Below are 72,089 nucleotides of genomic sequence, written 5' to 3'. Positions count from 1 at the left end.
GAGCCGGTAACCAACACAACCCTTATCACTGCTAATCTACAGCCACATTATCAAGACAAAATAACTTGTACAAAGAGCTTTGCAAAAAACCGTAAGTTGCAAGGATTAAGGTTGCCACGAAATTGTGGTTGAGCTTAATTTCCACGCTACAAATGTTGGCTCAACTTTATGGGCACCAGATGTTTGAGGTAAAAGTTTTCTCCAATTAAAACCATGTTTGGCAATAAATTTCTAGAGGTTTTCCAGATGCCATCCGCTATCTTCAGAGGTCTTCTGATTCTTGTTACAGTTCTAGAAAAGTATAAATTATATGTGGAAACTAACAAGCTAAATGTATGAATTTGAAGCCAAAAGTATAGATAATTTGATGGGGTCGCATGGTTCCTCACCATTACTGGATTCTTTCAGTGTTTGCTCGAAGTTTTTTGGGTGCTTTTCAAATCTTCAATCATTTTTAACGGTGCACATCAACCAGGGCTTTTTGCAACAAGATTTTTGTCACACGCATTTTAGCATCTTCAAATCTTTAAGAACTATCGTTATAATTTTTTATTCATCCTCCAAAGTACTATCTGAAAATCATTTTAAAACACATTTTGACTTTTTTTACAATCAGATTGTTGCAAAATTGAGTCCGTAAGCTTGACAATTTTGCAATAAGAAGATAACAACTCCCTTAGTGATCAGTAGTGCGGTGCCTGTGTGAACGCGCAGTCCTGTTTTTTCGTGTTATTTTCCGTCTCTTTTATGTCGCTGTTCGAGTGCATGGGGTGATTGGTCATTATAATTAAATAATGGCATCAGTAGTGCGGTGCCTGTGTGGACGCGCAGTCCTGTTTTTTCGTGTTATTTTCCGTCTCTTTTATGTCGCTGTTCGAGTGCATGGGGTGATTGGTCATTATAATTAAATAATGGCATCAGTAGTGCGGTGCCTGTGTGGACGCGCAGTCCTGTTTTTTCGTGTTATTTTCCGTCTCTTTTATGTCGCTGTTCGAGTGCATGGGGTGATTGGTCATTATAATTAAATAATGGCATCAGTGATGCGGTGCCTGTGTGGACGCGCAGTCCTGTTTTTTCGTGTTATTTTCCGTCTCTTTTATGTCGCTGTTCGAGTGCATGGGGTGATTGGTCATTATAATTAAATAATGGCATCAGTAGTGCGGTGCCTGTGTGGACGCGCAGTCCTGTTTTTTCGTGTTATTTTCCGTCTCTTTTATGTCGCTGTTCGAGTGCATGGGGTGATTGGTCATTATAATTAAATAATGGCATCAGTAGTGCGGTGCCTGTGTGGACGCGCAGTCCTGTTTTTTCGTGTTATTTTCCGTCTCTTTTATGTCGCTGTTCGAGTGCATGGGGTGATTGGTCATTATAATTAAATAATGGCATCAGTAGTGCGGTGCCTGTGTGGACGCGCAGTCCTGTTTTTTCGTGTTATTTTCCGTCTCTTTTATGTCGCTGTTCGAGTGCATGGGGTGATTGGTCATTATAATTAAATAATGGCATCAGTAGTGCGGTGCCTGTGTGGACGCGCAGTCCTGTTTTTTTCGTGTTATTTTCCGTCTCTTTTGTGTCGCTATTTGTGTTCATGGGGTGATTGGATTTCTTCTTCTTCTTTTTTCATTTATTTTTTGTTCGCGCGTTCGTTGGCCGATGAATTTTATTTTTGTTCTCTTTATATAGTTTTCGATAGAAACGATCCGATTTTTTTTTTAGACAAGCAAGTCGTATTGCTGGATTAAGTCCTCTCCATTTAATCGAGGATCGGAAGGCACGTCGACGGATATGTTTTAAGGCTTATGATATGAAATAATTTTAATGAATGAAGCCCTTCCTACATCACCGTTGATCGGAAGGCACGCCGACGGAGAATTTCTGGAGAATCGCGGTCGAATTAATACTATATTTAAATCCCTAGATAGGTATCGAAAAAAGTGCAGTGCTTCTTGGGACGCGCAGTCCTTTTTTTTTCTCTCTTTTGTGTCGCTCTTTGTGTGCATGAGGTGATTGGGCATAATAATTGAATAATGCCATCAAAAGTGCGGTGCTTCGGTGGACGCGTAGTCCTGTTTTTTCGTGATAATTTTCGTCTCTTTTGTGTTGCTATTTGTGTGCATGGGGTGATTGGTTTTATGTGAGTAGGTTTTTTATGTTATTATTATTTTTTTCTTTCTCTTTATTTCCTCAGTTTGATTTGCGATTCCTTTCCGTCGGGTCGTGTTTTTTTTTTCGCGATCGTCGTCGGTGTGTTTTTCGTTTTTTTTTCGCGTGCGTGTATGTGTGTAAAGGTGCGGCTGGCTCTGGTTGTCATCGATGACAATTGAGTCAGTCTGATTTGCGATGCCTTTCGGTCGGGTCGCAGGGTTTTTTCGCATTCGTCGTCGGTGTGCAATAACAACAAAACCTTATCATACCATTTCAGCTCGATAAACATCGTAACTCGTCGTTCGCTTCGTTAATCAGTACCCCACTAAACATGAATCATGTAAAACTCTTAAAAACATCTCAATTAAAAAGTCAGACTGTTAAATCCTTCATCATTTAATTACAAATAATTTTGGTTCTATCTTTCCACAGCCGGCTGTCTAAGATTAAACCATTTCAATTAAAAGTTAACAGCCGATAAACGGGAAATGTCTCATCCGCAGCATCCGATTGCTTGCCTTGAGAATGAAACATAATACCTTCAACAAACACTATGATTTTGGGTCGCATCATCATCTTCTATGATGAATCCTGACCAAACACCCTATCCTACTAACAAATTTTCAGGTTCCTGGCGCTTGTGGGGTGTAAGCACAGAGTAAATCAGCTGCCCTAGTAGCAACCTGCGCTAACTAACATTCCCGTCCCTTAAAATCGAGATCTACAAACTGACATGGCGGGCGCCGTTGGTGGCCAATGACTGTTACCTATTCGCAACTGATCTAGCTTTAGCAATCATGGTGTTTTATCTTTTCAGCGCATTCATACATGCTGTTGATAAGGGAATCACCACTAGATCGTCGAAGCATATAATCAGTAGTGCTGAAAGGATATTACGGTTCTGTTCAGCAACGGAGGGGCAACCATGGGTGATCTCTCATGCTCATGCTCATGCTCAAGAAGATAACAACTCCCTTAGTTGCTGTGTACCCGAATATCGATTGTTCAACTTCCTGTGAAAGTTCAGGTTGTTGGATACTTTAGAAGTAATCAACGCTAGGCAATTCTCACCAAATAATGCCAATGATGACATTGTCTTTCCCAAAATCGTAATCTGCTAATGTATCGCTCCGCAGCAACCCTTAATTAAACCATAAAATTAACAAATTTGACTTTACAATGGCAAAGATTCAATTAGGTCGCGCAATAACTTTCACTCGCCAGACATTCAGGCCCCATTCCAATACGCCCTTTGACCTGTCGGAACGAAGCCAGTCAAAGCTTATTGTTATTCGGAGGCAATCGGCTCACCCCGCCAAGCTTGCTCAGAATTTAATTGCAAACTGGGAATTCCAGGACCTCCCCCGCCAGTACGTGCAGTACATTTGACCCCGTGAGCGGTGAAAGGGGTGAGACGAGCGCGCAGAGCAAGCTGCTGCCACCTCATTTTTCACCACTTTGGCAACCACATTTTCCACCCCGACACTTTCAACTCCGTTGGTGTGATTCCCCCGACTGGGCAAACAGTTTTGCTGGAAGCTGCCATGGATGGATAATTAATTCTGTTAATTTTATTTTACATTTCCATTATTACCTGCCAACTCGCTTTAACAGTGTCTGATGAGAGTTCGTGGTTTGGTTTTCCTGAAATTTTCCCAGAACAATATAATTTATTAACGTCCGATTTTTTTTTCTATTAAACTGCTCTCGGCATTCTTTACTCTTTATGATTGTGGGTCGATCTACCTCAATCGTCAAAATAAGTACACATTTTGTTATAAAGCTTAAAATTTTCATGAAAATTGTGAATGGTGTAATACTTATTTACAAATTTCCATCCATTCATTTTTGAAATCTTTGCAGGACCTTCCTATTAATTTGAAAATAAAAAAAAAATCGAGTTTTAAAGTAAAGAGTACAATAATTACCTTACATCCTAACGAGTTCGCGTGTTGGATTGGATCGTTCTAAATTCCAGAAATCACCAAGGAAAAACTGGCTTCTTTTGAATAAGGTGGTAACGCTGATTTTGATTGTTTCAATTAATCTTTATCCAGCAACTTTGAGACAAAACACTCTGCACTAATTAAAAATTTGCACCATTTTGCCTTTTTAATTGCCACTGCTAAGCAATCACCGTTGTGATCAATCAATAAAAAAAGCTTTGGAAAAACTCAACTCGTGCTATCCTGAATCTAGAATATATCTGGATTAAGCTTTTGTGAAGCACCTGCCTCTACTGTACAAACCATCAGACCTCCACCACAACCACTCACAAAGCGTATTGAGTGGAAAGTTTCCTAATTAACGTCTACGTGGTTTGAGTTGTTATTTCTTCTTTTCTGAAAAATCGAATTTTTCGAAAATATCAAGTTTCACGAAATTGATTTAAATTCATTTGAAAAACTAAAATTAAGAATGTTTTATATAAACTGCATTTTTGCTTATGAAATTAGACTATTCAGCTGTGTAAAGAAATTTACAACCACCTCTAGGGTGTTTCGATCTCCCCTGGCACCGTTTTCACAAGGATTAAAATTAATGGTCCCAACCACGGGCAGGAGAACGAAGCGCTGTCTAAAGGGTAGGCTAGGTACCTCCCAACATTGTCCGTGACCTCGGGGACAGTTGTTGGCACTTGTGCTGACTGACTGAGGGCGGCGGCTGATCAGCAGCCAGCAGTACAATGCAAATGCATTTCCAATTCTGTCCCAAGCTGCTCTCTGGCGAGTCCTGTGCAGCCTCATTATTTTTGCCCGTCTTGCTTCTTCCTCCGACACCGGATTTGGCACTGTGATAAATTGTTGAGTTTACACATTTTTTTTAAATAATAGCCATCAATGAAATTATCTCAAATCAAAATTCTTTTCAAGCTTAAAATTATCACAAACGAAAGTAAGACGGGACGAAACACCAAACGAAAATTTCGGGCCCTAAATTTTAGATATCGGTTGCGTAGTTTTTTTTTTTAATTAATATTTATCACGAGAAGCGCGGCGATCATCCGCAATTTGCACAATGTTTGTCAAAATCCAATGTGAGCGATTTTTGCAGTTGCTCTAGTTTACAACAAACGAGGGGGGCATTGGGAAAGCGCATTAAATCTCACTAGCAGGAGTTTGTCACCACCGTGCTAGCTTGTCACTCGTAGGATTCTGACGTTACGAAAAATGCGCAAAAAAATCAAAGCTTGCATTGCAGCTCCGCAATCTGACAGATTTATGAATATACAGTAGGTAAAAAAGAAATTACAACCCTTGGGCACTATGCACATTTTGTGATGAAACATGTAAACAGTTTATAGTTTGACAGAAATCTAGTACTACGTTTTGTTCAGAAACTCATGCTGAACATTTTGCTCCAAAAAGCTCATGAAAAGATGATTTCCATAAAAAGTTATAAAACAAATACTAAAATAAATAATGTTATTTGTTGACAAATCACCAAAAATCCAGTGTCCCAACTCCAAATAGGAATCCTTGACTGATTAAAAAAATAATTTGGATTGAATATAAAGTTTACTAACTACTTAGTATAAAAGTTTATAAAACTCTGGAAATTCTATATAAAACTTATCTTTACTTAATTTTGCAAACTTTTAATTCAACTAAATGTCAATATATTACCATAGAATTGCTAAATAAACATTTTGGAGTGGTGTATAACACTTTAAAAAACGTGAGTTTTATAGAAAACCTAGATGTTTGGGTATCAAAAGATCGGAAATTTTATGCTCTTTCCGATGCCACATAGGTTGACTTGACAGACGGATTTTCCGACGACGTAATTCCGGGTTGGTACGAAATTCCAACGAAAAATCTATTCTATCGATACAAAGACCCCCAAAACGGTGTTGGTAATATATTGACGTTTAGTAAAATTAAAAGTTTGTAAAATTAAGTTTAGATAAGTTTTATATAGAATTTCCAGAGTTATATAAACTTTTATGCTTAGTAGTTAGTAAACTTTAGATTAAATCCAAATTATTTTTTTAATCAGTCAAGGATTCCTATTTGGAGTTGGGAGACTGGATTTATGGTGATTTGTCAACAAATAACATTATTTATGTTATTTTCGAAAGGTGTACAAACTTTTTTTGCACCTTTTTTATTTTTGTAATAGTATTTGTTATAGAACTGATGATGATTTCCATAAAAAATCATCTTTTCATGAGCTTTTTGGGTGAGAAACGGCTGGAATATTCAATTGCAAACCTTCTTTGAACTAGAAAATGATCATTTCGAGCAATCCTGATATTATTTAGTCGAATTCAGAATCTTTGCATAGCAAATTTGTATTTTTTTGCAAATATTTCAACCACGTGGTAGCTGCCTGACGTATGGCGTCGCGGTGTTCATCAAGCTTTCATAGCATGCTAAGGAAAATTTGATGCTTTTTGGGGGAAAACCGTTGATTTCGGAGTCATCGGATTGTTTGCCGATGCGCCAGGTCTAGGGACAACGAATCCATATGCTCTCTTCGGGAAAAGTGTTCTCCAGACCATTCCCCATAGGCCTGACCATACCAGAAGTTGGCGCGTTATTTTCCCAGACCTGTAGGAGCGTTTGAACAAAATTTCCAATTTTCCCATAGTAATTCCCATTTAAACTTTAACCCTGATGCGCGCAGCCAGTTTACAACCAAATGAGCTGATATGTGGCATGAAAGTCCCTATGGGCATGCCCTACAAGGGGAACCATACTAAAACTTGATCCGAGAACTTTTTGAAAAACGTACCCACCCTATTACACATATAGTCCATCTACAAAAAGTGACGTTACACCTGCAATAAAGTTACACCTGCAAATAAATGTTCCGCAGAATAAAGAAGATGATGTTTTTTTTAGTTTCCTTTTAGCGATCTTTCGGATTTTTTCACTTGATGAACGTTCAAAAAATTTCTTGTGACGATGATTCTTCCATCGATGATCATGATACTCGTTTGGGATTTTGTAAAATATTTAGTCTTCATGTTTACTTAGGTCCCATTTTCGAAGTTGAAGCACGCCTTTTTTTTTTTTTTTGAAGACCCAAAAGATCATGCTTACCCTCGAGTACAGCGTCCAATTTCCCGTCCCGGGAAAAAAAAATCCAGGGAATTCCCGGGATTTCCCGAAAAAAAATATTTCCCGTTTCCCGGGAAATTTGTAAATTTCCCGGGAATTTCCGAAATTCATGCGGAAGTATACGTTTTCTTAAATTTTTGACACTATTTTTTGAAATTTCCCTGATAAAATAATAATTGAACTAACTAAACATGATTTTGTTCAATTAAATGTATTGTTTGGTTTATATATAATTAATCAGATTATCAAAAATTATGATATCAGAATTATTTCTGATAATATAAATTTTTGAAGCAACTGGGAATAGATCTTACTTAATGAGTATTAAATTATTACAATTAGGTAAGCTTTTAACAGATTGATGTTATTTCATCAAAACAATATTAACTCCTTACCTCCAAATTCAAATTCAAATTCGGTTTTATTGGTGAATAATCAGATACAATAAGTTCTTTTAAGGTACAAAACAGAGTTTTGGAGTTCCTTTCAGCTGTGTGTTACATCATAATCCATATTGGAACAATTGTTGCTTGTAGTTAAGGGGTTACCGAAAGTAAGAAAAAGTTAAGAAAAAAACTTACTAAAATTGCAAGGGAAAGGGGATAGAAATAGAAAAAGCTTAAAACTAGATCACAGTTTTTTATCCTTTATAGATGTGCTTAATCATCAGCTCCCCGAGGGCCAGAAATTGCTCCGCCTTGTTACGGCAGGTCCGAAACCGCGTCATCATCTCCCCCGCGAGAGCAAAGAACTCCGGCAGGGTAAAGAGATCTTCCCCGGTGACTCCTTGCTGGGCCGCATCGCCGCTACCGGCAGCGACCACGCTTGCAAACGACCGCCCCCATCCAGGAGGGAACGCTGGGTTGTCCGTTGGAACCGTACACTGGCCAGCTGCAGGAACGGCTGCGCTTGTACTTCGTTGAGAAGGGTGGGATGCTGCTGCTTTCTTCTTCCTCTTTTCCTGCTCCTCGAGGTAGGACTTTCGAGCGACGCATCCGCGGTAATTACCGGTATGGTTACCGCCACAGTTCGCGCACTTTACGCGCGGCTTGGTTTGTTCTGCGTTTTCCCCCAAGTCCGCCTTTCGTGGCAGTGCGCACACCTCCGAGAGGTGTGACTCACCGCACTTCACGCAGCGGGGCCGGAGGTTGCAGTTCCGCGAGCCGTGGCCGAATTTCTGGCAACGGTGACATTGCGCTGCGTCCGTCGGATTTTTGGAGTAAAACCGCCAGTTTACCCAAAAACCGTCCAACGCCTTAGTCCGCCGCAGGTCTTGAATTTTGACGGTGCCGCGTTCGAAGTACAACAGGTACAGTGTGTGTGTACCTGTGACGGTTGTCTTCCGCGAGAGGACTTTTATGTCTCGCGGCGTTATTCCGACACCCGAGAGGTGCTCCTTGAGGACGGAGATCGGGCGGTCTTGATACCCCTGCAAGACGATCTTAACAGCGGTCTTCTGCACGGGGTCGAATGTGTAGAACTTGAAGTTTTGACGCTTCAATTTCTCCACAACCAGGTCGAAGTTCTTTTGGTCAAATGTGAACACTTGCACTGACGATTTACCTATTTTGAGGCAGTACACGAGGCCTTCCAGCTGCTCGTCAACATCGTCCGCCAACGTGTCCAAAACGAAAATTGGTGGTGGTCGTCGTTCCTTCGGAGTAATTACTTTTTTTGGCGAAATAACTTTCTTCCGTGCACGACCATCGTCGTCGTCGTCGTCGGTAGTGCTACCGTCGGTGTTGTTGTTGTTGCTTTCCTCGTCACTCAGTCTCGCGAACTTGTTACTGGTGGGAATGTTGGCGGATGTTGAAGCGCCATGGGTCGACGGATTGCCGGAAGTAGCTGAACGGAGCCTTATAGGGCTGCGGCCCTGGACACGGTAATTAGGGTGTAATAACTTGGGGTCGAATCCTTTGGCGCACACACTCCCCGGCGCGATGGCGGTCGACGCGGCGTTGGTTTGTTTACCTTTTTGCACACGGCCGGTAGACGAACTTCGCGGGTTTTTCGAGGCCGCACTCGAACTGCCACGGCCACGGCCGGCCCTTGGCATGCTGTTGGAGCAAACTCGCGGCTAATCACGGTAAATTACGGCGAAAAATTTCGAAAAAACGAGAGAGCACTGAGCACTTGACTGCTGCTTGCACTCGTGCGTACACGGAGGTCTTACCTCCAAATTAAGTTTTTTTTTTACGTTTTTGTTTACCATGACCAAATGCGATGAAAATCGAATTTGTGCCAAAAGAATTAATTCAATTGGTTGAATACCTAGTACTAAAGAAATTACAATTTGAAGTAAAAGAATTATGGATCTCTGGTGCAACTACAGGTGTTAGAGGGTAAAATGTGAAAAAATAGAAGACTTTTTGTGGAATGGTGTTAATTTATCGTATGATTTAAATCATGTTGCATAATCATCAAAATTTACTTTTTATTGTTTGTTCTAAAAAAAAAAGCAAAAATATATTCAAAGCTTGCTTCAAATATTTGAAAACATTGGGTTGTTTAGAGTAAAACCAACACTAAAAAGCTTTACCATTTGTTCAAGAGCTGAAACCAGTATTTGTCATGAAAAACATAATTTCTGCATGTTTTTTTTCTCATTTCAATAAACTGGTCACAGAGGCAAATTTAAAATTTCTCATCAAAAAATACCAAAATACATTTTCTTTTAGTTGAATGATTTTTTACATGCAGTCAAGCTGTTAATTGATCTTCACACTTATTTAAACCATTGATGTTGATGTCCTATATAATTTTGTTGCATAATATTAATTAAAACCAAGATCATAACAACTTTCAATAAATATGAAATTGGCTAAAAAATTTCCGTTTCCCGGGAAATTTGTAACCCCGGGAAATTGGATGCTCTACCCTCGAGTAAACGTGCACAGAAATTTTGTTGGTCGGTGTAATTTGTATGACATGTGTCAAGAAAACACAGTTGAAAAATTCGTGCCATTTTATCTCAGTTTGGTTCAAAATCCAAATGTGACAAAAGAGTACAACGGGACCAATTTGTTCAGAATCATGTCGGTGGGATCCTTGACCCGATTTTAATGGAGGTATTGTGACGGTTACCTGCCAGTTGGACGGAGGGAACCACACTTTATGACAGTACAGGGAGAGGGCTTCGATGGTGGCGGTTGCTAGAGCTGCCACCACAGCTCGTAATGAGCTTGGGCCAGCCGAGAGGTTCGTAATGAGATTTTGTTATGTGAGCGTATGTATATATTGGGGTGTTCTACGCGGTTATCGGTGAACACGGGCGTGAAATCGTGACCAAATAGCCCTGGAAGCCACCGTGAACAATCGAGCTATTATTTATTCTTAACAGATTTCGGGCAAATTACTGGCTTTTTAGACAACAATTTATTTAATAATAATAACTTACTTACAATGGTTGAGGTTTTAATTTCAATGTACAAACCTGAAAAAGGAATAAATAAAAGATGGTTAATGTCAAAAATGTAATGAAAATTCAATTTAAATTTGACTGTGTCGGTTACAAAATAAAGTATCAATTTAAATATTCAAAGATTCACTTCCATTCAATCAGCATTTCATCATTTATTTATCTTTCTTCGTTTCATGCTTTCAGTTGTTTTTCTTCTGAAATTCAGTGATTTTGCTTTCAATACTATAGTATGCAGATGCCAGCCATTTGGAGCAAACCACTTTTTTAATGGAGATAACATTCACTTCACCACAAAATGATTTCCATCAAAAGGTCAGCTACCCACTTGTATAAATTAAGGCTCGTCAAAAAGTCGTCAAACTCAGAAGAAGAAAAAAATACTCCAGACACATTCAAGTCGAAAACAGCAAAACCACTTCCTAATGGTTTCCCCGAGCAACTCCATTGAGCCGTAAATGCGGCTTCTGCTCTTCTGACAATTTCGAGATCCGAGTCCCTCCCTGACCATTTGTGAGCTTTTCGCCCCTTGACTGTGGTAATTAGCTTCTCGAATTTTTCGTCCATTTCCCCCAGACATCTCGCTCAACGCTCGAGTAACGCACGAGGACCTCCTCTGTGCCCCCCTTTTTGATGATGAGCTTGAGCTAATCAGACTAAAAGCTCACCTCTCCGTTGCAGCCAAAGTCGAATCAAAGTCAATAAAAAGAAGTAACATGCGAAGGCGAAAAACTCGAGCTGGATACAAATCTAATCAAACTTCAGCCTTTAAATTTGCTAGAGATTCGCTTTCAAGTTTTGCGACAGTCAGTGGTTAGGAAGCTTATATTGATTGTAAAGTCAATAAGTAAGAGATATCGATGGTTGCAGTTGCTGGAATAAGTAGTAATAATTAATTTTAAGATTTTCTCAACCCAATTAAACCATCAACACTGTCCATAACTTGACGACCACTGCAATATGAATCATTCGTAGGCGGCTGCATACTTTTCTTCAAACCATACTTTCGTTCACTCTCCTCAAGTGCTACATTTTCAATTTCGTGTAATTAGGTTATATTTCATTTCAACGAGTTCTCCGCCTCTTCATCATTCACAACTTCGGAAATCCGACAGGAACCAGACGTTCAATCACTTCATCCAGCCGGCAGCAGCCACTCAGTCATGTATATTTTTATCGCTCCAATCAATAAATCTATTAACCTTCGATGAATTTTCACCGCATGAATTATTCATCAGCTGCCACAGGAAAATCCTGGCCCAAGGGCGAATGAAGATTTTTAACGTCCCACCGAGTTAACTGTGTGGGGGTGTTCAATTTGGGGCACGTTATTCCTTAATTATAGCGATTGAAAGTTCTCGGAACAGTGGCACGATAAAACTTGGAGCATCCTCGGTTCGGCTTTTTGAATTCCTGGCGAAAGCCAGCAATGCGCGATGGCAACTTAGCGTTTTCCAGCTATACGGGCGAGCGTGCCGGGAAAATTCTGGAAAATCCTATAAATAGCATTCTATGTCGTGGGGAACAACCGGCGTCCCAGAAGGACGAAAACACCGTGGCTTTCCGAAAGGCATCCAAGGTTGAATTCTGCTAGGGAGGGTGGTTCAACGAAGTAGAGGGAGATGGTGTGGAAAAAAGTTCATTGAATGTTTTAAGCTGTCAGTTTTTTATTGAATTAGACTTTAATACTTTTGCTGCCTGGCGGTGAGCAATCTGATAGGGATTGGAAAAAATCACTAAGTTGGAGGAAATTGCCAAAGATCGATATCAGATAATTTGAAGATGGCATTGAAAAAGTTCCACCATTTCCAACCTACATCACAGTAACAGTTAGCAGACATTTTCGTATGAATGTTCTCCGCAATAAAAACCAATTTAGGAAAGTCAAATTTCCAGTAAACACTCAAAAAAACGATACTCTTAAAGCAACATTATCGTATTTATTCATCTCATCGGGTTTTGAGAGCAACTCATTTTTGAGGGGGTGAATAAATTTTCGTTTTATTTTACTTAATATTCAAAGGGAATTCTTATTTATACAGTATGTAAAAAAGTATTTACAACCCTTGGACACTATGCACATTTTGTGGTGAAACATCTAAACAATTTAATGTTGACAGAAACCTAGTACCGTAAAACGGGGTGACTTTGATAGGTTTGCGATTTTTCCGCAAAATGAAGAGTACAATTAAAATACGTAAGGAATGGTTCAGAAACATACTGATCGTGGTAGAGAAGTGTTCAAAGTACCTCATGAAGAACTTTTCATAAATTTTTGAAAAGTTTATAAAGTTAGTTAACTATAGTTAAGAAAATGTGGATGAAAGTCATTGTTTTAAACTTCTCAAAGTGTCATGATTTTCTCAATGAACATGATTTTTAATCGGAAAACGGAATGCATTTTCGGATTCTTTGGACAATTTTCCACTAGGAGAAGGTTAAATAAGTTTGTAAATAATAAATAATATGTGTTTTTGAAACACAATTAAAAAAAAATCTCCAAATTTATAGGCAAATTCAGTTGAACAAATTTCATGTAAAATGTGAAAACTTGTGATTCATGCTCTGTATTCAGTTTAAAATGCAATATAAATCGATAATTTTATAAACAAAACTATTTTTAACAAATTTCAGGCAAAATTCCGACTTTTTAACAATTTTACCTAAAATTTATATGTATTTTGTTAAAAAGCTTATAAACTTAGTTAACTTAATATAAACATTGATTTTTTTCTTACAAACTATATCAGCTACTTTAGTGATGGTACATTCAACGTACAAATAAAGTTTGAACATCTTAAATATGATTTTAACAAGAAAAACTATGACTATCAAAGTCACCCCGGAATTAAAACCAAGAATTTTTAACGTAACTATTTTTCTAAACACTATTGAAAAAACTTTTTTTTCCAAAATAGTGCATGGACTTTGTGTGGCCTACCCCAGTACATGTTTTAAAAATAATAATCTTGAGAAAAACCTTACCTGTTGGAAAATATTCTAAAAACAAATTGAAATCCTATCAAAGTCACCCCGGTTTACGGTACTACGTTTTGTTCAGAAACTCATGCCAAACATTTTGCTACAAAAAGCTCATGAAAAGATTATTTCTATAAAAAATTATATAACAAATACTATTCCAAAAATCAAAAAACAAAGTTTGTACACCTTTCGAAAAATTAACATAACTACAGTTATTTGTTGACAAATCACCATAAATCCAGTCTCCCAACTCCAACTAGGCATCTTTGAATGATTCAAAAAATAATTTGGATTGAATATAAAGTTTACTAACTACTTAGTAAAAAAGTTTATATAACTCTGGAAATTCTATATAAAACTTATCTAAACATGCGTCTTTCAATTACAAAAATTTTGGTACCCAGACATGTATAGGTCATCGCTGAAATTTTCAAGTAACCGCAGTTTTAGTTGAAAAAGTTGATTTTTACCCGTTTTCGTCATTTTGCCGTTTTTGCGCGCGGCGCTTCGAAAAACCCAGTTTTTATGTTTAAAAAATCATATCTCAGCAACTCTCTTCGAAATCGGCCGATTTCGACCATTTTTATTTTGTATTTTTTGATTTGGCTCAAACTTCACAGATTTTTTGATAAAAGGCTCTGTTTTCAAGATATAACCACCAAAAGTTTGATTTTTCCGAAAAATTTGCAGTTTTTCGATCTTTAAAAATAGTGACCATGAGTGACCATTTCTAAATTTTTTTTTTTAAAGTTCAGAAAATTTGCTATAAAATTGTCTAAGAGACATTGAAGATTGATTTTGTTTAAGCCACTGTATCTCAGCAACCAGAGGTCCAATCTTCAATGTCTCTTAGACAATTTTATAGCAAATTTTCTGAACTCTAAAAAAAAAAATTTAGAAATGGTCACTCATGGTCACTATTTTTAAAAATCGAAAAACGGCAAATATTTCGCTAAAATCAAACCACCCTAATCGCCAAACAAAAAAATACGGGACTAATTATTTGGGCCAAAGAACCCCCACTCCAAATTTGATCGGAGAACTTTTGATTTCGAGACTTCCTGTTTAACGTGGAAAGGCTGTATATTACCAGTTTGGCGTGGATATAAAACCGTTTTGGGGGTCTTTGTATCGATAGAATAGATTTTTCGTTGCAATTTCGTGATGATAAATTTAAAAGTTGATTTTATAAACTATTCATATACCTTCCTAAAAATTCATCAATTTCTTTTAAAATTTTGTAAGAGTCCGTGACTCAATTTGTTATTATTTTTCGAACAAATCTCTGTTATTATAACATCTAATCTGGAACTTGAACTTTTCCAGTTTTTCTCTCCTGCAAGGGTTGTTGCAAAATGATAGGAAAAGTATTACAGAAAAAAAAAGAAATATGCTAGTCGTTGGTACTAGTAACGGTGGTCAATACACGGAGAAAAAAGAGTTCCTAAAATCGTGAACAAGCGTTCATGAAAATGGGAACCACGAACAAAGTGTTCAAATTTCATGGTGCGTTTTTCAAAATCGTACCATGGGATTTGAACACTTTGTTCGAGGTTCCCATTTTCATGAACGCTTGTTCACGATTTTGGGAACTCTTTTTTCTCCGTGTACACTTCTTTTTTCGCTAAATTAATTTGAATCATTTTTCTCGACATCTAAATTGTATAGGCACTTGTTACATTATGATGTCCCCTCTAGAAATAATGCAAAAAAAAAGAGAAAAAAAATAAAAATAAAATAAAAAAAAATTATCAAATATCAAATCACATAAACTAAAAAGTCAACACTCAAAAAATTATCAGCTGTAAAAAGGGACTGTTCCTAAAATTATTACATTTTCCCAACAATCTTCTTCGCAGTCCAAACAAATCGGAAAATCATCAAAGCAAAACGCCAAAATCCTCTCTAAATAACTGAGTAGAACAGAATGAATCAACAAAAAACTGTAAAGAGGACGGTTCTGGTTCAGATTCAATGATCCGCTATGGGAGAGGAAGATCCTCTCAACCCCGCAAAAAAAAAACCAACGAAAACACAGACAAAAATAAAGACTTGTTTAAATATAACTTCTTTGCGATGTAATTTTATTTCAATAAATGTGGTACACGGGAAAAAATCAATCCTCGAAATCGTGAATTAAATTCACGAATGCGAGAACCACGAAGGAATTTATTCACGTGTATGGTGCAAATGCACCATACTCATGAATAAATTCCTTCGTGGTTAACGTCATGTTCGAATTCCCGGACGCTTCGAAACACGGACACCTCATCTTGTTTTATCAATTATTTGGATATTAGGTGGCATTATAAATGTCAAAAATGGGTTTTTTGATGAATTCTAACATTAACTTTCATTTAAAGTTTGTTTGAACGCTGTAGTTAATGTCAAAACAATAAAATAAAATAAAATTATTAGATTACAAAAAAGGGAAACATTTCACGTGAAATATTTCATAGGCCGAATAACCGGGAAGGCAAAGCAGAAATTTATGGTTTTGATTTCCTTAAATTCTAGCAAATTTTTATATAAAATATCGATTGTTTTGATGCTAACAGCTTATTGTTAGTCCAAATTTGTGCGATTCATTAGCAAAATTGAGTGTCCGGAATCCGAAGCGAAAGTGTCTGGATTTTGAATTAGCTTTTATCAGTGTCCGGATTCGAAGCACAACAAGTCATTTGAATTTTCATATTCTGATGATAAATTGATAGAAAAGTCATATTTTTCATGCATTCAGTAAAAACTGACTGTTAATACTACATCCTGATGATATTTCTTCATTCACTTATTACATGATTTTTTGTCAGCTATAACAAAAATGATATGCTACTAAGTGTCCGGATTTCGAATTAAACGTTATCACATTCGTGAACTTAATTCACGATTACGAGAATTGATTTTTTTTTCTGTGTAAATGAAGAATCAGACACAAAAGGATGTAATTTTTTACATTAGTTTAAGCAATATTACACATTATTCTAACCAAAAATCTGGCAACACTCTCAGATGTAATATTACCACATTTTGTTTGCACAGTGAAGGCTACTCTGCTTTATTTTTCCTTCATGAAATTGAAAACTCGTTTGTGATTCACAGCTCATGCATAATGTTATTATTATTTCTATGTGTGATTCACATCGCATAATTTGGTAGGTGTACCCACCAACCTACCGACGATCGCACGAAATTTTGCTCTTTGGTATTTGCCGATGGAGTATCAACAGGCTGTAAAAAGAACCGAACGAGCATCGGTTTAATGCCCTTGTCGTCAGCGGAAAATGATTCTGTGAGCATATATTAAGCAGAGATTGTGGCACAAGTGTTGATTTGAATAATTTAACGGGGATTGAACGACGTTTTGTATCAAAAGAAAATATAATTTATGCACACTGTAAATTATGTCCAGAGTTTTCACGTGACTTTTTTTTAATACTAATCACATAAATTGATTAAGTTATTTGTTTTTTTTTTTTTTTTGTTAACTTTAGTTTTTACTTTAATTTTATTTCTTGGTTTCAAGGAAACATCCAAATTCTTCTAGCCATTCAAGAATGAGGCAATTATCCAACTTGGCAAATTTATCCTGCAGACAGCATTTCATCACGCTTTCAAGGCTAAAAGAATATCCGCTCTTTATGCGCTAATAATGATGTCAATCAATCTGCTTTGGAAAACTTTGTTGTTCCAATCACTTGAAGCTGTCATAAGACCTTGCCTATCAGCGCACTCCCAAGAAATCGCAAGTATTCCAAACACCGCCCGTTGAGGTAGGACATTCCGGGACCGGGCACGTGGTGGGGCATTCGTATGTATAGTGTCTTCGTGTCTTGTTTGCCAACGACGGCGACGCACTTGAAGGGTATCCTCGCCTGCCGGAACGAACGGAGAAACCGACACCGCGTTCATCGAGCCAGAATTCCCGAGACCATAGCTCATTACCCGGTATCGGGCGGGCAGGGTCGACAGTTTTCGCATCATTTGGTCTCTGCGCTCCAAATCAATAGAAATCTATTTTCGGCTACACCCCATTGAGCGGATTTTCACCGAGGCAGTTTATGAGGAAAATGGTGAACGACGGTGAGAGAGGGGGAGGACGGGACAGGGGGATGATAAATAATGTGGTTATAGGAAAACTTTAGCAATAATTCGGAGATCGAATTGATTTGAATACTCCTCCCCAGGCGTCGCTGTCAATCGATATGAAGGAGGCTAAGCTAACGGTGTGTCAATAGTATTTTACTGCTTTGAATAAATAAAACGGAATTTAAAATTGTCAGTGAATATTTCGTTTTTGATTTTTAAACAATTATAAAAAAATGTTTAGAAAACTTTATGTTGTTGAAAAAAAGAAAAATTACTTTAGAATATTAAAAAAGAGATGACAGAGGTCCAATCGAGAACACTGTAAAATTTACATCGTTAAAAAAATGTAAAGTGAACAACTGTAAAGTCACACAGTAAAGGCTGTAATTTTTAATTAAAATGTCAACGGGATTTTCTTAACACAATTTGGCTTCCTTATTTTATTTGGAGAATGCATTAAAAATTAAACAATTTTAAAATTTTCATGAAATTAAACTATCAATCTAATTTTTTGTTGAAAAAACTGTTTGCAACTCCCCCGTGACTTTTGCCACTGAACTCGGCCAAAGTTCGCCAAAGGCGAAATACTTGGAACGCTTAACCACAGAAACAGAGAGCGGTCTTCCCAAGTGAGGGTGTGAAAATCGGGGGGAAAGCGATGAAAAATCAGCCCCCGTTTTTACACCGAACAAAGCATTATGGCAGGGAAATAGTGAAGGGATCAGGAACGCTTAAGGTCTTTAGAACGTCAGGAATTCCAGGCCCCGGACTGACGGGTGGACTTCATGACAGCAGCGGGTTCATAGCTGCTGGCTGGTGGAAAACTGGAACAGGTCGTAATTTGATCCTCGGAACGAATGCAATGCAATAACGCGAGGTGACGCGAGTAAAATGCGCGTGAGGAATTTGCCTCAATGGGGTCGATTGGGGGGTGGGGGAGGAATGGTTGGTGGATGGTCGGTTAGCTGGTGTGACGTAACAAACGACGTAACGGGAAAGTTCAAACAGAGGACACACGTGGCCACGCTTCGGCGGGATCAGCTGATGGTTGGGGGTATTGCTTTCCCCCCTAATTGATAGTAGTTCAAACTAAGGCTTGTTTGCGTTCTAGCAATCGTCAGATGTTTTTTTTCGATGATTTTCATTTTTTTTAAATGTGTCTGTCTATAATATTTTTTAGATTTGATATGATTTTTTTTACTATCATCAACTGGGGCGAATCAGGACTAGAGTCTGTATAGGGACAGCAGTTTTAAGGGGACTTAAAAACATAAAATCAAGAAAACGATGCACTATTTTAGATGTTCTGTGTCTGTTCTATCAAAAATATTCAACTATTGCACAGGCTAAATCAGCTGTCCCCATTCACCCCATGTGTCCCGTTTCGCCCCAAATTATTGTACTTCATATTTTAAACAAATCATTCTCCTCAATAATACTAAAAAAGTAACTTATAATACCGTCAGTGGGGGTAACTATTGATCAAAAAATGATACAGATCTCGTTATTTTTTAAATAACAAAAACAATTTCATTTCTTGAACAAATTTGGAAAAGTCTGCTGAACCCTGCCCCCAATCGAGCTCAACTTCCAGTCAATCTTTTTAGAGGGAATTGTATTGACTTCCTACACTGTTGGAAGCTGTGCAACTCTCTACGAAATCGGCCGATTTCGATCATTTTTATTTTTTGTATTTTTGATTCGACTTAAACTTTGTGGGGGCCTTCCATATGACCAAAGAAGCTATTTTGCGTCATTGGTTCACCCATACAAGTCTCCATACAGTTTGGCTGCTGTCCATACAAAAATGGTATGTAAATATTCAAACAACTGTAACTTTTGAGTGAATTTTCTGATCAATTTGGTGTCTTAGGCAAATAGGTAGGTATTGTTGAGGACTTTTGAGAAAAAAAAGGTACACGGAAAAAATGCAGATTTTTTAATCAACTTTTTTTCACTAAAACTCAATTTCCCAAAATACGTGTTTTTTTTTTTTGATTTTCGAGATTTTTTGGTATGTTTTAGGGGACGAAAATCCGCAACTTTTGAGCCATAGAGAAACATGGTCAAAAAATCTGCCGCCAAGTTATGATTTTTTGAAAAAAAAAATGATTTTTGGAAAAAAAATCGAAGTTTCATGCAAACACTAATTTCACATTATTTGTTAATGCAAAATTGAATTTGCAATCGAAAAGTACTTTACAGATTGTTTGATAAAGGGCTCCGTTTTCAAGATATAGCCACCGAAAATTCGTTTTTAGTAGTGGTGGGCAAAACCGCTCATTTCTGTGAGCCGCTCATTTTCGTTCGCTCATTTAAATGAGCGGCTCTTTTGAACGGCTCATCCGCTCATTTCGCTCAAAGTCAGTAAATAGACTGGAATGAACTGAAACATCTGCCCAAGATATTTAGATTTTTTTTTCAAACGACCAATGGAGTGTCCATGAGTGTCACACTTCGTATGATTTTTGTTGATTGATAATTAAAAAATATATGTTTTCATCGCACTTATTCTGAACAGATTGGAGATCGTCCATAAAACATAGAAAATCGTCGATTTGCTTTATCCTTTTTTGGAAAGCATTTCAAATATAAACGTTTTATATGAAAAAGGAGAAAAACATTGATCTCTGAAATCCACAAATATCGAAAACTTTTTTCATAGAGAGATAAACAAACTTGAGTTTTTTTTCAGAAGTGAATATTTTCAACCAAATTATTGCTTTCAATCATAAAAAGTAAAATGTTATGAAAAGTTAGCTGAATTATCGTTTTGATAATTATCTTCACATTATTTTGTGAAACAAAAGATTTAATTTGGTGTTCAGTAACATGCATATTTGAGGTAGCGTTTTGCTGCACTTAATAAATTAGTCTTGAAATGCAGTTTTTTGTTTAATAAGAACAACCTTTATTCATGACAGCAAACGAATGATCAAAACAAGCGTCAAAAAAGATCTGAAAAAATGCCTTAATAAATCTATTGAACAATTACCACAAAAGAGTACCAAGTTTGTGTGATGTGCTGTGGTAAATTACATTTTAAATAATAAACGGTCCAATACATGGATTAAAACCTTAAACTAGCATACTAATTATGTTCGAATGCGTGTAACAACTTATTGTACATAACATTTGAGAAATCTATCGATATTAACATAATGAGATCATGCAACATCTGACGGCAGTCAGCTGATTCAAAATCACAGGCACCCCGACACAGGCTAGCAACAAGCATAAAGTGCGCCATAATGTTGGAACATGAGGCGACCGGTGAGAACCTAGTTTCCCCCTCTTTTCTCAACAGCACCGTCACCACCAGCGCGTGGAAGAACGAACCGAACGAGAGCGAATGAGCGAGAGCGAAATAACGAAAGAGTGAGCGAAAACGACGCCGTTCGACGACGTCGACGACGGCGCGAGCGACGCTTATCAAGCGCTCCGTTCGTTCTTTCCGTTCATTCGCTCTCGCTCATTCGCTCTCGTTCGGTTCGTTCTTTGGCTCGCTCTTTGATTGGACGGTTCTTTGAAAAGAACCGGTTCACAAAATGAACCGCCGCTCATTTTTTTTTTGAGCGGCCGCTCATTCGTTCTTTAGCTTGAGCCGGTTCATAAGAACGGTTCGCTCAAAAAAACCCATCTCTAATTTTTAACGAAATATTTGCAGTTTTTCGATTTTTAAAAATAGTGACCATGAGTGACAATTACTCAAAATACTGTTTTTGAAAAGTTCAGAAAATTTGCTATAAAATTGTCTAAGAGACATTGAAGCTTTAAGAAAAAGAAACACGAAAATTGAAGTTTTCTAAATCTCACCAAAACAACCCACCATTTTCTAATGGTCGAATTTTCAATGTTAATACATGAAACATTTGTGAAATTTTCCGATCAAAATTCAATATATTTTAATTTTTTGAACTTTGCTGATACGACCTTTAGCTGCTGAGATATTGCCATGCATAGATTTAAAAACAGGCAATTGATGAGTACTAAGTCTCACCCAAACAACCCACCATTTTCGAATGTCGTTATCGCAGCTACTATAGTTTATAATGGCTCGATTTTCTATGACAAAATATGAAACATTCGTGAAATTTTCCGATTTTTAGAAAACAACATATTATTTTTTTTTAAATCAAGACTAGCATTTCAAATTTTTTTAAAAATATTGCATTACCCTTAGGTCATTTAAACAAAAAAAAATCAATCTCTTCACGGTTTCGAGTTACAAATCACTGAAAAACGTATCCGAGTAAAAATCCTGAAAAATTAATGGAGTCGTACCTACCACCCCTTCGTCACGAGATATCGAAAAATGGAACTCGAATTGGTTATTAAGGACCAAAATTACCCCTTATAACAAAAGTTTCACGGAAATCGAAGAGGGGTCGGGACAACTTCTTTCCATTTCGTATGAGTTGGCAGAGAATCGCCCATAGAGAGTTGCTCAATATTAAAATACCCTAAACAGGTGCAAAGCACTGCAAAATACTCTTCCAATTTTCCGCTCAACTGTTTCCCGTCAATTAGCGGTAGTAATCGTATAAACGGAGATCATACGATTTCCGCCACAGCACCGATGTAATAGACCTAGTTTAACACGAGACAAACATACACCTTGCCGGCTTGCAGTTTACCTGGTCTCACCTTTCAACCGTTGCAGGGTGACCAATAAATACAAAGTGTGTAAGCGCCAATTAAACTTATAAACCTATCTTAACCTGCCATGTTCTTATCCCTAATATTGACATAATGATCGAATTCATCCAGGATCGGTCACCCTAACGGCACGGCATCGATTGCCGCGGTTACGATAAAATAAACTGTTTATAATTGCTAATATCTATTTGCACTGTGTGCCCTACCACACCGTTTTTCCGGCGCTCATAATACAGATCTCGCATGCTGACTTTTCTCGGCACTAGAGGTGTTAAGGTTTTGAAAACACAAAATTGTTAGTTTTCAGATTGTTGCAACATTTTGAAAAAAAAAACAAATCATTTATAAACATTGTAAGTTAAAACATATTATTTTTATTTAAACGGAAATGCAGACCTACTCTATTCCAACGTTGTCATTCATGGTTTGCAAGGTCTTCCGAAGATCTGTGCAATCGAAACATAGGATAGCAAAAATTGCAGTTTTAAAATAATTAAAATTTACTCAAGTTCAAATTGTTGATAATTTAAAGTAATTCAACTTTCTTTGTAAACATGTGTGCTCTTTCAAAAGAGTTTTCTTTCCAAGTCGTCATCGTTTATTGAAAACACACGTATGAAGTATACGAGTGAGTGGGTGGATGGTTGTTGTTGTTGCTCACTACTACCGTCAATGGTGAGGTTGAAGGTGGGTCGGACGATAAACAGTCAATGGGAAAGCACATTAAAATCAGATTATTATTCCATCGACCCTGATGTCGTTAATGCGTTTCTTTGCCGGACAGAGGGTAAAAGTGGCTCAAATTGGTGTGTTGGTTTTGCGGGCTGGCTTGTGTTTGATCTGCGATTCAACTTGTTTGTTCTACTTCAGAAGGTTTTTGAACAGGGAAGCATTTACATTTTATTTCAAGTTTATATTTGTGGAATTTTATTTTATTTGTTTTATATAACCCTTAAACCCCATTTACAATATTGCCTTCTTTTCTATTCATATTCTATTCTAAGCATTTATTTTCTGTACCAATTAGTTGATTGAACAATGAAATCAGATATTTTAATAATCATTTCTACGAGATGAGAGAAAGAGGAAAAAACTAAAAAGTTTTTTTTGTAAACTTGGAAGGTGTGTAATTGGAAGGTTTAATATTCCATTTACAATTTAGACTGAAAAAGCGGCATTACAGCGGAAAAGTGGGAAGCCGGGACCGTGGTGTAAGGGTAAGCGTGATTGCCTCTCACCCAGTCGGCCTGGGTTCGATCCCAGAAGGTCCCGGTGGCAAATTTTGAGACGAGATTTGTCTGATCACGCCTTCCGTCGGACAGGGAAGCAAATGTTGGCCCCGGACTAACCTAAAAATTGAAAGGTAAAGTCTTGGAGCTTTGGTGTCTTCAGAAAAGTAGTTGTAAATAAAAAGGGGCAACTTTTGGTTTGTCTGAAAATTAGGATGGTTCACGATTAGGGTGATTTTCAAAACCTTACTTTTCAGGAATATCTTTGAGATTTTTTTTATGTCATTCTGTTGAGCTTGCCAACCCAAGCAACTTTGTCGAAGACATCGATACTTTATCTCGTAATCTACGCCTTCTACGACCAAATTTAAAGAAAGCATCCGAGCAAAACTTCAAAAATCAGTTTTTGAACCTAGTAATTCAGGGTTAAGTTTTAGATATAGGTGATATTTGGGGCACTTTTAAAGCTCTAAAATATAAACAATTTTATTTTTGACATGTCATTTTGGACTTAAGCATCAACCGTCACAGCCATGCAAGATGCAAGTTTAAAACTTAAATATCTCAAAAGGCGCAGAACAAATTTTAACGAAATTTGACAATTGTCCTAATATAAAAAAAAATCTCGAAAATCAAAAAATCGTATTTTGGGATATTGAGTTTTTATGAAAAAAGGTTGATTAAAAAATCTGCAATTTTTTTCCGTGTACCTATTTTTTTCTAATTAGTCCTCAATAATACCTACAACTTGGCCGAAGACACCAAATTGATCAGAAAATTCACTCAAAATTAATATTTACGTTCCATTTTTGTATGGACAGCAGCCAAAATTGTATGGAGATACAATTGTATAAGAGAACCAATGACACAACATAGCTTCTTTGGTCATAGGGAAGGCCCTCACAAAGTTTGAGCCAAATCAAAAAATACAACAAAATAAAAATGATCGAAATCGGCCGATTTCGTGGAGAGTTCCTCAGCTGTCTAAAGTTGAGGTACGTTTTTGGCCAAAAATCATTTTTCTAATATTTTTGTTGGAATTGCTCGAAAACTTCTCAAATGTTTGAAAATCTCCACTTCAAACATTGTAGCATGTCAATACGATTACCTCGAACTAGAAACACTGTTGGATGACTTGTGTTTACCCTATCTTTGTATTTGAGCATCATTTTAGTTTCATTTGACCCAATGTCACCCCCTCTAAGGGGTGAGATTGGGTCAATTTTCAAACTATTGGCATTTAAGGTAGTGTTCATCAAAATCCCCCATATTTTGAAAAAATGTTAGTAAACAATCTAAGAACAAATCTAAGTTGAAAGATTATCGATGTTATTTAAATTGGTTTTGTTTTTTGATCCATAGTCACCCCCACTGACGGTATAAAGAAAATCACCCTTGGGATTTTTTCAGCATTTAAAATGCTGGATCTCCTCTTTCAAATGCAACCTGGCGCATAAAATTTGGCTTGCGCCTTTTCGAGTTATTTGAGTTTTAAATTTGCATCTTTTTTACCTTGAAATGGCTGCAACTTTTGTCCCTTAAGTCGCAATTGACTTGTCAAAAAATAAAAATGTTTGTTTTTTGGAGTTTTAAACGTGCCCTCAATATCACTTTTCTCTAAAACCTAACCCTGAATTGCCACGTTCAAAACACTGATTCCTCTAAATTTGGTTTTAACTTAATGAAAAAAATCAGGAATTTCTCTAAAATTAATTTTTCATATTTTCTTTTTAAACTGACACTTATTAGTCCATCCATACAAGTTTCTGTAATTAAACTGTTGAAAGAACTCAGCAAAATGCCCACAAAAAAATCTTTCAAATTGATCCCACAAAAGCTCCCTCAACAAGACGTCCAATTCCGCAAACCGCCAGCTGTTGTTGCCCTACTCTAAAGGATTTTCCAGTCCGCGTGTCCACCCACAACACTACACTCTATTTGGTTTTCCTTCTTAGCCTCGGAGTTTTTCCACTCCCATGGACGTCAAAGACAGCGTGTGTGTGTGGGCCTCTGACAACAATTTATTGACAAATCGATCAGTCGTAGTAATAGGATTACGGTCTACCCGCTGGTCGTCCTGCCCGCCACCACCGGGTCGTGGTGATGGCACGTCGATAGTGACGTGTCCCGGAATGAGCTTGGGCTCTCACTCACACACACGCAGTCATGGCGGGCACCAACAGTGGTGGGCATACACGTCCACCATCTGGTTGTGTCCTCAAGAAATGGTGGAAATTTAAATCGATCGATTGAATTGTGATTATGGCAGTCGCGTCCAAGTTTTCGTCGTTGTGGAGGACGTCGTGGGCAGGCAGGTCCCCGTTGGGGAGCACTTCTTGGAGGACTGCGGTGGCGTCCGCCCGAGGAATCGGATCTTAGTGGTAATAAAAGTTCAACTCGTGATGTTATCGTCCTCGGCTTACTTCTGGGTCGGAGGACCGTACAGTTGAACGAGTTTAGCAAACTGGGACTCACACAGAATTTGTCGCACTTGCTTAGGTTGATCTACGTTTAAAACGGGTGGGCGTCGGTATTGACCTGTCAAATAAGAACTTCAAAGATCTTTGGTAATTTGCCTCAAACTGATGAAGAATTTAAAAGATGTAATATTTTGTGTCCAAAATCACCCTAATTGACGATATCCCTTCCGGTGTAAGGGTGTTCAACGTCTTGGAAACCTCCGGAAGGATGGTTGGAATTGGAAGAAAAAAAAACTGGCATTAGTAAAACCGTGATGAATAATTCAGCGCGATGGACGGGGACCCTCCCGAGGACGTTGCCCAACGGTCTCCCCTGAGCCGACGGCGAACTTTTGGGAGGGGATTAATCGAAAAGTGTTCGACGCACACCCCCGTGGGAGAGATTTGGCGGTTGATTCGTAGAGACCTTCGGTGACAAGCCCGGGGACCCCCAAGCGAGTTTGGGTCTCCCCCCAAGTTTATTGCTCATGTTTGATTTACAAATTGGTTGCCTGATAGGAAAGTCAAACAGGTACCTACTTTATAGGCACCTTGGCGGTCCCCACAGGAAGGACAAGAAAACGAATAAATTGACTTGAGTGTAGTAGATTTTGAAAAGATATTAGCTTATTGTGCTGTTGTCGTCGTTGATGAGTATCAAAGATTGAAAGGTTATTGCTTCGGGGAGGGGAAAGATGAACACATAATTGGTGGATTATTCCGCCTTACTCATATTGATCGAGTTTTATGAAGTTCCAATAAGGAAAATGCCAACAGAGTTTTTTTACTGAATAATATACGCTTCTACACAGATAAAAATCCTGTAAGCTAATCCGGTAACTCTATGCTGACGAATTTGTAAACATTTAAATGTTTCCAAAATAGTCAACAGTTTGAAAATGAAAACATTTACAGTGAAGTCGAAAACAAAATTAACGATTTTGGGATCATTTCAATTATTATAAATTGGACAGAATTAACAGTCACTATGAAATTTAATAAAACCGTTGCAAAAAAAAACAACAAAGAACAAGAACAAAACAACAACACAGCAAAGTTTGGATTGCCATTTCAATAATATAATTAACTGAATGCGATTCAGTAATCATCACTTTTGCTGAAATTCGGTAATGAACAAAATTGCTGAAAATCAGTAACTGCATATCTGTCAAACTGAAATGTCACTTATGACTTATTGTTTGGATGCTGTCGAGAGAAAATCCTCTCTCAAAAATGTTGTGTTTTTTTACTTTGTATTGTGATCTTTAGAAACCAAGGTAAGAAAAATGGTAATAACAAGTGCATCGATGCTAACCACCTGTTTTTTAGGTTTGGACGATTGATGAAATAAATGTATAAATAACAGTAGGCTGGAAACATTTTCAATGGCAAGCAAAATCAAATTTTGATAACTGAAATACCGTAAACTGGGGTCAATCGGGGCACATGGGGCAAATTGGGACAGCAGTTTTAACCATGTTGGAGCACAATATTTTGATTTTTCTGGTTGGTTTCGGTTAGAACAGACTCAGGCCATCAAAATGTGTACATCCATTTCCAAATTTAAAAGCTTTAAGTGCTCTAAAAACTGCTGTCCCTATTCAGACTGTAGTCCCGATTCACCCCAGATTACGGTACCAGCAACGATTGCTGAATCTTCAGCAAATGATCTGTCAAACTGCCACAAGAAAATTACTGATTTTCTGCAAAATAATTTGACGTTTCTTTTGCTAAAATTGCAGTTGTTTTGACAACCATTTTACTGAAATTTCAGTAAATCATCTATCAAAGTGACAAATATCAGTTATAGAGCTTTATGACGTTTCGCGTACGCACACTAGCGCACCATCTGATTTTGCTGGCTGGACAAAATTCAACCTCAATCTTTCTCTTGTACGTACACACAATACATGCGCACGTAGAAACCTATGTTAAGAATTCAGTAAAATCTAAATTACTGAATCGTGTACTGAAATTTCAGTAGATGAAACTTCAGTAAAAAAAAATGTGTGCTAAACAACATGCGACACCTAGTGTTGAGTAGCAGAACAGAGCGAAGTATGTCGATTGAAATTTTTGCCCTTTGAGGTTATGTATGCGAATTCTAGTATTCAACATATTTTTTGAGCAAAAATTCGAGCTGATACTTTGTTAACTTTTGATGTTCTATCATTTTAAACAATATTCTTTTTTGCAAAATTATTTTTTTTTTCAATATTTTTTATTGCGTTAATTTATAGAGGGCAAAAAGTTTACACTCGTGCTACTTGATTTTTTTCTCAAAAGTTGTTCTAAGAGCTGTAAATTCAATTTTAAGTTTGCATTCCTATGTAACCGAACAGCGAAAATTTGAATCGTCATTCTTCGATGCTTTGCGCCATCTGTCGGAATTTTTGAGCTTTTAATCACGAATAAAAACTTCAACGCTCAACAGCGAACCCTTTAATGAATTGGTTGCTTCAATTTCACTTTTTTTATCAATTTCAAAAGTATTTTGATGATATAATTCTGTACTAAAAGGCTGTTTGTCGTCCATTTTTTTTTGTTTTTTTTTTAGCAATTGAATGTTTTCGTGTAAAAAAAACGCTAACAGAACGAAACGCTGATCAATCCATAACCCAAACAACCCGAGTTGATTAATATTCAGAAGCCACTAGCCAATCAAGCATTCCTGTGTGACTCTACTGAACTTGATACCATACCGGGAAGCAGTAGCATAATATTGATAATGAAGAAACATAAAATTGTCGTAAAACCAAAACATTGATAGGCTAAACATCCGTCGCAACCGATCATACCGCTCACCTAGAATGACATCATAACTGCCGTCCAAGAGCCAAACGACATGCGACACCTAGTGTTGAATAGCAGAACAGAGCGAAGAATGTCGATTGAAATTTCCGCCCTTTGAGGTTATGTATGCGAATTATGTTTTGTTAAATTCCAGCGTTCAAAACAACTTTTGATCAAAAATTCGAGCTGATACTTTGTTAACTTTTGATGCTCTATCATTTATACAATATTATTTTTTCAAAATTATTTTTTTTTCGATTTTTTTTTATTGCGTTAATTTATAGAGTTTAGTTTTAAAAAGTTTACACTCGTACTACTTGAATTTTTTCTCAAAAGTTGTTCTAAGAGCTGTAAATTCAATTTTTAGTTTGCATTCCTATGTAACCGAACAGCGAAAATTTGAATCGTCATTCTTCGATGCTTTGCGCCATCTGTCGGAATTTTTGAGCTTTTAATCGCGAATTAAGACTCTTATAAATTCCTGTCATCCAGCCGAGGAAAGTCAGTCTGTTTTCAGAGTTTGGATCACGATCATCATCCCGACTCTACACGTCTAAACTCTCGAGTCACAACAAGCTTCAAGTGTTGAGCCTGAAACCTGCTCGATACTGAGGACCAAGTTCATCAAGTCTATCTTCTACAAGTCTGAGTAAACACCGAGCATAATCAGCCAACGAACTACAAAAATCAACAGCCATCGAGCAATCAAGTGAAAGTTGAATAAATGTAATCAGAGTTAAAACGGATTAACCTAACTTCTGCAGCCGGAAGCCGGAAGTGCAAAAGTGGAAAAATGCTGAGTCATTGTCTAAAAGTAGACCGCGATCAATTTCGCCCAGCAATTCGATACAGTAGTTCGTTGAAGGAAAAGTGGAAAACGTTATCTAAAAATGACAACGCCATCCGCCTACAGGAAAAGAAACAGCCACCATCCCGAGAAGATTCAACATTGTTACTTCCGAACAACCAAGGAGACACGTCATAAAATCTGACGGTACAATTACTTACAAAAGAATCCAGGTTTTTTTTTAAAAAAAGTCACTTAGTTTACACACTGCATTTGCAGGTTTCAAACTCATCACTAACAAATAGAGCTGGCGCCTTAGCCCGCACGGCCACCAGACCAACGGTGGATTGAACGTCTATACGAACATGGCATTTCGATCAAGTAAGTTTCTCTCACCGATAGGCTACAAATTTCATAAATTAATGCAAAATTTGTTTTACACGCAGGTTAGCCAGGTGTTTTGCTGTGGACAACCGGACACGCGCTCCGCAGCACCCTGACGACATCCCGCAACTCATGATCGATGATGAAGTACACAAGTGTTCTGTGCGTAAAACAAAAAGTGAAACAAAGTGAAGAACAGATAACTAGCAAGAGTGAACACATCAAGAGTGAAGAAAACTGATCAAAAACTATAATTAAGATTAGGGCATAGTGTTTCATAGGGCTGTCCATTCTTGTTGCTCGTTGGCTGATTGATAACGTTGGTGATGATGCTCGTTGGTTATTAGACTTGTAGAAGATAGACTTGATGAACTTGGAACTTAGTGATCAAGAGGTTCCGGGCTAAAGACTTGAGGCTTGTTGTGACTCTTAAATGTGTAGACTCAGGGTGATGATCGTGATTCAAACTCTAAGCATAGACTGTTTGTTATACAAAATGAATTCTTACAGGATTTTTTAAAATGTTTTTTTTTTTCACTTTGATTCGATGCTCGTTGGCTTGTTGTATGGACTTGTAGATTTCCTGTAGATGGTAACTCGATGAATGATAATCCTGACGGTGTAGATATTCCAAGCTGAAGACTGAGGCTCGCGATGACTCTAGACTTGTAGACGTGAAAACTCCTGGGTGGCGGTTGTGATTCAAACTCCTAAAACAGACCGGCTTATTGACGCGTGGCGTGATCGAGTGCAACGGATGTTCGGCCAGTCGATGTTTTGGGTTTACGATAATTTTATGGTATCGGTGTTTATGCTACTGTTTCCTTGGTACTATATCAAGTTCAGCCGGGACACACGGGAAAGTGGTGATCTAGTTGTCAAGAGGCTTCCGTATGATAATTGGCTCGAGGTTATTGTTTGGGTTATGGACGTTATGGGCTGATTATCATATGAGTCGTGAACATGGTCTTGATTGTCTGATTCCTTTATCCTTTATGATTCCTTTTCCTCCTCTTGAATAACATTGTCTACAAAGTTAACGTTTCGGTATTGAGTAGGTGTAGAAAGATTTTTGGATATCTCTGGGTACCTTTCTTGAACATAAACCTAGGAGTCCGAAGGCTTGAATGGGGAGAACACCCAAACCTCTTTTTACTCCAAGGAACCTTCCACCCTAGTGTTTGAACTGACGACCTTTGGATTGCGAGTCCAACCGCCGCCAACGATTCCACCGGAGTAGGCTTGGTTTGGTGTGTTGTTTGTACTTATGGCATGGAGACAACTCCTACACCTGGAATGACTTAACGGCCTAACAACCAAGGCCGGGACCGACATTTTACTTCCTCATTCGATGGAAGGTTGCAGCAGATGGGAATCGAACCCAGAATCATCCGCTTACAAAGCGGACAGCGTAACCATTCGGATACGCACTGCCACAGCTGGTGGTGCTGAAGTTATTAACTGTTTCTGCATTGCAATGTCGCGATTCAAGGAAGGAGAAAGTGGGGACAAGGGGAACAATTGCCCGTTAAACCATACACACACATGTCTTGCCCCACTTTTCTCTGATGTTTATCCTTCTTCGATATCTCTATCAAGATTAAAGAGATGGTGCCGATGCTGAAGGTTGAAAGGTCTCAATTTGCTTGCGGTGTTTGAGGGTTGATTCTCGTAGGATCTCGGTGTCGATGAGATCATACTCTTCGACCCTGAAAAATGAATTTATCTATTAGAATTAATGTCAATTTTATTAATTTTCCTATCGTGTGAATCAATAATATAAGTATCGTGATTTTCTTTGACAGTTATTGGTTTATTTCTACTTGGGTTTCCTTGGTTCTTCCGTCTACTATTGTATTAGTTACGTAGAATGGATATTATTTATCTTGTGGGATTGATGCTTCTTTTGTTCTGAATATTTTTCAAATTTTTCCATAGTTTTGATCAGCGTTGTTGTTCATCGGAAGTTAATTCACTTCTTTCACCTATATATAAATACATACGTTATGTAGAATGGTTTTTATGCACAAGTGGACTGTTTTAAGTATTTGTGAACAACAGTTTGTATTAGATCATAAGAATCTAGTCTTGGATTTTCTTTAAATAGACATCTTGCTAATTCCCTAATGGTAGAATGACTTCTCTAGACTTGTCCGTTAGTTTCGGATCTGAGAACTTGAGTTCGGTATATGATGATTCTGATTTGATATGAAAAAAAACTTTCATTATCGATTACAATTTGTTTGGGTATATTGCGTCTAAGTATAAGTGATTGATCTAGTAATTAAAAAGAAAAAAATCAACGAGAACCTGGATGTCTGTTGTATTTTTGATATTACATTCTTCGCAATTTTTCATGAAGGTTCGTAGCATTTTGATCATTGATGAAAAGTTACAAACTTTTAGCAATTGCATCGTGTTCTCATAAGCGTTCCGATCTTTTAATTGTCTTGTCTTGTCTTTATCTTTTCATTAGTTGCACAATTATTTACTGTTTTTGAAAGTGTATGGGAAATGAATGTTATGGGTTTTTCAATTTCGGGATTTTTTTGGGATAGGACTACTCCTGATGCAACATTAGATCTGTCTGTTGTAAGAATGAAAGGTTTGGTAAAGTCTGTAAATTCGAGTACATCATTCGATGATAAACTGTCTTTAAGTGTTTGAAATCCTTTCTTCGCATCGTCGTCTAAAGTGATTTTGTGAGTTCTACATTCGTTTGTCTTTATTCGACTTTGGCAATTCTAAACATACAAACTTTGGAGAAACCACATTCGGCCCTCAGCCCTGTCTAAATATTTTTGAAAAATTTCCAAGTGCACGTGTTTGTGGGAACCCCGCAGTTCATGCTTCCCCTCGAATTAAGCTTGTGGAGTTGTTCTTGTCAATTCTTGTAGGTCAGTGGTACCAATCAGCCAACAAGCAAAAAAAAAATCAACTGTAAACTAGAGTTAGAATGTGAATATTTCTTTTAATCCTCAACCCAAGATTGTTTAAAATTGAGATTTATGATTTCTAGTAACCAATGCTTTTATGAAGATTTAAAATTGTAAAAAAAAAATAAAAAAAAGTCGTGAAATGTAATGATGAAATTGTAAATGTTATCTCTTGTATCTTTGTAGAATTAATCTATTTGTAAAAATACTGTAGTAAATTGTACTTGTACAAAAAGATAATAAAATACAAGCATTCCATTCTACAAATCAGGTCAAATTCACGTAACCTCCAATAAAAACAAAATCTCTCCTACTGTAAGCTTTTCATTTTCACACAGACAGTCCCGTCTTTTTTTTTTTTTGCCCAACAGTTTGAAAACAATTTTGATGTATCGCTGCGCTTACCTTGCCATATTTATTGCCTCAGTCGTCGTGGAGCTAGAGCTAGCTGGTAGATACTTGTCGGGAAAACTTCCGCAGCCCTGCCGGGGGTTGTTGTACTGCAAGTGTACGTACAGAGAAGTTATCCGACCGCAGCACAATGAAGATGAAGCGAAAAACCACACCACCCACAATGCAGAGTGCTGTTGAGCACAGTTTCAAGAAAACTGCAAGAATGAGTTTTCCAACTTTTGGACAGTGGGTTCAAGATTTGGTGGAAATATTTTTAAGAATAATTCAAATTATAACTTGTTAATCAGATTTTGAGGATGATTCCGATTTTTTTCAAAAAAAAAACACAAATTTCCGTTGTACTTCATGTGAGGGCAAAATCTAAAGAATGAAAACTTTTTGGCAGACTTTTGTAAACAAAATTCAGATTCGCATTCTCGTCCAACTATATACACAGAATAGTAGAGAGAAGGAGGAGAGACACACTACCCAGCACAGGTCGGTTTCCGAATCGCTCTTATGGAAAATTCGCAGGGGAAAATCAGCCAACCGTGCATCGATGGCATGCCTTTGTGTGTGCGCCGGGATCAGAGGAAAATCACGGCACGGAACATTAAATCTTGTACCGAAATGTGATGTGGTCGAGAGCGCCGAAATATTGTTGGTTAATCGTGGGATTTGGCTTGTCAATTTGGGGTTGATATTTTTATAAATAGCACTCAGCTTGCAAAGTCGAAATCGAACCTCTGTTCGATTTTCTAGCGATGAAAGGCATGCATTCTCAACAAACGGGCAAATTATTGGCTTGATCGCTGTTGCCTGGTACGAAAGAAAAATAAATCATACGAGTGATCAAAATCGGGGATTGTTACCACGTTTTAATTGGAGTTTTACGATTCTGTCGATTTGTGGATTTTTTTTATTGTTTTTCCTAAATGATATTTTTATTGGAGTTAAATTATGATTTTTTAACCGTAGAATAATAAATCTCACCATGACCTAAAAATTATGAATTTTTCACGAATTTCCAAATTTAAGTGCACCTTAACTGTTTTAAGCATTGCGTAGTGCTGAAATGTTGTGTTGTGGTGTGGCAAACAAGATTTTAAATGCAATTTCCTGCTGCAAACAGAAGTTACAATGTTTACCGTCTTCCCAAGAGAAGAAGACACTGGATGGTAGTATGATGAACCAGCCGGCGAGCATGCCAATAAAGAACTAATTTAGGAGAACACCTGTACTGCCACTCAAATTTTAGACAAGCGCTTTGGCAAACTTTTCGCACAGATTGCAAGAGCAGCTAATACAAGTAAGTCTTTTATTAAATAATATAATTATATTTAAAAACTTAATCCTTCAAAATATTATGCAATTAATCAAAAACACTGTACAAATGATAGAAAATCTGTGTCACAAAAACAAGCGTTGTAATCTTATTGGTTTATTCTTTTTTTGTTGTCCTTATTGTGCTTTCTTAAGATATATTTTTATTTTAAATCTCCTTGTTGCGACAAATACAGACTAAAAAATGCAATTCATAAGAATTATAAGAATTATTTCATCATTTCGATACGACCAAAATAACAGAAATGCTAACAGTTGTACCACAGAACTGTGATTGTTGCAAATTTCCATACAGTTGTAAACTTGTATGAAACATGGTTTTAGCAAAAAAAAAATCTTTTTGTTGTTCACACCTGCCAATTTGAACACTTCAACATTTATTTGTAGCAAAGCTTTTCTTATTATACATTTTTAAACATAATAAACATGTTTTTTAAATGCCAGACTCGATAATCCAAAGACATCGGAAAAAATTTACTTCGGATAATCGAATCACAATTTAATTTTTATTTCGTTGTCTTTTTTTTGATTGTCGAGCTTAGGTACGACCCCTAAATTATGCTAAAGTGATTTAGAATTTTTAAATCCAAGCTGCCCAAATGGAAGGGATGAAATAATGAAAAAATATCACTTAATTGACAATCAACTATTCCAATTTCACTAAAATAGGGTCGCAACTCGAATTTGATCTTTAAATCAAGAAAAACAAACTAATATTGTTTTTTGCTCGTGTTTCGATTATCCGCAGTCCCACTCAAACCATTGGATAATCGAACATCGAATAATCGAAACTTTGGAAAATCGAGCCTTCGGATAGTCGAGTCTGGACTGCACATGTTTTGATAACAAATATATCAAACAAATTTTATATTTTCATCAGTTGTCACAGAAATAATGCTTTTTGATTATATTAGAAAATCACGAATTCCTTTTAGTCGAATCATAATATTGTTGCACTTGTAATTTGAACCAAGTTTAGTTAAGAACGCAATTATGTGTGACTCACCATTTGACCTTCTGAGATACCGTCATATGAAAATGAAAAAAAATGGATTTCGTAATTTTCCCGTTTTTGCGCGCTGTACGTCGAAAAACCAAGTTTTTATTTTCAAAAAATCGTATCTCGGAATATTGAAAACATAACTTCACCATTTTTTGATATGTTACGTAAAAGTTTTCGAGGTACCGAGATCTTCAAAATAGCATTTTATGTTTTCATTTCACCTTTTAATATGTTAGGCTAGATATTTGAAACTTTTAACTTTTTTCCCGAAAAGCCTATCGTTTCGTTTGCGCACAAGACAGCTAAAATCGGTTGAAATGGGGCGCAGTTATGATGTTTTGAAAAATGTGGATTTTGCAAATATCGACGAAAATTGCCATATTTTGAACCACACTAACACGGTGTAGGGCACTCTAATTGCCAAACAAAACAATACGGGTCTAATTATTTCGGCCAAGAAACCCCCAGAAAAAAATTGAGCCCGAATTCGAATCATGCTGTTTTCGAGGGGTATTGCTGAATAAAAACAATAACATTGCAGGTTTTCAGGACTTCAAACAGCAATACATTTTCATTCGGTAATATTATTAAATAAGGCCAACTTATTTTTATTTTTTCAAACTAAAATAAGTTGGCCTTATAAGAGCATATAAGAGCATTTGAAAGAAAAGACTTGACTTCAAAAATTAAAAAAAAAATGTTGTCGAAAAGATTTTTTAATAATGTTATACATTATTCATTTCTTGACATTGAAATTCGGTTCATTATTACTACCTGAACATTTGACGCTTTTTTGGTTAACACTCAAAACCCAAATTTTCCTGTATATTTTTTTATGAGAGGCATCATTTCCACTCTCCCTGGGTCCTGTCTCGGTGGAGTCGCTGGTAGGCAGTTGGACTAACAATCTATAGGTCGTCAGTTCGAATCCCGGGGTGGATGGTAGCTAAGGTGTAAAAAGAGATTTGCAATTGTCTCAACAATCAAGCAAATCCATAATTTATAAAAAAAAAAAGTATCATTTTACGTTTTTTTATGAAATGGGTAATTCTCTACCAACTCACACGAAATCGGGAAAAGTTTCCCCGACCCCTTTTCGATTTGCGTGAAACTTTGTCCTAAGGGGTAACTTTTAGCCGTGATCACGATTCCGAGGTCCATTTTTTGATATCTCGTGACGGAGGGGCGGTACGACCCCTTCCATTTTTGAACATGCGAAAAAAGAGGTGTTTTTCAATAATTTGCAGCCTGAAACAGTGATGAGATAGAAATTTGGTGTCAAAGGGACTTTTATGTAAAATTAGACGCCCGATTTGATGGCGTACTCAGAATTCCGAAAAAAACGTATTTTTCATCGAAAAAAACACTAAAAAAGTTTTAAAAATTTTCCCATTTTCCGTAACTCGACTGTAAAAAAATTTGGAACATGTCATTTTATGGGAAATTTAATGTACTTTTCGAATCTACATTGACCCAGAAGGGTAATTTTTTGATTTAGAACAAAATTTTTCATTTTAAAAATTTGGTGTTTTTTTCTAACTTTGCAGCGTTATTTTTAAGAGTGTAACAATGTTGTACAAAGTTGTAGAACAGACAATTACAAAAATTTTGATACATAGACATAAGGGGTTTGCTTGGAAACATCACGAGTTATCGCGATTTTACGAAAAAAAGTTTTGAAAAAGTTGGTCGTCATCGATCATGGCCGTTCATGGTCACCCGCGACAGACACGGACGACGAAACAAAGAGAAACGCAAAAAGTAACTTTTTCAAAACTTTTTTTCGCAAAATCGCGATAACTCGTGATGTTTATAAGCAAACCCCTTATGTCTACATATAAAATTTTTTGTAATTGTCTGCTCTACAACTTTGTAGAACATTGTTACACTCTAAAAAATAACCCTGCAAAGTTAGAAAAAATACGAAATTTTAAAATGAAAATTTTTGTTCTAAATGAAAAAATGACCTTTCTGGGTCAATGTAGATTCGAAAAGTACATTAAATTTCCCATAAATTCACATGTTCCAAAAAATTTTACAGTCAAGTAACGGAAAATGGGAGAATTTTTAAAACTTTTTTAGTGTTTTTTTTCGATGAAAAATACGTTTTACGCCATCAAATTGGGCGTCTAATTTTACATAAAAGTCCCTTTGACACCAAATTTCTATCTCATCACCGTTTCAGGCTGCAAATTATTGAAAAACACCTCTTTTTTCCATGTTCAAAAATGGAAGGGGTCGTACCGCCTCTCCGTCATGAGATATCAAAAAACGGACCTCGGATTCATGATCAGGGACAAAAGTTACCCCTTAGGACAAAGTTTCTCGCAAATCGAAAAGGGGTCGGGGCAACTGCTGTGAGAATTACCCAAATATGAAACTAACTCTTCAATGCCCGATTTTTTCCAGGACATTTATTTTCACCCATTTCAGGATGGAGAGTTGCTTGCTCACTTTTGTTTGAGCTATTTATTACTTTGCAACAGTCAATCATTCCTTTGTGGACCATCATTCAGTGAGGTACTCCTGGATTTTAGCTCCTGAAAAGTGCTTAAAAAGTGCAAAAATGCCTCAGGGCAAGAAAAAGAGGCGGTCCTCACCAGCAGGATCGGCAGATTTGAAGAAGCTAAAGAATGCCGAAGCGCTACCTGCAAAGCCAGGCAGTTTGAGCAAGGACGCTCAAAAATTGTCTGGAAACCAGTTCGCTACTCTCCCTGTGGACGTGAGCGAGAAGGAAGAATTTGAACGACGGGAAAAGTTGCCACCCATTTTTGTGAAAACATCGTCATCGGACTCGGTGCGAAAGTGGCTGACCGGGTTTATCAAATCTGGTGCTTTACGAGCTTCCATTCGCTTGTGTGCTGATGGACTCAAAATTCTGCTACCTACCAGGAAGGATTACAACTACGTTCGGGATTTCCTGAACAACACCAAGATTGAATACTACAGCCATGACGATCCAGGTAAACGCCCCATGAAACAGGTCCTCCGTGGCCTGTACGACATGGATGTGAGTGTGCTGAAAGAAGAGCTCAAAACTCTTAAGTTGAACGTGATCGAAGTCTTCAAGATGACGAGACACAACAAGGACATCAAGTATCGTGATCAACTGTACCTGGTTCATCTCGAGAAAGGATCGACAACGCCGTCTGAGCTGAAAGCAGTTCGGGCAATTTTCAACATCATCGTGACTTGGGAACGTTATCGTCCAGTGCAACGTGACGTGACACAGTGTTCGAACTGTTTGCAGTTTGGACATGGTGGAAGGAACTGTTTCATCAAGAGTCGTTGTGCAACCTGCGGAGGTGAGCACAAAACTCAAGCTTGCGAAACAATCAACGAGAACATCGAAGCGAAATGCTTCAATTGCGGCGGCGGCCATTCGACCAAGAATCGAAGCTGCCCAAAACGTGCTGAGTTTGTAAAAATTCGGCAGCAAGCGACGACGAGGCACCAACCAAATCGTCGCAAAACACCACCAGCATACACGGACGTGGATTTTCCTGCTTTGGCGTCACCTGGAGCGGGATCTGTTCGAGTAGTTCCAAATCTGCAGCCATTGCCGTTGAATCAGCGGCAAAGAGTTGCAGAGAATACAACACCTCCAGGCTTCAGTCAGCAACCGAGGGAAAACCAACCAACATCAACGGGTGAAGGCAGTAGTGATCTGTTTTCACCACAAGAACTTCTGAACATTTTCATCGAGATGACAACAACTCTGCGTGGGTGCAAAACTCGCCAGGAACAAGTAAGAACTCTTGGAGCATTCATCTTAAAATACAGATCGTAGTTTACTCGTTCTAGTGATTTTGAATATTTCAATGGATTTTTTTTTTTTAGTTTTAGGTTAGGATTAGTTGTTAAAGTGATTTTGTTTTCTTTTTTACCCAAATGTATTTAATTCAATGCAATAATGTAAAACAATTTGAAGCAAATAAATAAATGAGATCAGTTAATAATAAAACGAAAAATACAACAAAGATGAAGAGCATTAGGCCATACCACTTATCATGTAAAAGAAATGTAATTATTATAAGAATGTTCAATAAAGACATATTTAATTTCAAAAAAAAAAATTGCAACAGTCAAAAGCACTTTATGAAAGCTGTAATTCATGATCAAAGTGCTGATAGGCCGATAATAAAAATAGGCTGAGAAAGGATATATTTCCCCTTAATTTGCATTTTTCATTTTTGAATAATGTTTATTTCTGATAGGAATCGGCTTATTTTACAACCTCCTATCATTCACCTTTTGCATTTCTAGTTTCTGCTTGTTTTCACAATTTCTGCTACAGAATGATACCATTATCATTTAAATTGTAAAAATGCATAGAGGCATAGTCTGGAACATTACAAAAAATACTACATACGTATTTGTGCATAAAATATTGGAAAAGTTAGTAAAATACAAAGCCCAAGTTAACCCCTGAAAGTCATATTATTTAAAATACAATGGCAGTCAGTTTTCTAAAATTTCAACAGTTTTTTAAAGATCAAAAATTTTCTGAAAAATTGATTTTTGGGTTATTTTTATATCGAAGCGAATTTTGTGAAAAATTAACTACAATTCAAGTCTGAAAATGGAAGGCCTAACCACCCTGTGGCCTAACTTCCCCAACAAAAAACTTCATTATCAACAAATTCTTTAGAAAAAAAAATAGAGTTCGAATAAGGACAGAAGTCTCTAGAGCACGTAAAAGTTTCAAATGTGGAAAGGACTACCCACATTTTGATAGAATGTTCTAAAATGTGATTCTTTTTAACTCTCTACAACCCAACCCTGCCTTTAGACGGGCTTCGATTTAAAAAATCGCCAAAACTCCATATTTTCAACCAATTTTTGATCTTTAAAAAGCAATGGAAAGAAGAGCTCTTAAAATTTTAGAAAATGTATGGGTTGGAAGTTTTACTTGTTTTATGTAACATTGGCAATGTTTTTTTAAAAAAATGTAATTTTTAGGGGTCAACTTTGAATATTTTTTTAACTAAAATTTGCTATATTTTAAGTAAAAAGAAGTATGTAGTAATTTTTCTAGTGTCCTACTATGACTGTGCCTCTACGCATTTTTTTACAATTTAAGTGATAATGGTGCCATCTTATAGCAGAACATATGAAAAACAAGCAAAAAATTGAAAAAAGGTACTGTTAAAACATGAAAAAATTAGATAGGCAAAATGTAATGATAGGAGGTGGTAAAATAGGCCAAATACTACCAAAAACAAACATAAACTAAACGAGATAAATGCAAATTAAAATACTAAAAATTAAACAAGAAAAACATAAAACAAGAGAAGTAAAGTTTTTCGTTGAACAAAAGTTGCTCACAATGACCTCCTAATCACGCGAAAAATAAAAATTTTCGAAAAAAATGCCCATAGAGGGTTAATTCATTTTTTTTTTGCTTTTAACATTTCTAGTAAGCTGAAACAAACCACACATAAAAATCTTGTTGAACTGTGTGAAAATGTTTCCAGTATCAGCAGATTTTGCCAACAATGAAGCTAATTTTCAAAAATCAATCTTTTAAGGAATACAGATTTGTCAAGTTTATCCATAGGAAAGGGACCAAAATATTTAAGTTATGAAGACAGTCATTTGAAAATTACATGTTTTTATAACTTTGAAACTTTTATTATTGCATTACAATTTTCTACAAAATTATACAGCAGTTCATTGCAACAGAAAAGACACTAAAAAATACGGAGTTAGCTTGGAAGAAAACTTGTTCATATTATTTCACGATAATCGAAAAGAAGTTTGGACCAACAGCTGTGCGAGTTGACAGAGATTAACCCACTTAATGTTCTAAAGCACGTCTGTTCAAATCACAACGTTACGTAATTCGTTTCACAAGCTGCTCAGTCACTCAGCCATGTCTGATTCCCTTCTTGTACAACATCTGCATACATCCTAGCAGCACAAATCCTACCCATCACATCTCATTCTTCTTTCGAAACCATGCAAATCCCTCTCAGCTGTCCCACCCCAAGACGATTCCAAAAACAGGTCAACGGAAACCAACCCTTACCTTTTGCGACGGCATTCCATCAACTGCCAGTGGGTGTCAGACAATCCGTCCTGGCTGGACGCGGCTCACCAAGCCGCACAACCGAAAGGATTTCAACCAACCTCCTGTCTTGCTTCTATATAAAACTTAGTTTGCTTCTCAGTTTCCAGCAGGATTCACACCGTTGGACACACTATTTCTCACAGGACACCCTTCATTCCGTTTGACACTTTTCCGCTATTTTTCCTCGTCGTCCTCTTCGTCATTCACTTTTCCGGCCTGGCTACGGTTGACTGTGTATAGTGATACCTTTGTTTTAATCCAATTAATCGTTATGTGAACTTGCTTATCCGCTTACCCCGCTGAATGGGAGGGAAATGGCCACACTTTGTTTTCCCCCTTTTTTCCGCGTCGGATTTTCCTTCCGGAACGGTTCTTCCGTCGTCGTCGTCTTCTGGTGGAAGGTTATGTAACGTCCTGCGAGGATATTTCCGTTGAAGCACTTTTATCCCAACACTGCAGGAGGGGTTTTTCCTTCGACTAGTTTTGCTGGGTTATCTGTTATCTGTGATTCTACGTCTCACTTGGAGCTACGGGACGCACTTAATTTTTTTTCTTACTAAAGCTAACGGGGCTTAAGTCGTTTAACATATATTGCCACTAGGCTATTGACGTAGACTTCGCCGTTGGAGGATACACTAATTAACACTAATTAAATTTGAAGAGACACTCATTAATATTCGTAATGGGCTTCCTGTGGTGCACAGATTCCTTCTCCGCTTGGTTAATCTCTGTCGGAGCAGAATTACATCAATCTCACATCGCACTACACACCACTAATTTGGGCAGGAAGTGCTCTCGTAACTTCCAGATATTGTTGTTTCGTCGGGAATCGATTTCTCACCAACCCACACCATGCGTCTCCACCAAATCTACGACGCGAAGTTTCGCGACCTCAACGCGCCCCAAATCACGTTCCAGCCATTCACTATCCATAAACAGTAGGAAAATCAACCCACCGTCGTAGGCCTCCATTACATCTCGGTTGGTTACACCAACCACCCACTCACGTACGGTAATTCCGGGAAATTCCTGCACCCGTTAATTGCACGCACACACTCGCCAAACTCCGCAAAAGTTGGTTAGACGTGAGTCGTCAATCCTAGAACCAATCAACGTCCGAAATCCGAACCAACACCGGAAGATTCCGTTGCTTCACCAACCACGTCGTCCTTAATCCTTCCCAACAGTTTAACGCTAACTTCACTCCGACCTCCACTTAAGACTCAACTTTGCCAGTAGCAAGCCGATTCGTCGGGAAGAGCACCCCGCACTCCGCTGCTCGCGGAACTCCTGTCCCAAAAAGAGGGGGGTCCAACAGATTACTATATCCTTTAATTTCTTCTCCTCAAAAGTTCTGTCCACTTGGATCGAACGGCGGCGGCGAACGAACGAACGCGGTGCTGTCTACTGTACTACTGAAGCCAACCCGACGGCACAGGTTCCGAGTTGGTAGTGTCGAACTTCCGAGCCAGAACCGCGCGCACGCAAACTCACCATTTCGTCTAGCGGGGACGCGAACCCGGGCCAGCTGATTGGTGCGATTTGAATTTTTTTTTGTTTGCGCGCCTTCGCAAAAGTCGAGCAGTCTCTGGAGCACGTGGTGCGCGGAGTGAGAGCGCGCTGAACAGTCCAGAGAGGAGAGAGTGAGTTTGTGGTGAAACTGCAATATACTATACACTGTATTGTTATTGATGAAACTGCTGCCCGAGCGGATGCTGGGCAGGAGAAAGCGCGAGTTCGTGCGTGGTGAATTTAAAGTACAAGTTCAATAAAACGTTTTGTCGAGAAAAGAGAAAAATTGATGTTTTGAGATTTCACACGTACGGGAATTTGGCGGAGTTGCATGGTGGTTATTTCTGTACAAATAACTAAAAAGTCATTGTCAAAAATCGGCTCGAAAAATCAGGGGGCAAAATAAATATTTATGTCAAAAAACGTTACTTTATCCACCCTAATGTGGTTGTTGCCTTCCTAACATTTAAAGGGTAATGCTATCCAAAATAGACACAAAAGGGCGGAACTTTCAGTGTTCTATCAATTTGACTCATAATTCATACCGGTAAAGTGAATGACGATACCATTGGGTAGTCAGATCTTCATATTTCAGGGCACTTATGTGCTTATAACACATTAAATTCAAGTGGAAAATCACGTTGACTTTGAAAAGTGCTTGTGTTGTGTAGATCTTATGATCAATTTCAAGTGTTTTCCACGTCACTTTGAATAGTTCAAGACACTGGGACAAATTCATGAGCAAAACACTTGAGCAGTTCTCTCAGATTTCTGTCATTCCATTTTATTTTTTTTGTATTTTTTAATCCAACTGAAACTTTTTTGGTGCCTTCGGTATGCCCAAAGAAGCCATTTTGCATCATTAAATTCTCCATATAATTTTCCATACAAATTTGGCAGCTGTCCATACAAAAATGATTTATGAAAATTCAAAAATCTGTATCTTTTGAAGCAATTTTTTGATCGATTTGGTGCCTTCGGCAAAGTTGTAGGTATGGATACGGACTACACTGAAAAAAAATGATACACGGTAAAAAAATGTTTGGTGATTTTTTATTGAACTTTTTGTCACTAAAACTTGATTTGCAAAAAAACACTATTTTTAATTTTTTTTTTATTTTTTGATATGTTTTAGAGGACATAAAATGCCAACTTTTCAGAAATGTCCAGAATGGGCAAAAAATCTTTGACCGAGTTATGAATTTTTTTAATCAATACTGATTTTTTTCAAAAAATCGAAATATTGCTCGTTAAAAATTTTCAACTTCATTTTTAGATGTAAAATCAAATTTGCAATCAAAAAGTACTAAAGTTAAATTTTGATAAAGTGCACCGTTTTCAAGTTAAATCCATTTAGAGGTGACTTTTTTGAAAATAGTCGCAGTTTTTCATTTTTTGAAATTAGTGCACATGTTTGCCCACTTTAAAAAAAATATTTTTGAAAAGCTGAGAAAATTCTCTATATTTTGCTTTTTTGAATTTTGTTGATACGACCCTTAGTTGCTGAGATATTGCTATGTGATTAAAAACAGGAAAATTGATGGTTTCTAAGTCTCACCCTAGCAGCCCACTATTTCCTAATGTCGATATCTCAGCAACTAATGGTCCGATATACAATATTAAAATATGAAACATTCGTGAAATTTTCCGATCTCTTCGAAAAAAATATTTTAAATTTTTTTTTAACCAAGACAAACATTTCAAAAGGGCGTAATATTGAATTTTTGGCCCATTTAAAATGTCAATCTTGATTTAAAATTTTTGAAAGTATTTTTTTCGAAAAGATCGGAAAATTTCACGAATGTTTCATATTTTAACATTGAAAATCGGACTATTAGTTGCTGAGATTAGAAAATAGATATCGAAAAAGTGATCAGAAATGGATTTTAAGCATTATGATTGTATTGTTAATTTTAACCCCAGCTCTTAATCTTTGAATGTATCCAGCAGTAGAATAAAACACTTTTACAGCAGTGAGTCGGTTAAGGGGTTACATACATGTAGAAAATCACAAAATTTCATATTACAGAAAATTTATTAAATCAACTTAAAAGATGATTTTGTATCACTCATGAAAGTTTCATGAAGATAGTTTATGATCAAATCAAGTTACAGACGATTTTATCTGAAAATTTTGCCATGCGCAAAGCGGACTGTCAAACTTTGTGAGAGTTTTTCTCTGAACACCGAGTTGATTTACGGCGCCACGATATCTCGAGATGGGATAGACCAAATTGGCTGAAATTTTGAGTGAAGACTCGCAAGACATATCCCGTGTGCATGACGAAAATCGATTTTAAATTTGCATTTTTAAAAAATACAAAAATCAAAAACTTAAGATTTTTTACATGAAAAACATAAAAATATTTTTATCTTTTTTAAAAATAAACTTTTTGAAAATCGGCCTTCGTCATGCACACGTGACCGGTTTAACGAGTCTTCACAAAAATTTTGAGCCGATTTGGTCAAAGCAGTGTTGAGATATCGTGGCACCCGTTTTTTGAAACTGCTAACTTAAAATGGCTATATCTCGGCAATGATACAACCAAATGTCCTCAAATTTGTTTTGTTAACAGATGAAAATATATATTTTAATGTCCTGAAAACAGATTCAAAAAAAGTTTTAGTTTGTGCTCAAACCAACCTCTGACATTTTTGCCGATTTACATGTATGTAACCCCTTAACAGGGATGCCAGATGGTTTTTTAAAATGTCTGTAAAAAAGTCTGTGTATGTCTGTGCACTTTTCTAAAATTCAAATATATCAATTTAGAGTCATTGAAATCCATCAGCAATTGCGTTTTTATGCATTTGAGAACTAACTAAATAAGTTTTGGTTAAAATTTTTACAAAATATTAATTTAATGGAGTTTTTTAAAAATCTGTGTACCTCGTCCCGCCCGTGTGGATCAATCGGACCGCGCACTGGACTCACAACCCAGAGGTCGACGGTTCGAATCCCGCGGCGGGCGCTCTAAAATTCTTTGTGTAAATATGGGTATTCGGCGCCGTCGCTCCGTGCCATACTTTCATACACTTAGAAGCCCAGGACGGCGAAGTCCTTGTAGATAAAAGGAAGACACTAGTGGTTGGTACTAGCAATGGTGGCCGACAGCTATAAAGTCAACTTCGTTTTCGTACCTCAAAAAATGTCTGACACAAGCCCAAATGTCTGTGAAACACAGACAAATCTGTGCATCTGGCATCCTTGCCCCTTAAGTATATTTAAAAAAAAACATTCATCAATTATACCTTAGCAATTTAACCTCGTCTCTAAAACAACATTAAACATTGGAAATAAACATTCTTTTTTTAAGGCATCTGATTGAAATTTGGCGGTGTTTTTCCTCTTTATTTAGGTCAAATTCTCCGCAGTAATAGCAGCATTTTTCATGTAAATAGAAGTCCAATCAACATAAAACTATTTGAAATGCATTCCTAGCGTTTTAGCCTTTTTTTGGGCTTGTAAAAACCACAAAAAAAATCGCGAAAGAAAATGTTTTGTTAATACTTACATATTTTGGCAATACTTACATATTATAGCAAAACATCTGCACTGGCGTAGAAAGTATTTTAAAACACTTTGTTTATTTAGATGTGGAAATCATGGCTTGTAGTCTATTTTTTATATTTTTTGCCGTCAAATTTTCTCTCTGGCTTTGGACAAGGTAGGATTTGAAAAAATAGATCAACAACAATTTGTATTGAGTCGATGATCAATAATTAAAAATTGTCGCAGTTATTACAGCCAAAAACCAGCATAATATTTAATAATTCTAGAGTTTAACTTTAAAAAAAACAATAGGCTATGAGTTTCCTCCGTACATAGAACCTTGGAATTCAATAATATTTTATACATTTCAGTTATTTTGTAATTCGGTCTCGTCTAACTATAATATTTTCTTTTTTAAGATCTCAAAAAATATATTATGATTATGCGTGAACGAGTTAGAATGTGCGACAGGTGTGTGTGCAAAGCATTGCAAAGTTCGTTAGTGGGCGATTCCAGGCTCCTATTACGGGTACCCAATAGGGTGTTTCAGCCAAACAAAAAAGTTCTCAGATTACGGCAAACCGAGGTTCCCCTTGTAGAGGGTACCCATATGGACTCTCATGCCAAATATCAGCCCATTTGGTTAAGAATTGGCCTGTCCCCAGCGGTTTAAAGTTTACATGGAAATTACTATGGGATTTTTGTGCTTTTCGTTCAATCGATCCTACAGGCCAGGGGACAACATGGATTCACTCGGAATAAAGACAGGTGTGTAGGGGATGGTCCAATGAACACATTCCAGAAGGAAAAAGTGTTGTCCGTTCTGTCCCCAAGGTGCGCATTGGATCGACGTCCGGTGTCTCAAAAACTACGAATGCCGACGCCAATTGAGCTTTTATTTTCAATGGTTACTACGTAGTCGTGATGTGTTTTGAATGGTAAACATGAAACAAATGTCAGATTGTCTCAATGGAAGCAGAAAGCTTTAGTTTGCGGTCCTGGAACCAGGCTTTCCTGGTGGGAAATCTGGAGTGAAATCTGCCCCTGCATCGCACCCCGACGAACAGAGAGCTTTTGAGCGCTCTTTTGCACCGGAATCGATACGACAAGCTTTCGATCAAGAATGCCGCTTTGGAAATCTCCCGCTTGGCGGAAAGTGCTTTAAATGTACCACGAAGAAAGATCAATGCCCATTTGCAAGATTTGTACGACACTTGGAGAGGTATAAATTTTAACAATATGGTTTTATCAGAATGGTTTGTTCCAGTTTACTAAATTAAAGTAATTTCAGGACTTTACAAGCAACAATCCCGAACCACTTCGAAATCGGAGGAGGATAGAACTCATTTCAGGACGGAACTATCTCCTGCTCACCATCCCGTCCGATCTCGCCTGCTCGCCATCGAGCGTAGTCCTGTCCAAGTCAACGTCCAGCAACAAGTCCGATCTCGCCAGCCCGTCATCGAGCGTGGTCCTGGCGTCATGTGCAAGTCCGATGTCACCATTCAGCGTAGTCATGATTCTTCGAAATCGTCATCCGACTTGGTCCTGCCCAGCGCAGCCTCAAATAAAAAATTTCATTTACTTATTGTTGTGTTTCTGTTTTTACTTCATATTACAAATACATAAGAAGATTAACAATTTCTTACATTAACCGTATATTAAAACATTATTTTATTGAATATCACTACTTTTAAAACACAGAATTTAAAAATAATGTCTTCAAATCAATTTCTTTTCAGTGCATTCAATTACAATTTTCAATTAAAAAAAAAAACAAATTTCAAGCAAGAGTATAACATTTAATAGAAAAAATCTTGGAAAATTCATTGTATATAAGTGCACACGGAGAAAAAAGAGTTCCAAAAATCGTGAACAAGCGTTCATGAAAATGGGAACCACGAACAAAGTGTTCAAATTTCATGGTACGTTTTTCAAAATCGTACCATGGGATTTGAACACTTTGTTCGAGGTTCCCATTTTCATGAACGCTTGTTCACGATTTTGGGAACTCTTTTTTCTCCGTGCAGTTGGTTAGCAATCGTTAATTTGGTCAAGGGGGTTGAGGGGTGGTCTTAAAAAATTGATGAACCCACTATGACAAATATGGAAATGTAACTTAAATTGTTATGAGCAGATTGCTCTCGTATTTTTATAAGGTACAATATTGATGGGAGGCAGTGGTTGTTCGCCTATTGAAGCCTTTGGTCATCCGCTGCCTGATTTTGGAGAGAGGGCGGGAAGGCTAGTTGAAGAAAATATTTGCTATTTGTTATAGTCTAACGGAGCCAGCAAGAATCCTGCATATCGGTCAGTAAAACAACAACCAACACTAGTCTTAAACCGTTGGTAACACTTAATTATTCTAGGCACCCAGATGCAAAAAAAACAAAAGCACAATACATCTGCCAGGACTTTTCCACATGAACTCGCTTTACGAAGTAGTTTTCCCACCAGGAAAGCCTGGTTCCGCAAACTAAAGCTTTCTGCTTCCATTGAGACGTTCTGACATTTGTTTCATGTTTACCATTCAAAACACATCACGACTACGTAGTAACCATTGAAAATAAAAGCTCAATTGGCGTCGGCATTCGTAGTTTTTGAGACACCGGACGTCGATCCAATGCGCACCTTGGGGACAGAACGGACAACACTTTTTCCTTCTGGAATGTGTTCATTGGACCATCCCCTACACACCTGTCTTTATTCCGAGTGAATCCATGTTGTCCCCTGGCCTGTAGGATCGATTGAACGAAAAGCACAAAAATCCCATAGTAATTTCCATGTAAACTTTAAACCGCTGGGGACAGGCCAATTCTTAACCAAATGGGCTGATATTTGGCATGAGAGTCCGTATGGGTACCCTCTACAAGGGGAACCTCGGTTTGCCGTAATCTGAGAACTTTTTTGTTTGGCTGAAACACCCTAGTACCCAATGTTGCTCCAATGCGCAATAGACCAGATATTTCATTCAGCGCTTAAACAAGTATGAATAATTCGCTCATACTTTCTTTTACTATTATTATTTTTTGAGTCTGAGTACAAATCCAATCCAATCCAACAATGCAAACAAACCTTGGTAAGTCGCTGTTTCCAATGTCTTATTTCGGAATGGCAGAGGACCTGACGGCCAAATTCTGAAGACGTTCTGCATAGTTTGTTTTAAAAGTAATGTTTTAGCTTTCATAACCCGACACATGTAGTTTCAAATTGCCGGTTTCATAACAGTTTCAGTTTCAATTTTCGTTTGAATAATTCATTAACACAAATTATCACTTCCAGGCAACTCTATAGATAAACTTTCAACGCAAGTACTAGTTACGGAAAATGATACCCTCTCACTACTCAAACTCCCACACTCGCATCAAACGGACTGCATTCCCAGAGCGTGCCTGCAGCAGCAATTTTGATAAATGTATTGAAAGAGTTAATCATGCAAATTACACCCCAACTTTCCTGTGACCGACACATGTCACACCGGAACCGGAATAAAACTATTACCCAACACTAAACTGAACCCTTAATTCTAATGTCGGGTTTTATGTACGTTTCATCTACCCTGACCAAGTCAACTGGTCTTTACTGGCCGAGGTTGCCGAAAAGTTGGACCTCCTTCCCAAACACAGAGCTTGTCAAGGCATAAATCTTCCAGGTTGAATATTAATAGCAAAATTGCACTTCTTGGCAAGTTCCGAGAAAGTTCTAGGAAAACGACAACACACTCAACACACTATCCTAGATTTTTGGGCACTTTTACATATTTCACCATAAATTAAGCACGGGTGTGTGTGTACGTGAGGAAGGGATTGTAACTTTAGGCAAAAGCCAAGGATGGGCCGAGTGGGAAAAAAGCAGAGTGCAGGAGAATTTCCTAACAAGATAAAACTTTTATTGCCGCCCGCGTCGGCCTCGGCCCTTGTGCGGAGGCCCCGAAGGCAGGATGTCACCCCATCTCTATGTATTCTCACGTATGATCTACCTTTGCTGATTCTGTGAACTCTCTCTCTCTCTCGGCCTGTGAGGGAGGGAAGGCGATGGGCAGGACACGAGACAAGGACGGCATTTACTATATTTAGAAGGCAAAAGATAATTCCGCAGTTGTCGTCTGGTGACGATGTCCTGGATGTTCTACCAGCCAGAGAGGTTTTATGGAAAGTTTTGAATGAAAATATAATGTTACACTAATTTGTCTCATTTTGCTTGCTGCCTTGAGCCGTGACCTGGATGAAGCGAAAGCACTTGTCGTGAATTTCATTACGGTGCAGGGATGATGAGGGGCGCGCACAATCAGTTATAATTGAAGTCCTTTTGTGTCAGTATATAAAATGTACAGTTTATTATTGGGTGGTTCTTTACAAAAGAACTTTGCGGTATCACAAGCTATCCGAATAATTTAAACTAATTAAAAGTAATACGTGAGTCTCTTATCTACTAGTGGTCTACATTTGCTCAACACGACCCTTGAGCTCGTGCAGTTCTTTGGCGATTTCCGCCGGCAAATCTTGGGCCAGCTGGTTGTCATAGTACTGCTTGATGTCGTCAACTTCCTTCAACCAGAACTGCTTCGGTATCGAGAACAGTTCCTTCTCGTTGATTGTGCCGCTCAGTCCGGTAAGATTCAAGCTACTTGGAACTCGACCAATCGGGGTTTCCCGGTAGCACTCGTGATCATCGATACGATGAAGGATCCACTCCAGAACGCGGGTATTCTCGCCGAACCCGGGCCACAGGAACTTTCCGTTGGCATCCTTGCGGAACCAATTTACGTGGAAGATCTTGGGAACGTGTCCGCCGAGCTTGGCAGCGCGTTCCTCCATGCTGAGCCAGTGCTTCAGGTAGTCACCGAAGTTGTACCCGAAGAAGGGACGCATCGCGAACGGATCGTTCATGATCATCTTGCCCTTGTGTTCTGCCGCTGCAGTTGTCTCGCTGCGCATGGCCGAGCCGAGGAAGACTCCGTGGGACCACGAGTTGGCTTCATACACCAGGGGGACACCCTCTGGACGACGACCTCCAAAGAGGATGGCGGAGATTGGGACTCCGGCATTGTCTTCCCAGGCCGGATCGATGATCGGACACTGGCTGGCGGGCGAACAAAACCGGGAATTCGGGTGAGCGGCTGGAGTTTTGCTTTCACCCATCTTCCACGGCTGGCCCAACCAGTCGGTGATTTCAACGGAGGGATCAATTTCCTTTTCCATGCCTTCCCAGAAGACACCACCGTCCGAGGTGGCGGCCACGTTGGTAAAGATCGTGTTCTTGTACACGGTCTGCATGGCGTTCGGATTGGTTTCCGTTGACGTTCCGGGAGCAACTCCGAAGAATCCGTTCTCCGGGTTGATCGCACGCAGCTGACCCTTCGAGTCGAACTTCATCCACGCGATATCATCCCCAACGCACTCCATCTTGTACCCCGGAAGGGTGGGATTCATCATGGCCAGGTTGGTCTTTCCGCAGGCGGACGGGAAAGCGGCGGCAATGTACTTCTTCACACCGTTGGGATCGGTGACGCCCAAGATCAGCATGTGCTCAGCGAGCCATCCTTCGCGCTGGGCAATGGTGCTTCCGATACGCAGAGCGAAGCACTTCTTACCAAGCAGCGAGTTGCCGCCGTAGCCCGATCCGTACGAGACGATTTCGTTGTTGGCCGGCTTGTGCAGGATGATGGTGCGCTCAGGATCGCACGGCCACGATGGCATGGCGATCTTGCCGTTGGCCGGAGTTCCAACCGAGTGGAGACACTTGATAAAGTCCTGTTGAAGAGAGAAGAAAGTTTAGGTTAGTTGAAGTTCAAGAATCTACCGTTGTTAATCGAACTTACCGAGTTGTCCGCCAGCTTTTCCAGCACTTCCCGTCCCATGCGGGTCATGACGCGCATCGAGCACACGACGTACGCCGAATCGGTAACTTCGATACCAAACTTGGACAGCGGCGATGCGATCGGTCCCATCGAGAATGGCACCACGTACATGGTGCGTCCCTTCATGCAGCCCGGGAAGCGCGCCCGGATCGCGGCCTCGTACTCGGCCGGAGCGATCCAGTTACCGAGCGTTCCCTTGACGCCATCCTTCGGCGTGGGAATGGCCTGCTCGCGGCGCTCGGTACAGATGAACGTCTTCGACTCGACACGGGCCACATCGGCCGGGTTGGTGCGCGCAAGCCAGCAGTTCTCATACTTGGGCAACGGTTGGATCGTTCCCTGGGCCTGGAGGGTGGCCAGTAGGGTCGCACTCTCCTTGTCCCCACCGTCCACGATGTGGACGCGATCAGGTTGGCAAAGGCCGACCGAATCCTCGAGGAAGGCACGGATCTTGGCCGATAGTTGGCCAAGCTCACCGTTCACCACCGGTACGCCACGGATTGCGTTGACCGGCTTCGGGACGGTGCGCAACTTCGGGGTGCACCCAAAGTTGGTTGGTAGTCTGGGGAAGAAAGCACAAATTAGTCGCTAAAGATAACTCAAGCGTTTTGGTGAATCCCAATGTGCAAATGATAAGAAATTAGCACGCTTAGCAACAGGGCAGGTAGTCACCAATCGTGGCGAGCCTTCTTTATCATTTTTATTGAGACTTGAGAATTAAAGGTATCGAACCAGGTACTTACGGGGTATAAACTTCAATGACCTGCGGCATCTTGATGCGAGATTCTCGGTATCAACGATTTTCACTAATATAATTGTACTTGAATCACAAAACTGTTGTACTAATCACGGTAACACACTGGTGCAACGCAAAACTTGCAATCACGTTTCGACTAGGAGTGGAATCTTTCGTACGAGAATCGTCCAAACAGATCGACGCAGGTAGTCCGGACTTCAAAAAGTAAGTATTTTCTTGGAGAGGTAAAATGCACCCAGCGAAAACTAGCTCGTTTTCATCTTACTGATTTGAGTTGGTCAGTGGTACTGCTGGTTCTGGCCTGCACGCGGTCCCTCTTATATCGGACCCGAACCTTCGGAGCGCCGATCGGGCGCGCGTTTGTATGTATGCTGCTGCCCGCTGATTGGCTGCCGGCCGGAGGTAGAGCCGTGACGTCATCGAGAGAGTGTGTGCTGCTCGTACGTACTCAGCTGATCCTCGCATACAGACAGCTGATACGGCTTGTACTACGGCTAGAATAGGGCGGTTTGTTTTGAACAGTGATGTCACGACTAGTCTGTGTTGTTGTACTAAGTTGTTGTACGACTTCTATGTGAATGTAGTAAGTACTTAGGTAGTAGTCGGTCGCGTGGCAAGTTCTAGGCCAGGTTGATCCTCAAATACAACGACACCAGTGTCCAGGCAAAAACTCGTCAATGTTTTTGTTATGGTTCCACACCAGCAAAACGCCTCGTGCGCTCATTCAAATGTATGTTGCTGGCCAAGTTTTGTTGCCATCTCGCTCGGCTTATGCTCGTCGTCTCGTTCACCAGCAGCAAAACAATGATCAGCAGTAAAAATAAACCTTCTCTCCTCTTGTCAATCAACCGCGCGCTCGCGTTCGGAAGAGGAGTCCCCGGACCACGCGCCAGTAATTTTCCGCCGGGCCAGGAATACTGAGCTACTTTTGAGCGCGGCTTGAAAATCATTCATTTTTATTTTTGGAGGATTCCCGTGGGATTGTGGGTCAGTAATTTTCCACCAAATCGGCGTGGGTTTGGTAAATTGAAGGCTTTAACTTTTTTGTTGGCCCAAATGTTAAACTTTGAAATTATTTATTTTCGAGCTATAATATTATATGCAATTTCAAAATATTGGTTGATGCAAAAAGTTCCAAAAGAAGATTATTTCAGCTCGAGTCGTACGCACGAGTTGGATAGATACGACAAGTGCTGAATAAATCAAGTTTTTCTGCGAGTTCCATACAAAATTATCCATGTGTTTAATCAATTCACCGTTAAAAAAAAAACAATTTTGAAAAGTATTAATATTCGATACAAGTGATTAATAGTTTTTTTATGTACCGCATAAAAGTTTTTTGTAGAACTGATGGTATAAGTTTGTTAATAAAATGAACATAAAAAGTCACCCAACTTTACAGCCAACGACAAAAAAAAATCAGAGAAATTTTTATTGTCATCAGAGTATTATTTTCTCCATAGGCTTTATAAATTTGAAATGAAATATATTTGCACCTGCTTCTCAAATAGTACTCACAATTTGTTTAAAAACAAAAGTTAACATCACGTTCTTCAATAATTTTAACAAAAATCTTAAATTAGATTTTTTTAAACGCATTTTTTTAATTATTTGAAAAGCACATTTGTTTAAATTCTTAAAATTGCAGCAAAATTATAAAATGTGTATCAAAATGAAATGTTAAACAACTAAAAATAAAACTAATGTTTTGAATTCAACCATTCGAAGCCTAACATTGCTTCAAGCAAAAGTGATTTCATTCTTCCTGCTGAGTAGCGAGTACCAGATAACGAGCTTGATTTGATGATAAGCTAGGTCTGTTGTTACTACGCCGATAATGGTTTGGAAATTTCAGCTCGCTGTTTTTTCAGTCATTTTCTAAAAAAATGCTTGAGTCATTTGAAAAAAAATTACATGACTAGTTTAAAAAAAAATTGAAAAATAAAAAAGGTAGAGAAAGTTTTTGGATGTTCCCAATATTGTTTTATTTTTTGAAAACAGACGAAAACACTATCATCGAGTACCGAAGAAATTGAATCATTTTCACCTGCTGCCAAGTACGCCAAATTGCATCACTTGGTACGCAATTGCAGCTACTTTCTCAGAGACTGTACCCAACCCAAACGAGTGTGGCCCTCAGCCTGTTTCTCCGGGCCAGCATTCAACATGGAAATTTCCACTCCATGAGGTCCAGCCAGCCGAATTTCACCGTTTCTGTTTTTGGCTGCTACCTCATCCACTTTCAAAGCGGTGTTGTATAGAAGGTCAGGCGAAAAGAAAGAACGAAATAATGCTTCAAAACAAAAACACTTTGGCTCTGGTGCCAGCCAGCTATAGCAGAAACAGCAGGTAATGTATGGTCTTTTTTGACACACCTCCAGATATGATTTGAAATAAATGAGTATGAAAAGCAATTCTTAAGTCATTTATAAATTATTTATTTGATTTGATAGAAATATAATCTTTAAAAAAAAAACTGTACTGATAAAACAACGAATAAACAAATTTCTAAATTAATAAAATTTCAGGAAAAAACAATCTTTAGCGTCATTTTATGTTGCAAAATTATTCACCTGTTATTTTAAAATTAATTGTCATCTCTTTTTCTCACACTTTCTACAAAATAGGAGGACAAAAGACAGAATTTATTTAAAAACTATGAACTTAAAAGCACAATCAACTGCTTATAATTTATAACATTTTTTTTATGAATATATTATTTTGAAAGTTGGACACATGTACAATCATTTACATATGAGAAAAAATATGATGTACAGTTCCGCAAGACAATAGTTTCTGAATCCTTATGTAATTTATGTAGGTACAATGGTAAAAAACACGCCTAAAAACTATTTCTGATCTTTTTTACATTTTATGCAAAAAAAATACAAGACAACATTTTACGATGGATCAAGATAGGCCGCGATGTTAATTTTTCAATATTGATTTGAAAATCCATTTTTAACCCTTTAGGGTTGTACAAAGGGTCATTGTGCTCAGAAAAAAATATTCTTGTGGATGACTGTTCTTTAACCATTAGCTTAATTTGTGTGTAGTAAAAACAATCTGAATCGAGGTCGTGAAGAAACTTTGCAAATTAAAACCAGTCCAGATTCGATTATCCGAAGGCCTTGGCAAAATTTTAATTCGGATAATCGAATCACGAAAAAAAATACTTAGTCCTAATTTTGATTGTTGAGCTTTAGTATGACCCCTAAACTACTCTAAGGTGATTTAGAATTTTTAAATCCGAGATGGTTACCAAAATGACGGTGAATCAATATTGAAAAATTCCCCACGAAAACAGCTTGATTCGAAAAAAAAGTTCTTTTTGGGGATTCCTTGGCCAAAATAATTAGACCCGTATTTTTTTGTTTGGCCATTAGGGTGACCTAAAAAACTGGGGTTTTCGACGCGCTACGCGCAAAAATGGGAAAAGGACGAAAATCGACTTTTTCACTAAAACTGCGATAACTTGAAAATTTCAGTGATGATCCATACATGTTAGGGTACCAAAAGTTGCGTATTTCAATTACGAAAATTTTGGTACCCTAACACGTATAGGTCATCGCTGAAATTTGAGTTTTAATTTTTAAATTTTCATACGACCTTTTCACATGTTAAGCTAGATTTTTGAAACATCTTACTATTTTCCCCAAATAGCCAAACTAATCACCTTTCTTTTGCGTCTAAGACAGCTTAAATCAGATTTAATGGCGCGGAGATATAATTTTTTGTAAATTTTCGGACCACCCTAACACGGCGTGGCCAAACAAAAAAAGGATCTAATTATTTTGGCCAGGGAACCCCCAGTAAAATTTTGAGCCCGATCGGAGAACTTTTTTTCGAATCATGCTGTTTTCGTGAGGAATTGCTGTAAACCTATAAGCAAATTGTAAAAAAATACTTAGCCAATGATGTCTTCAGATTTGATTATTCGAAGTCCCATACAAACCTTCGGATAATCAAACTACGGATTATCGCAATTTCGGATAATTGAATCAGGACTGTATAAATAAACCTATATGCAAATTGTAAAAAAAAGCATTGCCAATAATGTCTTAAGATCTGCATTCAAAAAATGTGTAGAGAATATAAATGTTGGAAGGAAAACAAATTTTCAATGAGAACAATGTTTAATATACACTATTGAAAGCAATAGCAACTCAAATCTTGACAATATGCAAAAAAAAACATTCCGGCGTTTCAGAGTCACGAAATTTTTCAATTTTATAAAATATGTCTTGTATGATATCAAAACCTGTCCCAAAATTTAATATTATTACATATTCGGATTGTAAATTTTATTTTCTGCAACGAGTGACTATGAATTTTAAGTCAAACTTTTCATTAACATAAACCACTCCGTGACTTTGCAACGGAGTGAGAAACAGCGTAATTTTGACACTTTTTGGTTTCATACAAATTAATAAGTCTTGTTTTAGTTTAAACATTTCTTATTGTTTATCTAGCTGCGATTGATGATAGGACTAATAAAACAACGAATAGATAATTAAAATAGAAGAATTATCAGTCAAAACGTGTCGCTTTTGTCGCTGGAAAATGTGTTTTTCAGTCGGTTTAAAAGGGTTTTTTCATGTGGAAAAAGCAATGGCTTCTGTTTAGTTTTTAACCGCCATCCTTTATTAGTCAAAACAAGTGTGAATGTTTCTTTGTTTTACTCTGGTAGATTATTTGACACAATGAGTAACAACTTTATAGACAATAATGTTATTATGTAGCAGCAAATCAAAGTGGCTGTATAAATATGAATAAAAAACGCAAAATAGGCAAAACAAAATGATTTATGGTAGTGGCCTATCTACAATCACTTAACTTAGAAAATTTAACTTAGCTTAGGAGTTTGAATCAATGGAAATGAATCTGATCTTCTACAATGAAAAGGAATAAAATTAGAAACTTGACGTATGGTTTGGAAAATTTCAAAATCTACGGTAAGTTGACGTTTCCATATCAAAGGTAAACAAACAACTGCATACACGGAGAAAAAAGAGTTCCCAAAATCGAGAACAAGCGTTCATGAAAATGGGAAAATGTAAGTTGTGTACATTTTCTAAGTTTTACTTTACTTAACTGTTCTAAGCTAAGTGATTGTAGATAGGCCATAAGCCTGAAACTTCCAATAATATGAAGAACGAAATTAGATTAGTGCTTTTGAAAAAATGAAAGCAATAAAAAAGGAAACTTGTAGATCAATTGTTTTAAAATATATGAACAAAATTAATAAAAATACAATTCATAAAAAGTCAGTTGTTAAGTTAAGAAAGAAATTGTAAATTTTTACTAACATTGAGGATGAAAAGTCAGGTTTTCGAGAGCCAATGAACTCAACAATTTGATGACGTGACTAAAGTCTCGTACCAGGTTTGACATTAGAAATTAGCAATTTTGCCAAAACTATTTCCTATAATTATGATTTTCGTCCTCTCCAAAGCAAAGTTATTAAGTCAATCCAACCGGCGAAACTCGCGTGTATAAAATCCCAAACAACAGCAAACTCAAATCGCTCAGCTTCAGCAAACCGGTGTGTCACGCTGCTGCTGCCGCCGCCACACCAAGTTGGTATTAATTTAAACCCGGTTTTTCAATGCCATTTCTGTTTTGATACAACATTTCTCCATCGTCGTCGCCGTCATCGCCGCCGCAGTCAACCTGGTTGAAAATGTGCTCGCCTGTTGCTATGGGCCCCATTTTTTTTTTTTTTTGCCATCGCACGCCCCGAACCGCGTCGTCGTTCCGGAGCCGGTTCTAGCCGGTTCGTCGAGGTGAAACAACAGACAACACCCCGAAATCATCCGATCGTCGATGTGTTTTCGTTCTGTCTCGTTCGCACCGAACGCACTGTGTTGTCTCGTTCTCTTTCAAATTGTTTGTTTTTTTTTTCTTCGTCGTTCCTGTTCGGTCTTCGTTTCAACAGTCCATACAAGAGCAATTCTCTACGAAATCGGTCTTTTTTCTTCAATTTTAATTTTTGTATTTTTTAATCCGGCTGAAACTTTTTTGGTGCCTTCGGTATGCCCAAAGAAGCCATTTTGCATCATTAGTTTGTCCATATAATTTTCCATACAAATTCGGCAGCTGTCCATACAAAAATGATGTATGAAAATTCAAAAATCTGTATCTTTTGAAGGAATTTTTTGATCGATTTGGTGTCTTCGGCAAAGTTGTAGGTATGGATACGGACTACACTGGAAAAAATAATACACGGTAAAAAAAAATTTGGTGATTTTTTTATTTAACTTTTTATCACTAAAACTTGATTTACAAAAAAACACTATTTTTAATTTTTTTTATTTTTTGATATGTTTTAGAAGGCATAAAATGCCAACTTTTCAGAAATTTCCAGGTTGTGCAAAAAATCACTGACCGAGTTATGAATTTTTTAATCAATACTGATTTTTTCAAAAAATCGAAATTTTGGTCGTAAAAATTTTTCAACTTCATTTTTCGATGTAAAATCAAATTTGCAATCAAAAAGTACTTTACTAAAATTTTGATAAAGTGCACCGTTTTCAAGTTATAGCCATATTTAAGTGACTTTTTTGAAAATAGTCGCAGTTTTTCATTTTTTAAAATTAGTGCACATGTTTGCCCAGTTTTGAAAAAAATATTTTTGAAAAGCTGAGAAAATTCTCTATATTTTGCTTATTCGGACTATGTTGATACGACCTTTAGTTGCTGAGATATTGCAATGCAAAGGTTTAAAAACAGGAAAATTGATGTTTTCTAAGTTTCACCCAAACAACCCACCATTTTCTATCGTCAATATCTCAGCAACTAATGGTCCGATTTTCAATGTTAATATATGAAACAATTGTGAAATTTTCCGATCTTTTCGAAAAAAATATTTTTGGAATTTTCAAATCAAGACAAACATTTTAAAAGGGCGTAATATTGAATGTTTGGCCTTTGTGAAATGTTAGTCTTGATTTGAAAATTCCAAAAATATTTTTTTCGAAGAGATCGGAAAATTTCACAAATGTTTCATATATTAACATTGAAAATCGGACCATTAGTTGCTGAGATATTGACGATAGAAAATGGTGGGTTGTTTGGGTGAAACTTAGAAAACATCAATTTTCCTGTTTTTAAACCTTTGCATTGCAATATCTCAGCAACTAAAGGTCGTATCAACAAAGTCCAAATAAGCAAAATATAGAGAATTTTCTCAGCTTTTCAAAAATATTTTTTTCAAAACTGGGCAAACATGTGCACTAATTTAAAAAAATGAAAAACTGCGACTATTTTCAAAAAAGTCACTTAAATATGGCTATAACTTGAAAACGGTGCACTTTATCAAAATTTCAGTAAAGTACTTTTTGATTGCAAATTTGATTTTACATCGAAAAATGAAGTTGAAAAATTTTTACGACCAAAATTTCGATTTTTTGAAAAAATCAGTATTGATTAAAAAATTCATAACTCGGTCAGTGATTTTTTGCACAACCTGGAAATTTCTGAAAAGTTGGCATTTTATGCCTTCTAAAACATATCAAAAAATAAAAAAAATTAAAAATAGTGTTTTTTTGTAAATCAAGTTTTAGTGATAAAAAGTTAAATAAAAAAATCACCAAATTTTTTTTACCGTGTATTATTTTTTTCCAGTGTAGTCCGTATCCATACCTACAACTTTGCCGAAGACACCAAATCGATCAAAAAATTCCTTCAAAAGATACAGATTTTTGAATTTTCATACATCATTTTTGTATGGACAGCTGCCGAATTTGTATGGAAAATTATATGGACAAACTAATGATGCAAAATGGCTTCTTTGGGCATACCGAAGGCACCAAAAAAGTTTCAGTCGGATTAAAAAATACAAAAAAAATCGAATGACCGAAATCCTAGAGAACTGCTCACAAGATAAGATAATTATGGTCTGTGCGTGGTTTGCATCGGTAAATTTTGAAAACTTTGGTGTCTACATTGAGTTAAAATGTACCAAAAATCAATTACTGAACGAACGAAAAACGTTTACAACTCAATTTGATTTCATGTTTCCATTAACATGTTTAAATTTCGAGAAAAACGCTTTTCAGATGATTTTTAAAACCTATTTAATTATAATTTAAAAACAGACAAATTTAGTTCAATTTGAATAGAACAAAGATATTAAATTCCATTGCTAGAAAATAGCACATTAAAAAAATAACTATAGTGCTAAATTGGTCACTCTAACAAAATGTCAAATTAGAAATTTAGGATGCTTAAATATAAATATTTAAATGTCCTTAAAACAGATTAATCCGCAACTATATCCGTTTGCTATTTGAGCTTAATTGATTGAGATTGACAGATTGACCAGAGATTTTAAATATTAATTTCGTAAACGTGTCTTCCCTGTTTTGACGGAGCAAGTTTAAACATATTTTCGCGCGCCAGGCAGCAGGCCGAGTCCTTCAAGTTCAGCGTTCCGGATTCGCGAGCTGTGCAGATAACCGTGTCAGCAAAGGCCAAGTTCCATTTTAATTTCCATTCGAGTCGATTCGAGGCGAGTTTGGAACTTGTTTACAAACAGATTACGGGCGAGCCCATCGGCAACAGTGACCACGCGAAAAGTAGACTGGAGATTGTGGGGGACTCGTTGCTGTATAGTAGCCTGCGAGAAAATCATAACTTTGAGTTTGTTTTGATTGATTTTAGGGGAAAACGATATTTTAAATAAATTTCTGAATCAACAATAGTACATAAAAAAACAGTATAAGCATGTATTTATTTATGAAATATGAGCAATATTGTTGGTTTAAATTATAACTACAAGTCTCAATGCACAACTCAAGTGTGTTAACAATTAAGTTTATTGTATTGTGTTAAGTTTATCTTACATTCATCTGTAAAAACTTTTTTGTTTCATTCCGTAGCCTCTACCTAGAACCGCTTGATCAACGCCGGAACAACTTTCATTGAAAACTATGAAACTAACAACTTCGGTCGACTAATCGAGGGGTGAGCGTTAGTCCAAAGTCCGACGCGTTTGTCACGAGGGGTATTGCTGTACTCCATGTATGACTGACCAGCCAGCATTATCATGCCCGTTTATTATGGTGGTGGTTGAATTGTATTAGAGCACTTTACACCAGCAGCCGTCTACTGGAAAGTAGTGGGAGTATTCGGATTGAACTGGATTCGTGGTTGCTCAAAAGCAAGCCGTCCTAGGCCCGCTCGGATCGACCTAGTTTGCGCCTTGGAATATTCCGCGTGAGTGAGACACCCCTAGAACCATACGCTGGCCGCGTGATGGGCGCTCAGATTGGCAATGCGCGGCGCGGGAAGCTCTCAATTGCATTGAAACCATCTGGTTAACCAGATGATGTAAGATTCTGGCTTAATGAAGTCAGCCCTGGATCGCTGGTGCTGGTGGCGCGTAGATTCAAGGTTTTGTCCAAACGTTCAACCGTTTCGGACAAAGTTCAACATTTGCCGTCAAGGCTATACTACTTTTGATACCGGGTTGTTGGCGTTACATAAAGTTCACTATAGTTTGGACCTAGCAGACAGGAAGGTAAACAAAGCGTTTTCTTATCAGTGGTCAACAGCCTGTATGGCTCCGGTTGAAAGTCCAATGAATTTCTATCGCCAGTTGTGTCTTTTCAGTTCAAGGGCTTCTGGAAGGGATCCCAACTGAGCACTAGTCGAATCCGAATTCATCAGTTCAGTTAAATCACCTATTTCCGGTTCCGAGTTTTGGCTTTGACTCTTCGGTGAACCTGACACACTAAATGATTGATAGTGTTAATAAATGTTCAGGTTTCGTAATTCGTCGCAGTTATCAAATCCAGAGGAAGTTCGATGTCCTTTTTGTCGAGCTCGACTGGTCGATCTTGGACGAGCAATATAAAAACAGGTTATTGGTGGTCGAACCTGTGCTGTGATGACTTTTGCCTGATCACTTTTTTTCTGACGGCTGATGTTAGAAGGATGATCGTATCATCTTTTATGAAGAACTTTGATATTTGAAGCTTAAAGTTTTAAAAGCTGCACATTCCAAATATAACCCACATTTTTATTGAATCAGCACACTACTCAAGAATGTTGTCCTGCCTTAAGTGGCTTTGGGTCACAAGAAAGACAAGACAAACAACACAACAAGCTCTCAACAAGGCATTATCTTCTCGTTAAATGTGTCAGGCTGACACGGGATGTCACCCAGAACTAAGTTAGATTTTTAGAAAACTTTTGTTTCTTTGTTGTCATTTTGTTTTTCATTATAATTTAACGAGCAATTCGTGGACTTAAGCAGAACCACTAATGCCCTAACACACTCATCAGTAGGTGAAGACATGGTATCTCCCGTGTTGGATTATTATTCCGGGTGAGGGGTGGGGTTTCCTCCAAATGCTAATGTTAATAAAAAATTAACAAGCGATCCGGGTGATTTTCCACTGATATTCCGAATGGTCACATCCTTCATAAGCCCCCACCCAGTCACCCTTTCCTTTGGACCACAAACAATGATTGAACTTTTTGTTTTTAAAAATATAGTACCCATCACCAGTACCCGTTATTGCCCAGGATGCGCCTCCGTCGTTGATAACCGTTTTTGGAATCCAAACGAACACGTAATGGCCTTTGTAGTTCTGCACGGACTCGAACAACTCCTCACCCCGCTGTTTGTCTTTGATGCGGTAGTATCCTTTATGATCTGGGTCGTCCGAGATTAGCCAAAGGTCAGCCGCGCCCGCTAGACCAAGATGGCGTCGATCTTTGTCATGGGTGAAAAGCGAGGTTACCAGAAAGTCTCCGGTTTTACGATGATAAAGTTGCACACATCCTCCGGCCCATGGGTTTGCTAGGGCAACGGGTACTAGAACAAGAACCAAGCCTAGTAAACGATAACTGTTCATGGTTGACGATCGTGTAAATTTGCATTTATCCAAGGTTTATATAGGTTTACCCATTCGCCATCTGTGTTCTTGGCATGTTGAAATTGTAATGATACATTGCAACTGCAATACCTCTGATACAATAAGCAAGGCAATCATAGAATATGAAAGAATATTTTGAAATTTTAGAGCAAATTGTACAAATATCACCGATTGTTATTGGATTGGACTCAGTAATATTGTTTACTAAATGAATATATATGGAAATGAAAAGTTAAATTAATAAATAAAGTGAAAAACAGGATTATTAGAGCACTTCAAAAAAAAATGTGGACACTTGTTTGGAAAATTCAAAAATCCGCAATTTTTGAGACATCGTCCTTTGTGTGCTGTCTTGTGGCCTAGATCATTTTCGTTGAAAATGAGTTTTATGATGACGTTATATTAAACTCGACAAACCCTACAAGATGCATTAAACCGATTTTATTAAATTGTTCCGTTTCCCGGATACCGCAATCCACAATTCGACGTCGTCGTGCCATCATGTCGTACGTCGCTTTTTGACGTTCCGAGAAAAACGCGTTTTGATGTTAGACCTTGAATAAACAAAAACGAGAGCGCACGATGTAAACAATAGCAAACACGTTTTGTTTGGATGACCATTCTGTGCATTGCAAGTTTGGTTGAATTTGGTTGCCGGAGTCCCGAGTTACGCGTAAACGCGTACTAACCTAAAATCCCTTCGGCCAATGGAGCACCCGCAGTCGAGCAGTTTTTGACAGTTCGCTAAGAAATACATTGTAGAAAAAAGCAAAAACTACTCGAATGGAAATGCTCCATTGTCGCACATCAATTTTCAGGCTGTGTCAAGATAGCACAACAAGATTGTAACTTCTTTCATAAGTGACATAAATGAACGGAGCTTTTTTGGTTTTTATCATTTCTCTGGATTGAAATCGAATTTTGGGGACCTGTAAAGGTCAAAAGATGAGGCATTGTGAGCTGCACAAAATTGCGTTTTTAACTTAATTTGTCCCCAAATTTCCGTACGACAAGTTAGTGCGACGGTGACGAATTGGGACATTAGGGTGCCTAACAAATATGACACCCTGCTCCACAAGCGGAAAACGGATTTTTGGTACCTAGAGTTTGGCCCTTGGGGGGCGCTAAATTCGACGATTGTGTAAAATTTTCATGTCAGCTATAACATTTTCATTAGATATTTTAAACAGCAAGAGCGTCGAATTATACAACAGAATTACAAGTAAATAATTTGGGTTAAAATATAAAAAAATATATAAAGGGGAGCCAAAGTCAATTGTATGAATATTTCTACTGAAGTGTTTTAAAAAATTCATACTTAATGCTAAATTTATTTTTCCATAAAAAAGAGGCAAAAAGTTAAAATAGTTCTAGAAGGGCTTCTCAAAATAAGTACTCGTTAATGTTTTGACCGTTGTATGATGAAGTTTAAGTCATACCTTCAAAAGAAGTGTCCATTTTCATGTTATTTTGGCTGTGAATCACAATCAGCAATTGATCAAAAAATATGGTCATATTTTGAGCTTCATTGAAATAGGAATTATTTTTAACATTAAAACGAACACCTTTCTTTTGAAATTTTTACATTCTCGAGTTAACAAAAATGACATTTGAAATATTTCCAGCTCAATTTTCGCTTTTATTGTCAACTTCGTGCATTGAAATTTGTAAACTATTTTTCAAAATTGGAAAACTGTTGTAAGTTTTCACCAATAAGATCAACATTATTTGCTAAAAAAAAATGTTTTTCAGAGCACATCACTTTTTTCAGTTTTAGCTTAACCGGTGTTGTTTACTTTATACTTAAAAGCTTTGGTAATGAAAAACAATTTTAATTTTTTCAGTTAAAATAAAAACTAAATATTCTATCAAAGTTTTAAAACATTTGTCTAGTTTTGCGCCAAAAATATTTTTCTAGAATATAAAATTTAATTTACCGAATTTAAAATAAACACTGATCCAAATAAAAATCAATATAAAACATAATTTAAAAAAAATTAAATATATTCTCAAATATCGTATGGGCAAATCACTCAAACTTTTTTTTTTACTTTTTTTTTCAAACAAAAAAATTTCGTCAGAACTTAACATTTTAGAACCTTATGATTGCAAAACAACTGGAAAGGTGCGTTTTAAAACCAATAAACCAAATTTTCTGTTTTTTTTTTGGGTGTATTTTAACACCCCTGACCCAGGCTTCAAAAACCCCCAAAAAGCAAAAACTGGAAATTTGGTTTATTGGACCTTTCCAAAAAAAACTCCAGAATTATTCTTCGATGCCGTTGTGCTCTTTTGAACTAAGCTTGCTGGGATTCCTATCTAGATAGAACAAGAGAGCACACGGGCATCAAATTATTATTATTTTTCTCAAGTTTTGATGAAGGATTTTTTCGTTGTAATTAACGAAATGAATTCCACAGCCAAATCAGCTAATTATTTTAGGAATTACGGAAAGTTCTTTTCTTATGCAATCAAATTAATACCAGATCAGATTAAAATATGCAGGCTTAAAAATATAAAATTAGCTAACAAGTTATAGCAATCTTAATCACGATTGAGCAATTAATTCTGTGCATTTAGGCCGTTACAAATATTTTTTGAAGTTGATGTCCCTCGACTCTGACCCCCAGTTGCCCAGTTGTTTTGCAATCATTAGTCTCCAAAATACCTAAGTTTGACGAAAAATTATTTTTTTGCAAAACAAACGTTTTTACGGTGCTGTACATTGGAATTTCATGAAAATTCAAAATACTTTTAATCCAGCCCAAACATGCTAAATATGATTATCAATGCAGAAAAATGCGTTCTAGATGGTTTTAAGTTGATTTGACTTCTATTTTCATTAAAATTTTGAAGATTTCTGAAAAAATATTTTTTTGCCCCCTGATTTTTTGGACCAAGGGGGGGCGACATAAACTTTGAAAAATATTTGCAACGGCCTTATCTGAAAAATAAATTTAAAAAAACAAAAACCTGCTATCATTATCTATTTTATGAATCTGAGAAAATATTACTTAACTCCTATAATAAATTTCAATTCAACCTATCTCATATTATTTGAAAAATAAAACATAAAATAACTGTGTTTCTGAATTCAACCATATGGGTTACCAATCGCTATTATAAAATCAAAACTCATATTGAAGCAATCATTGAAAATTAATATCACTTTATCAAAATGCTTGTGAATTTGGAAGGGGCGCCAAATTGATGCTTCGCCAAGGGTGCCGTGATCCCAAGGTATGGCTCTGGTTAAGATTAACCCTTTAATACCCGAGAAATGTTTTTCATACAAAAATGACTTTTTCAAAATCGTTAACAACTCTTTTCAGGATCGAGTTTTACAGCTTTAGCACGCTCGACAAAGTTGCCTCCATCGTCAATATCAAACTTTGAAAATCGATTTTCACGAAAAGCACTAAATGGTCATTGTCACAAGATAGCACACAACAGACGACACAAAGAAGTTAAGTAAAAAAATGCCACCGAATTTGACCAAACCTCTTATGCACCTAGTTCCCTTCCAACCCGGGATTTAAATAGGCGACCTTTGGATTGCTAGTAAAACAACCGATCAGCGACTTAACCGAAGCAGGTTTGGTATTTTTTTATGTTCAAATTCTTGGGAGACGACTCCTACACCTGGAATGATCAAATTAACAAGATCCGAAACATTTTTTTTCTAAACAGATGATGTACATCTGTTATTTCAGCAAAAATGTTAAATTTTCCATCTGAAAAAAAAAATTACAATTTTTCTGTTGTAATGCCACTTTTCAGTCTAAATTGAGGTAAAATTAATGTACACGTTATAAATTTACACATGTTTTTTGTAATATTTAATATGTGCAAGAAAATTTTAAAACATTAATAAAAAGAAACTGTATAAAAAATCGGGAAACTTTCGAAAATATAATTTGCCGAACGACCTAATTGTGTGGCAAACATCAAACTTATAGCAAACAAACAGTACTACGAACCAAAGATAACAAAGCTACAGAGAATAAAATTGCAAATCATCACAACTTGAAGCAGATCCGCCCCTCGCCAAATCCCCGGCTTAAATCCCGCTTAACCGCGAAACAGCTAGCAGAGTTCCAGAAATAAACCACCGACCGAGCCGAGCAACCGTCGCCGAATCGACAGACGATAAGAACCCTCCACAAGTCTGTTTTCAAAACAGCAGCACAACAGCCAAGAAAAAAAAGGGGGGATTGCCTCTCGGCAGCAACGTGGACAACTTGGCGTGCCCCTGAAAGGCCAAAGCTCAACCGAGCGACCAAGCTTAAGCTCGAACTTGTTGCTAAGCAGCTCGCGCGAATCTTGCTGCGAGATGTAAACAATAATACGGTCACAGGCTATCAGCTGGCAGGACCCGGGTTCGAATCTTCCTCGAACCTCTGTTTGTGAGTTTTTTTTTTTTTGTTTTTGTTTTCGCTCATTCTCTCAATCTATCTCTCTTTCTCCGCCGAGGTCGGCCGTAAATCAGTCGACTTCGGCCTTTTTTTGCTTGTTTTTGCTCGGCGCTTTCATCGTCGCTCGCGAATAGCAATAGTGGTGTGGTCGCTGTGCAGCGCGGTCAAAACAAAAACAAACCACGTCGTCGGGGGCACGTCATCCGGCAACAGGCCGTGATTGGTTGAACGCTGACGGTTTGATGGTGTGGCGTAAATCGCGGCTGACGTAAGTTTCGCGCAGAATTGCGAGCGTGCGCGCGAGTGCTTTAAGCGTATAGAGCGCTTTTTCCTTCTTTGAATCTCTACTAGTCGGAACTGAATGATGCAATTGTGAGGGTGCATTGGTGCAACCCGGGGCGTGGGGAAAGTCCCGTGGTTGACACAAATGCATTTTAAAACAGTTCCATTGATTCACTGAGGAACATCCACCTGAACTGGTTTAAGCGTGTGGATTCAAACACGTGTTGCGTTTCGCGTAGATAGATTTGTTTACCGCAGAGCTCGAGGAACGCGTCTATCGGCCAGAGTCGGAATTTCAACTCAATTAGAGTGGGTTTGCCGGGAAAAATAACAGGCTGAATCATTATGTTTTTTACGATTTTTTTTATTGCGTCCTGATTTAGAACGAAAATCTAAATAACAAAAGTAAAACATTCATGAGAGCCTTCCTTCAATTTTGGCAAAAGATATTTTTTTTGGTTTATACTTCTTCTGTTTTGAAATATTAAAGCTTATTGTAAAAAAATCAATAGATTCAATGAATTATCCCGATATTGCAGATAGCGTGCAATTGGTGAAATTTAACAATTTCCGCGAAATGCTATAATTTTCGGTTGAAGCGTAAATTTGAAGAATATAAATTTTCATTATTTTACTAAATTTTGAGCCACAAATTGGAAATATGTTGAAGACTTTATTGATATTTTCCAACAAATGTTAGTACTGACAAAATAAATTTACACATTTATCGGATGTTCTCGAAACTCAGGCGAAAGTTTACGTTGCATAAACTTTTTGGCAACAATGATTTGAAAATTTATTGGTAAACAATGATAGAATGTACGAACTAATGTTGACCTAATTCAATTCAACTTACTGTACTTATTTGTAACCTGGGTGCTGCACCTCCCCCCCCCCCCCTTCCACTCTTTAAAAAAAATCTCTTCTAACTGATAGAAGGCAACAATTTTCCAGCAAACAATTTCGAAACTAGACAAAATAAAACACATACTATTGATTATAAAAATCTGGAGTTTTTTTTTGAAAAGGTCCAATAAACCAAATTTCCGGTTTTTGCTTTTTGGGTGTTTTTGAAACCGCCTTGAGTCAGGGGTATTGAAAAACACCCAAAATGCAAAAACTGAAATTTTGGTTTATTGGACCTTTTCAAAAAAAACTCCAGAAATGTTCATTTAACAGTAAGAAAAAAGTCATGCTTGTGCTTGGACAGCCTCCTACTTTGTAGATGTAAACAAAGTGGGATTATTCGAAAATCACGTTACGCGTTCTTTCTATTCACTTTTAGGCGATGTCACTTAAAAAGCTGAAAATAATGCAACCATACCATAAACAAGGGGCTGGAAACTCTAATATTACTTAGGAATACTGAGTATACTAACGATATTCCAGTATACTTGTTAGTATACTAACCGAAAAGCAATAAACGGTTAGTACAGGGATGCTCAAAGTTTTTGGAGGCCGGGCCAAATTTGAAGTTCAAATGAACTTGCGGGCCAAATTTACAAAAAAAGGTTATTAAAAAAAAATAATAACGTTATTTTGAATTAAAAGATTTAATTTCTGTTATTTGGAAAAAATGTCAATTCAAAATTATAGAAAGTACAAAATAACGGGTTTCTATCGAGTATTGTTGATTTTATTCTTTCAGGTATTTGAGAAAAAAAGTTTTTAGCTGAATGTACAGTCATCCCACATACTCGGAACACCCACAAATTCGGAACACTTTTATGATAATTTGTCAATAGCATGCAAAATGTTGCTTTTCTGTCGACCTTACAATTTTTAGAACCTTCATTTGGATATTTTCTAGATATTTCACTAGTAAAAGTAGTACTTTTGAACAAAAAACTTCATTCCAAGACTATTTTGTCCAGAGCAGCAAAACATTGCCTCCAAATGGCCTGTTCCATAATTGTGGGATGTTATTGTGCCTCCCACAATTGTGGAACACAAGGGTTTCCAGAAGCGTTTATTACTGGCCAGTCTGCCAATTAATTACTCAAATTACTGGTCAAAAATGATTAATTACATTAATTACTTAATTACTTTTCACTACGATAAAAAAACATTTAATTTAAATTTAAGTATTGATTTCTACGGTTCTAAACTAAATTATTTATCACCTAAACTCCCATGCTCGAGAAAAAGGGGGAATTTGTATGGAAGTTCCCCCTTTTTCTCGAGCTTGGGAGTTTAGCTGTTTTAAATAGCTCATCCGATAGCTATTTAAAAATTATGCTGTTTATTTTTTGTGCCAATCTGGATATTATGAATTTTACGTACAATTTTTATTAAAAATAGCTATAGGCGATCAAACGTCAAAAATGCCCTCCACTAGAGGGCGCTGAAATTTGGGTGATGTTTTCCAAAATATTCTACAGCAAATTAATTGGTTTGAAATTTGGAATTGTTTTATTTTATTATAAAACTGACATTTTATTTTATTATACCATTTTCAGGTAAAAAATAACTAGAACTAGCTCAATTGATATTAACAATTATATTTGTTTTACGGCCAATTTAATCTGTTCATTATCTGATTCGAAATCCCATTATGTTTCACGTTTCAATCAACCGAACCCTTATCAATCAATTGCAAAAGAAGATTATTTAAGTTGACTTACGTGTTTTGAAGTCGTGTTTGCCATAAAAGCAAAAAAAAAAAATACTGTACGGTTTTACTTCAATGTATGAATTTAAATATAATTAACAAGCCTTACCCGACAAACTTCGTCTTTTTCTTTTTTCGTTTGTTGACGTTTTTAGCTTTTTCCGTATCCAGCCTCCTATGATCAAAATTTGATTTTACGTAACTTTTTCCGTACAATCTGCAGATTTTCCGGAATCGGTTCCAGAATGGCCAAAGTTGCCACTTTTTGGCGTAAGAACCTTCCTTGGGCTTATACGAACCCAACGCAACAAAGAGCACCTCGATCCGACGCTCCGTATTGAACTGATTCGCGTTCGAACAAAACCGTCGAAATTTTTTATATATATAGATTAATTAATTTTTTTTTTCAGTTTAATGCAAATCGAATGCCATTAAAATAAAGAAGTTGTTTGAAAAAAGGTCCCCTGACTTTTCGAGCCAAACATAAACTTTGACAAATATTTGCAGCAGCTCTTCATG

The 72,089-nt window shown here is 37.4% G+C and overlaps 1 protein-coding gene and 2 long non-coding RNA genes across 3 annotated transcripts; 2 read left to right on the top strand and 1 right to left on the bottom strand.

The window, feature by feature from the left end:
• The first annotated feature begins 29,119 nt into the window (after nt 1-29,119).
• On the top strand, nt 29,120-33,569 carry LOC120417121 (uncharacterized). The gene is made up of 3 exons (XR_005605427.2): nt 29,120-29,828; nt 29,901-30,002; nt 30,068-33,569. It is a non-coding gene; the product is annotated as an uncharacterized LOC120417121 (long non-coding RNA).
• Nucleotides 33,570-47,412: 13,843 nt separating this feature from the next.
• LOC128093462 (uncharacterized) lies at nt 47,413-48,418 on the top strand. Its single transcript, XR_008212506.1, has 2 exons — nt 47,413-47,981; nt 48,051-48,418. It is a non-coding gene; the product is annotated as an uncharacterized LOC128093462 (long non-coding RNA).
• Nucleotides 48,419-51,072: 2,654 nt separating this feature from the next.
• Nucleotides 51,073-53,679, bottom strand: LOC120417115 (phosphoenolpyruvate carboxykinase [GTP]-like). Its single transcript, XM_039579098.2, has 3 exons — nt 53,363-53,679; nt 52,581-53,181; nt 51,073-52,512 (listed from the first exon to the last, which is right to left on the bottom strand). The coding sequence occupies exons 1-3, from the start codon at nt 53,389-53,391 to the stop codon at nt 51,199-51,201; spliced, it is 1,944 nt and encodes a 647-aa protein (XP_039435032.1). The 5' UTR covers nt 53,392-53,679; the 3' UTR covers nt 51,073-51,198.
• Nucleotides 53,680-72,089: the final 18,410 nt, after the last annotated feature.

Source organism: Culex pipiens, chromosome 3, assembly GCF_016801865.2.
Source record: "Culex pipiens pallens isolate TS chromosome 3, TS_CPP_V2, whole genome shotgun sequence".
Lineage (NCBI taxonomy): Eukaryota > Metazoa > Arthropoda > Insecta > Diptera > Culicidae > Culex > Culex pipiens.
The sequence above is the reverse complement of the archived record's forward strand: the minus strand, read 5'-3'. Positions and strand labels throughout refer to the sequence as shown.

Coding starts and splice junctions, on each gene's coding strand:
- LOC120417115 (XM_039579098.2), bottom strand. CDS start 53,391: ATGCCGCAGGTCATTGAAGTTTATACCCC. Junction 53,182..53,362: donor GTCATTGAAGTTTATACCCC/GTAAGTACCTGG, acceptor TTTCTTCCCCAG/ACTACCAACCAACTTTGGGT. Junction 52,513..52,580: donor AAAAGCTGGCGGACAACTCG/GTAAGTTCGATT, acceptor TCTCTTCAACAG/GACTTTATCAAGTGTCTCCA.